This window comes from Myxine glutinosa, unplaced genomic scaffold (genome assembly GCF_964187855.1).
Source record: "Myxine glutinosa unplaced genomic scaffold, kmMyxGlut1.1 SCAFFOLD_3060, whole genome shotgun sequence".
In the NCBI taxonomy this organism is placed as follows: Eukaryota; Metazoa; Chordata; class Myxini; order Myxiniformes; family Myxinidae; genus Myxine; species Myxine glutinosa.
Genome location: NW_027619153.1, coordinates 1 through 51,329, shown reverse-complemented (window position 1 = coordinate 51,329; position 51,329 = coordinate 1). Strand labels below are relative to the sequence as shown.

The 51,329-nt window shown below is 43.0% G+C and overlaps 1 protein-coding gene across 1 annotated transcript; it reads left to right on the top strand.

Annotated features, from left to right (window-relative positions):
• The first annotated feature begins 11,939 nt into the window (after nt 1–11,939).
• LOC144889356 (SPRY domain-containing protein 3-like) lies at nt 11,940–44,990 on the top strand. Its single transcript, XM_078769554.1, has 3 exons — nt 11,940–13,363; nt 32,727–32,802; nt 42,518–44,990. Exons 1-3 carry the CDS (start codon nt 13,230–13,232, stop codon nt 42,644–42,646), a joined length of 339 nt encoding a protein of 112 aa, XP_078625680.1. The 5' UTR covers nt 11,940–13,229; the 3' UTR covers nt 42,647–44,990.
• Nucleotides 44,991–51,329: the final 6,339 nt, after the last annotated feature.

The following is a 51,329-nucleotide window of genomic DNA, read 5'->3' as shown; positions in this document are numbered from 1 at the left end:
CCAGGACTCATCTGCGGTGGGGGCTGTCTCCCGTGGGTTATATAAGCCCCCCCCCTTGAACCTTCCCGAACCTCCCAGATTGCTCTTCCTCCGCCCTCTCAAGCCAAACCCCTCGAGCTTGGTTGGTTGTTCGGGGCTGGCTCACTCCTCCCCTCTATGACGAGGTGGAGACATGCCTTTCTTCTCCGAGCTGGCCGCGTGCTCAATGGAGTTAAATGCAGTTGGTAATAAAGGCTTTGGGGGAATTTGAAAAAGGGGATCTATCTATTTGAATTCGGTGCAATGGAGTATTAATTAATGGAAGACAAACCCTGAACCTTAATACACAGAATAAGGAAATAACTACCAACAAGGAGGAAATCTATGATTGGCTAACGTGATTGTATATGACCTAACTAAGGGACGCCCTTTGACCTTTATACACAACTGGAGGAAGGAGGGTGATATTTTTACACAAAAAAAAAACAATTCTCATTTCCACAACTATATATATATATATATATATATATATATATATATATACATATACATATACAGTGATCCCTCGTTTATCGCGGGGGTTATGTTCCAGAACCCTCCGCGATAGACGAAAATCCGCGAAGTAGTGACCATATTTTTATTTTATTATTTATATATATTTTAAAGCTTTATGACCCTCCCCACACTCTTATTAACCTTTCCCACACTCTTATTAACCTTTCCCACACTCTTATAAACACTTCCTATACTCTTAAACACTTTTTACACTCTTAAACATACGTAATTTTAACAACATATAAAATTCTAATGGGTACTCACCATTGAAGATACTGTAGCGACCCATGGATCCCCAAGCAAGACCAGCATCAGAAACTCCTTGCTCCAGCCGGTGACGTCACTGGCGGGGATCCGCGGTGCAAGAGTGGCTGGTCACGTGACCACCAAAGCGTGCCGCGCGTGCGGGTATAATCAGCTACACTTGTTGATCACGTGACCACCGAAGCACGCCACGCTTGAGAGGTGTGGCTTTCGGTTTCGGTTTCTGGTTGTGCTTTATAATGCAGCCCGATAAACGGGCTTTTCAGTGTTCCCGAGTTGGTTTTGAGAATAAATATCTTCTCGGACGAGTTTTGTGTCTTGCCCGTCATTTCGTCCGTATCAAGCAAGAGCCCCGGCTCTTCAATACTACAACTTGCGTGATGAAGATGATGATGAATTAGCTGTGCAGTACTGATGACGATGAAGGTGATGACTATGATGAATGTACTGCACATCCAGAAAGAGCATTACAGTTACCCATTACGTGGGTAACTAGCGCAAGTGGAAGCTGCCGCATCTGCGTTTTCCATACGCACGACTTTGTCTCTCTACTGTACACTATGTACAGTATTTTATTTCTTGTAATATGTTTTAATTACTGTATTTTTCTTATTTTTTTACGTTTTTTAATTTTTTAGGCTAGAAAATGCTTATTTACCACAAAAAAATTTAAAATATAGTATATAAAAATACATTTATACCGCAAAATCCCGCCGATATAGCGAAAAATCGCCGATATAATTTTACATATACGAGCGAGGAAAAACCCGCGATTGTACCGAAGCCGCGAAAAGTGAACCGCGATATAGCGAGGGACGACTGTATATATATATTGTTGCTTAGTATAGTATATTAGCTTAGTATATTAGTATAGTTATGGCTTAGTATTTGTAAGCTTAGTTCTTTTCCTTTGTTAGTTCTGCGTTGAGTAGGAGCCAGGAGAATAGGCCCTACTTGCCACCGATTTTCCAGCCACCCTAGCCCCGATCCATTTTGCCTAAGCATTGGTTGATTATTGGGCGAGTCAACACGAGGCAGGCCTAGGAAGGTCGGGGCGGAGTTGAGGGTGGAGCGGCAGAAGCGATGACGGTAAAGCACAAGCCGCCAATCAGTGCTCGGAGGTGGTGGCGGGTGGCGGTGGCGGTGGCGGTGGCGGTGGCATGGCGTCAGAGGGCGTGGTGAGAAGGTTTGAGTGAGTTCCAGAAGGTTCGGGGGGGCGTAGCTATAAAACCGGCTGCGCGAAAGCCCTCGAAAGGACTCGCGTTATAAAGGATCGATGCAAAAAACTTGCTGAGAGAGAGAGAGAGAGAGAGAGAGAGAGATAAAGGACTCGCGTGGAACACTGATAATAAGAGGACTCGCAGAGGAACGCAGGATAAGCGCGACAGGACTTGCGGCAAAAGGATTGGCGAAAGAACTTGATGAACTTGACGCACTTGCACGAGAACGCGCGTGCTAACCAGCTCGGAGTGTATCGAAGAAGACGAGTTGGCCGTGTGTGCGAATGGTACCGATACGTGGGCGAAGCCAGACGCGCTTATAAAACGAATACAGCGCATTTGAGACGCGCGAGTGAGCAAGGCTGAGTAACCGCCAGCCACGCTGAAGTCCGCCCACTACCGTTCCGCCGCTTCATCTGCGTGTACGAGAGACTCGCTACGAGTCCCTGCCTTCGCTTTCCACCATCTTCGCGGGACGTGCCGGGGACCGTGGAGAGCCGGACGGGGCCCATATCTCGACACGTTGGGGAACACCTGCTCATCTGCAATCCCCTGTGTGAGTGTCAGACGGGGCCCGTTGTCCAAGGGATAAGTTAAGACTGCTTAAGGATTGCTCTGTGTCTCTTCGTCCTTGAGCCTGTATATACGTGTGGGAATAATTAAACCATTTGTTCTTCCTTTCTTCCTGATTCAATCGTTCTGTGGTTTCCTCATTGACTAAGCGTGGCACGAATAAGATCACTCCAATCGGGTTCCACTAATTAAGACTGCGCGGACCACGTGTACGCAATCCGGTCGGCATACTCACATCACACGTGGTTTGTGCGAGGCTTGTTTCCTCGCCCCCAGGGCAGCGCGGGGAATTAGGTACGAGCAAAAAGTAGTCCCGAAACCCTACACCGTGTGTGTCCAGGAGGGATGTCTCACGTCTCGGTTCCGCCAAGCCCAGAAAGACAAGGGGATTAATCCCCCCTTGATAAGGGAATTATGGGTGGCGTAGAGAACCGCAACAATATATTATATATATATATATATATATATATATATATATATATATATATATATATATATATATAAAATATATATATATATAAATATATACATATATATATATATATATATATATATATATATTATATATATATGTATATATGTATGTATATATATATATATATATAATTATATATATATATATATATATATATATATATATATATATATATGTATATATGTATGTATATATATATATATATATATATATATATAATTATATATATATATATTTATATATATATATATATATATATATATATATATATATATATATATATATATATATAACACACACACACACACACACACACACACACACACACACACACACACACACACACACACACGTGGAACAGTCAAGTCAAATTTGTTATTATTGCTATATTCTCAAGAAATTTGGATTTTAGATCAAAAGATGAATATAAGGCAAGAGTATAGAAGGTCAGCTTTTATTTCTTGGTATTTCTATCCATACATGTTTTACCATTGTAGATCAATAGCATTTTGTATGTTCAATCTCCCCATTTTAGGTAAGCCTACGTATTGGGACAATGACTGACAGGTGTTTCTTATTGAATTGGTCAGTCGCACACAAAAAAAAGAGCTGTGAATGTCTCGTTTTGGTTTTAGCCTTTACTTTTTCCTTTGGGTGTCTGCCTTGGAGTCAGTAGGCATAAACCAACATGAAGACAAGACAAGAGAATGGAATGTGAAAGAAAATCAAGCAATTTGGAAAATGAATGAACATAATCTAACTAGGTAAAGCCTGGTGTTGGCTTAGCGGTTAAGGTGCCGGCTTGGGATCCTAGGATCCTGGGTTCGAATCCCGGTCAATCGCTGAATTAACGCCAGGGGGGTTGACTCAGCCTGTCATCCTTCCGAGGTCGGCAAATTGTGTACCAGCTTGCTGGGATGAATGATCCCGGTGTGTACCCCGGTTTAGAATAGGTACACCGTATCCCTGCGCATCGTAAGAGGCGACTAAGGGTTGGCGCCAGGAAGGGCATCCGGCCATAAAAACATTGCCTCAAACAGGGAACCATGATTGTCATGGGGCCCGCAAGGCTAACCCCCGCTCTAGCGGGGAAAATGGCCTTAAAACGATCATTCATTCATTCATTCATTCATAATATAACTAGGTGGTATACATAGAATACTTTCCCTGCACAGTTAACTTGGTGTGAGCCAACTCTTCTGTTTTTGAAGGGTTTTTTTCTTTGATACTTTATGGCTGCCAGACCATGTGAGCCATGACATCATTAATTTATATTCTCTAACATAATTGCTGCTTAGATCACACTCGAGAAGTTTCAAACTGATCAGACTGAGTGTTGTCCCTGTCTAATTATTATGGCACCAATGACGTTATCGTTAACAACACTTATTCCCCATGCTGAGTTCTTCACAATGAGTCATGTTTCAATTTTTTTTTAATGCAGCGGTATCGGAGATTATAGAGGTGTAATATTTTTTCGGTTTTTCCAAGATGAGGAACGATGAGTACCACGTGACCTATGACATCATAATTATCACTACAATTCTACAGGCTGGGGCCCTCCTATGGTGAAAATTTCGTGTCAATCAGACTAAGAATTGTGCAGAGGAAAAAAAAATTCATACTGATCGGATCAAGCGTTGTACTTGTTGAATGATGACGTCAGAATTAAGGTACTGATGACATCATCATTACCACATCTTATTCTCCATGGGGAGTACTTGACAATGCACCATGTTTCAATTTTTTCCATGGAGCATTTTCGGAGATATAGAGATGTAACGTTTTCCCAAGATGGCATCTGTACCACGTGACCGCTGATGTCATAACTATGAATAAAAACATTCTATAGGCGGAGGCGCTCCTATGGTAAAATTTCATGTTAATCAGACCAAACGTTTGCTGAGAAAATTAAATTAAAAAATGCGGACATGTACGCCACACGTACACAACCGATCACCTAACCCTGCTTTTTGCTTTGCGAGCACAGGATAATTAGGGCCATAGCACAACAACTGGGCATAGCAAATACATCAGTTTGGAATATCTTGAAAAAGAAAGAATATACTGTTAGTGTACTCAGCATAGACAACTGCCAGTTCAGCCATGGAAAACAACTGCAGTTGATGACAGAAAAATCATCAGGGCTGTGAAGAAAAAACCTAACAACTGTCAGTGACATCATCAACAACCTCCAGAATACGGGGGTGAAAGTATCACAATCTACCGTTCGCAGAAGACTTCAACAGTATAATTACAAAGGCTCCACCACAAGATACAAACCTCTCATCAGCACCGAAAATAGAAAGGCCAGATTATAATTTGCCAAAAAGTACAGAGGTGGAAGGAAAGTAGAGTTCTGGAACAAAGTGTTATGGACCGCCTGGGCAGGCCTAGAATGTATGCACGCTGCAAGACAACGGCAGCCGCATTGAATGCCGAATGGCCATTATTTACCACAAATTGGTGCAATGTGGGATAGACTTTGCAGCACTCGGTGAGGCTCATCTACCTGGTATATCCCATCTCGAGGAATGAAGCTCTGCCTATAAGCTTTACTGGAAGCCAGACAGTGCAAGCCGTCAAGCAAATGTTGGTTTTGCGATAAAAAACAAACATATTATAAACCTTCTAGAATCTAGATGCTGTCCCAACTGGTATCATTGAACGTCTCATGACTGTGCAATTCAAACTTGACAATAAACACGATGCTACCGTCATCAGTGCACACACCCCTATAATGACAAACACAGATGAGGTTAAAGAGCTGTTCTCCGATGACTTTTCTGCAGTTATACAGTCATGAAAACCCATCATTTTAGATGCAAAGCTTCTTTTTTATTTAATGATGCAATGTTAGATTAAAAGCGGTTTAGCTAAAATGACGTCACAATAAGCTTTGATTTTTGGCTCCCTAACCTGACATCATGAACAAATCTTTAAAGGTCAATAACCTCTTTTTTCACTTGAAGCGAGATGAGAAAAAAATCACTTGTGCTTCGCTGCAACGCTCTGTTAGGAGCTTTGGTTTGAACCTCTGCTTAAAATGAATGAGATTAAACTTTTTGAAATTTCTAATTATTCTAACTCAGATTCCAACATCCTCATAATGCATATTATCAAGTTGTTTAAACTTTCATTGGCGGTGAATTATGTCATCATCGTCATCTGAAACATGTCATCATTGTGAGATTTTAAACTCGCATGACTATGTATATAACGTTTAACTTAGAATGGCAAGTTAATTTAAATAGTTGAAAAGGATTCATGTAAAACTTTTGGGTACACGACATTTGACGTCTTCCCATTATAGTCCATGGGCCAGGACCCATATTTTGGCCGATTGGTACCAAAAAGAGGTACAAAGCCGAATGGTACTTTTAAAGTATCTACATGTTTGTAGAGTCTGAAATGGAATGATGGACATTTCTATCGAGTAGTATGTCAGAATCCCCACAGTTATATGGGTAGGCCCAAAAATAAAATTGCACCTTCTGTGTCATTCGAAAATATATACTCATTGAACACACAGCCATGCAATTGCACTCCTGTGTCCGATACAATGAATTTTTCCAACTGACAATAGAACAAGGTTCATCTATTATTTTATTCATATTTATCTGAATAACGGAGGATAATTTTCAGGTGGCCATTTCGGACAATATATCCTCATAACAATGTACATTTTCTGTAACCAGATTTTTTGCAACAAGACTTTGATTTGTTCATTTGGATTTCAGTGCAAGTGTTATGTTAGACATCAACAATGAAAACCCTCAATAGGTTGGTGGCACATTATAACGAAGAAATACATGTACTCATAGTTCCATGTATGGCAAGTTGAGACAACATTAGTCTGTGATCAGTTGAGGGTCATCCTGACCCAAATTCTCCTCATCTGAGCTTTGCGGGAATAGTTCTTCATTGTTTTCAGTTTGCATGTTTGAGCAAGTCTGGAGCTTACAAGCTCCTGTGCACTTCAACCCATTCAGCAGAAAAGGGTAATCTGGTAGAGGTAGATGACAAACATGCTTGCCATTTGCATGACAAGAGTTCCAATACAACCTCTGGGGCTGAGGGTCCATCCGTCCATTTAATAGCAAGCTTATTCTCCTCATTCGTTATCCATCGATAGCCGTCTTTGGGATTGGGGACATCCAGTTTCCTCTCTAGGCATCGTTGCCATATTCCAGCCTGGCAGTTGGCTCTGTCAGTATGCAACTTCAAACAGTCCTCACATGGTGGGAGCTGTTCAGATTAAAAATCTCCTTTCTTGGCACAGAAATGTTGATAATGCAGTTCGTTCACGTTACATGTGGGTGACCTTAATGGGTATAATGTGCATGTGAAATCTTACAGTACATTGAAAAGCTCTGTCGACAGAACCCACTCTTTCCCCAGTTGAGAAAAGGCTTCCTGAAACTTTTTTGTTGGCAAGTACTAATTTCAGGCCATTGACCTGAAATGCACCGCCAAATCGGCAATGCACCTGCAAACCTGAAATTGACCTGAAATGCACCACGACCGCCAGATGCACCGACAGTATCGCAACCAGTGTAAGAATGCAATCCCATCAGAGATCTGCATGCTGAGTTCCCTAAAGTTGCAGTCAGTTTAGTGATATCAATAAGCCTCATCCTCGTCTTTGTGCCACACTTGATGTATATGTTAGAATCGATGGACTGATGGAACCCGAGCCAAGAATCGACAGGTCCGGATCATTTGCCTCTATAATCACATATATGCAGCCAGCAGCAGCTTGACATGTGTGCAGCAGTATGCGCGTGTCTGTTTATTCCTGTGTTGATGCTCGAACAGTCTCCTCTTGAACAACGTCTTTCGTTAGTCTGAAGCACTTATTTACACACGTCACGTACATCACTTTGGCTGCAAGTTTTGTCCTTTGTTCTGGGCGTTTCCACCCCTCCACTGGGAATTGGATCAATTTTGTTTTGCTAGCAGCACATGATAGTAAGCCTCTCCAGTTCTTGACTTTGTGACTCGGGATTATCTGAATTGATGGAATGCCCATGTCAGACGCCCTGTTTGCTCGCTCTGCTGTCTTGATTGGCGTCTCTCTGTGAACATCTAAAATATGTCGACTCACTTGCTCGTATTTCCGGATAGCAGGGTGGTAGATAGAACTTGGGTAATCAGTTTGGAAAAGGTTCTGTTTTGTTTTCACCATGTACCTTCTGGATGAGAGCCATGCCATCTATAATTGATGATGATGGTTGTTCTTTGCTATCAGCGGATGGCACCTTACCCTAGAGTTGTCTTCCAAGGGTAGCCTGTTTGTTTTCCGAAGAGTTCCATCACAGTTTGCTCAAGACCACGTAAGCGGACCTAGAGGATGCTGCAAAACTTCTCTCATCGAGATTTCTTCTACTGGCTATGAGGACCATTTTCCCGAAAAGCTTGTGATCTACTTCATAATAGCCTATTTTTCCTTAAACGTGGTCATTTGCTGTTTCTGGATATTACTGAAAGTCTTTAATTTTCGTTTTGGCAATTTTTCATGAAAATGTTCCGCCTATCTGAAGCCTGCCTTTCTGGAAGTCTTGGTATGCCTTCCCCCTTTCTGGTGTGTGTCAAGTAGATCGTTACTGATATCATATGGGATTTAAACAGATCACCAATGGACTGCACATCTGCTTCATCCTTCCTGACATGTGATGGCTCATGGTCAGCATTACTATTGTTCGGGGTCTGTAGCTCAATCATGTCATGCAGTTGTTTCAAGCAAGTGCTACGATATTTTGCAGTGAGATAGTACTTGCTTATATCCACAGGCCTTAAGCTGAAGCCTTTCGTACCACCAGCTGTTTGTGTGTCTTTATTAATGGTTTCCTCTCTGGTTTGGTCGTCAGATATTCTGCCAAAGGTGTTGTGTTCGCTGTTCTGGACAGAGAAGCCACCACTTTCAAAGTGCTAATATATGGTGGGATGATCTTCTGGTCATCTGGGCATAATACACTCGGAGATATCTGGTTGAAAATAACAATTGGAAACTGAAGAATAGTTCTGAAGAAGAACAGTTGGAAAAGTCAAAAAGGTTTATATAGGCCTACATAGGGACAATGGACTGTTATGTGTGCAAGTGAAAAATATTTCTGAGCCAACTCCAGAGCAACCAACATAGAATTGTCCTTAAGAGGAGCAAGGTAACTCCAGGTTAAGGTGAACAATGTTGGGAGTTTGGCCTTGACTCTTGCTGATGTTCCTGGCAAAGCAAAGTTTCACAGGAAATTATGTTAATGGATATAAGGGAAGTATTGACATGGGCATTGAGGAAGTTAGAAGTGGAGGAATGGTTGATCAGAGTAGTGATGGCAATGTACAAAAGAGTGCGCACAGCTGTAAGGACGAAGGACGGGAACAGTGGTGAGTTTGAGGTGAAGGTGGGAGTGCATCAGGGGTCGGTACCAAGTCCACTACTATTTGTAGCTGTGATGGAGGTGCTGGCTCAGAACGTAAAGGAGGGTTTACCGTGGGAGTTGTATGCAGATGATCTGGTGTTGATTGCGGAAAGTATGGATGGACTGAAGGAAAAGATGAACAAGTGGAAGGAATGTATGGAGACAAAAGGTCTGAAGGTGAATATAGGAAAGACGAAGGTGATGGCAAGTGGTAAAGCATGTGGTGAGGTGGAAAGAACTGGGAAGTGGCCATGTGCTGTGTGCAGGAAGGGTGTCGGAGTGAACTCCATTCAATGTACAATGTGCGCTGAGTGGGTTCATCAAAAATGTAGCGGTCTGAGAGGGTCATTAACCAGTGTGTTAGCTACATTCAAATGTAAGGTGTGCACAGAGGGAGCTGCAGATGGAGGAAATGTTGAGTTTGATCTTGGAGACGGCGTGAAGCTGGAAGGTGTGAAAACATTTTGTGACCTCAGAGACATGCTGAATGGAGAAGGTGGATCAGACTCGGCAATGGTTGCTAGAGTGAGATGTGCATGGAAGAAGTTTCGGGAACTGAGTGGCGTGCTGATGAGGAGGGGTGTGTCGTTGAAGCTGAAGGGAAAGGTGTGTGCTGCATGTGTGAGAAGTGTTATGATTTATGGGGGCGAGACATGGGTCATGAATGTAGAGCAGCAACGAAGGCTGGAAAGGGTGGAAATGCGAATGGTTCGGTGGATGTGCGGAGTATCGTTGAGAGAAAGGAAGACAAATGATGAATTGCGAAAGATGATGGGAATAGAGCCTGCGATTGATGCTGCGAAGAGGAACAGGTTGAGATGGTTTGGTCATGTGTTGAGGAAGGATGAAAGTGACTGGTTGAGAACATTGATGGAAATGAATGAAGAAGGAAGTAGAGGATGGGGAAGACCGAGAAAGACTTGGCCAAAGATGGTGGAAGAAGAAATGCGGGCAAGGCGTTTAACAAGGAGAGATGCAGAAAATAGGGCAAAATGGAGAAGATTGTCATGGGGACCGCAAGGCGAACCCCCGCTCTAGCAGGGAAAATGGCCTTAAAATGCATGTTGTTGTTTGTTGTTGATATAAGGGAAAGTCGGAACTAGTTTTCATTGAGATTCTTGGAATTAAAACATCATGGCCTTTATATTGATATATATTGTTTATGTGAGATAACCATTTTGTCATTTTCCATTTTCAAGTTGCTGGACATTGTTGACTATGGTAGAATGATAGCTACAGATTGACTAATGAGATATTTAGTCTGTTATAAGTATATCGTAACTGCAGATCTGCGACTGTTATGTCTTTCATGAGGAAAGTTCAGTTTTTGTATTCGTGATCTTACTGGGCTGTGGGGTATTGGTCACGATAGGCTACGATATCGATGTTGCAGTGAACGTGGTTGGCTGATGCAAGACGCCGTTCTTGGTTGAGGAAACGTCTTTCTGGAGTTAACCATTATCTGCCAATAATTTATGTGTGTACTTTGGCCTTGAGTCCTGACGGAGGTGTACCAGGGAGCCAGATCAATGTGATAAAGTTGCTTTTCACTGTCTGCCTGTAATGTGCAACAGATTATTAAAATATAAAATTCTGCCTTTTAATACTGGAAATTTTTTATATTATTTTATTTTTTCAAATATTTATGCTATTCCAGCCTCATTTGGCAGGTTTTAATTTGCCTTTTGAAATTCTTTTACATTTTTTTTACTATAACAAGTGAGAATCTGTTTGGTGCAACAAATCTGTCAGATAAAATGTGTATATACGAGAACAACACTCGGAATAGTGCATACCATCGCCAGGCTGAACAATTTATGTTTTGTATCCCACTGATAGGCCGGATCTCGATTCAGACCTGAACCAAAATCTAATCGGCTTGTTCTTGTCACCTACCAAACTCATCCACCAAGTTATGTCATAATCCGTCACCAACTATGGTGACGTCACCAACGATGCAAGTTCTGTTATCAAATGTTGCAAATTGTTTTTGAGATTGTTTGGTAACTCCAGGTTTTGCTAAGCTATGAGAATAACCTAGATCCTGCTTTATATTATTGGTATTCTGAGTTCAAAACCTAACTTGTTTTCGTCGACGGACGGAGGCATTATGTTTTCAGGTTGTCCGTCCGTCCGTCCGTCCGTCCATCCATCCATGATAGGTTTTCGTAACCGCGATAACTTGAGAACGGCTAAAGGGATCTTAGTCAAACTTGGTGCAGGTATGTATCATGAGGTAAAGATGAACTGATTATATTTTGGGTTTATGAGGTCAAAGGCCAAAGGTCAGAGATCATGTTAGGTAAAAATACTGTTACTGCTATAACTTGTGAACCAGTAATGTGATTCTGACCAAATTTGGTACACTTATGTGGAATGATGTAAACATGAACTGATTAGATTTTGGGGTCGAGTGGTCAAAGGTCAAAGTCCGTAATAGGTCTATAACTTGAGAACGGCTGAAGTGATCTAATTCAAACTTGGTACAGGTATGTAAAATATTGTAAAGATTAAGTGATTAGATTTTTGGGTCAAAGGTCAAATCTGTAATAGGTCTATAAATTGAGAACAGCTGAAGTGATCTAATTCAAACTTGGTACAGGTTTGTATAATGTTGTAAAGATTAAGTGGTTAGATTTTGGGGTCATAGGTCAAAGGTCAAAGTCTGTAATAGGTCTATAGCTCGAGAATGGCTGAAGTGATAAAATTAAAACTTGGTACATATATTTATAATGATGTAAAGGTTAACTGATTCGATTTTGGGTGTCCCAAGGTCCAAGGCCAAAGGTCAGAGGTCATGTCAGGTAAAAATGTGCTAACTTGGGCACAGCTGAATGTATTTGAATGAAACTTGATACAAGTATTATAATGATGTAATAATGTGGGCAGAGGCATATCAGTCGACGTCATGACGTCGAAGAGTGCCGTTCTAGTTTATGCAACATCTAGGTTCATGGAAGAGCGAGGTGCCAGAGGACCAAACGGCAATGTAGGGCCCACAGGTAGATGCAATACCTTATAGGCTTTAAGTAGTTCAGATCTTTCAAATAATGGTTTGGAATGACTGAGGATGCCAAGTCTAAAGTTGCCTTTTGGAGGCCAGCTTTGCTACATGGTCAGCCCAGGACAAGTTGTGGCTGATCATGAGACTTATTAGAAGTAAATGGTTGTGGAAATAAACCGGTTGGTTCATTTGCGGATTGTTCTGGAGCAACAGGGTGTGTGAGAGATTTGCCAGGATTTGAAAACGTGTTCCATTCCAGACGAGCATCTAATGATTCCAGATCGGCACAGGGTGACGCAGCTGTTGCCTGCCTATTGGTGAGATTGTGGTACTGTGCACCATTATGTGGAGCTCTCTGCATAAAGGAGGAAGGGTTTCCACGACATCAAATACCTTTTCACCTTTTCAAACAACAGTAGTTATTTTCTTTTCTTTACAATGACAGGAGGGCAGCTTGTTGGCAGACATGCAAAAATCTAAAGGAAAAGGCTCGCTGCTGCCATTTCTATGCCCTCATATTACCTAAACATACTTGGTGTTGCATATGTGCACTTCTTCCCTAGCTACTCTTTCCCTCCCTGGCCATTGTACCTTTTTTGTCTTGTGTTTTTTTTAATGGAACATCAACTGTTCGGAATGAACAGACAGAAAAATGTTATAGTTTATTTTTCAGACCAATATAGTTATTTGCATGTTGTGAGTTTTTTTTTTTTTTTTACACCATACTTTCAGGGCTCGGGATGGCTGAACGTGCCAGGGCAAATGGAAGTCCCATTCGTATTCCGAAGAGAATTCTTATGACCATGCGTGAGCTGTGGTTTCCATGCCTCACTGAGAGGAGCAGAAGAATCTTAGTCGATAAAAACGTGCTCAGGTTTGAATTTTGTTTCACCTGTCTGTTTTTTTTTTTTTTTTTTTTTTTTTTTTTTTGTATACAATATCGAGGCTCGTGAAAGAGCGAACATTAATCACATGAACACACAGAAAGACAAACCGACACATAAAACATATAACATAGGGAGCGGTAGACAAGATGGGGAGAGAGGGGGAGAGAGGGGGAAGGACACAAACACAACATTTGAGAGCAGGGACCGAGAGACATGGAGACATCGAGAGATCTGAGAGAGGGCGAGGGCTTTGGGGGGGGGGGGGCGTGGGAAGGGGGCAGTGGGAGAGGTATAAAACATATGGACACTGCCAGGACTTCCAGGAAAGAAGTTGGAATTTCAAACAAGGTGGATCTGGGGTGAATTAGCGGGGGTAGAAAAGATCAAGGTTTTGGATGGGGGAAGATAAGAGATGGTGGTGAACAGCTGTTTTAAAGACCTGGAGGGAGGAGTGGGATTGAAGGGAGTGAGGGAGTTTGTTCCAGAGGCGGGAGAAAAGAGGAATGAAAGAGTGAAGGTGAGCGGAGAGCCGAGATTTCGGCAGTTTAACCATCAGAGGGTTGCTGGCAGATCTTGTGCGACCTGTAGGAATATTTGGGGGACAGAGCACAGAGAGAGCTGGGGGTGCAAGGCCGGAGAGGAGTCGGTAGAAGACAGAAAGACCACCTACCTGCCTGCGGTGAGTGAGTGAAAGGCCCTCAGAGATAGCTTCATCGCGGGAGATTCCAATAATTCTGAAAGCTTTGGTTTCAACAGCGTGAAGCCGAGCTAGGTGTGAGGCAGGAGCACCGGCCCATAGGGGAGAACAGTATTCCATTGAGCTGCGGATGAAAGCCTTGTATGTGGTGAGGAGCTCAGGTGTGCCGAGGAAGGACTTCGCACGACGGAGGATGCCCAGTCGGCGACTGGCTTTGGAGGCCAGCTTGGAAATGTGGTTTTCCCAAGAAAGATCATGGCAGATAGTGAGACCCAAAATCTTGAGCGACAGAACTTCTTGGAGAGGATTGTTGAGAAAGTAGATGGGAGGGTTGTCCAGTAGATCTTTTCGGAGAGACATAGTAAGAGTGTGAGATTTGTCAGGATTGAAAGACATGTTCCACTTGTTTGACCAGTCTGTGATTTTGTCCAGGTCTTCAGAGAGTGAGGAGGCAGCAGACTGCCGATCTGAGGGAAGAGGAATGGAGCGGCAGAGAGTGGAGTCATCAGCAAAGAGATAGAGAGGATTTTCGAGAGAGTCAGAGAGATCATTGATGAAGACCAGAAAAAGCACGGGGCCCAGAACACTGCCTTGGGGAACTCCAGCCTGAACAGGAAGAGGAGATGAGAGAAACCCATTCAGGGTCACACGTTGACGACGACTAGAGAGGAAGTCCGCCAGCCATGCGTGGAGATTTCCATGGATACCAAAGGAGGAGAGTTTGGTGAGCAGAGCGGGGTGCCAGACCGTGTCGAAGGCACGTGATATGTCGAGGGAGACAGCTCTAATTTCCTGTTTGGCATTGAGGACCTCCATCCATTGTTGAGACAGCAGAAGCAGCATGTCCAGAGTAGAGTGACCTGGTCTGAAACCAAATTGATGATCAGAGATCAAGCCATTGGAGAAGAGGAAAGATTTCATATCAGAAGCAATGATGGATTCCATGACTTTGCTGATAATTGGGAGAAGGCTGATTGGTCTGTAGTTGCTAGGATCTGTTTTTGCACCTTTTTTGTGCAAAGCGGTGATGTTGGCTGATTTCCAAGCAGATGGCAGTTGACCTTGAGCAAAAGAGAGGGTGAAGAGAACAGAGAGAGGGTGAGATAGAGCAGCAGAGCAGGATTTTAGGACCCGTGGGCTGATGCCGTCGGGTCCAGTTGCAGAATCAGAGTCGAGGGTTGACAGAAACTTTTCCACCTTGTCAGGAGGAAAGGACATGGAGTCCAGGAGCAGCAGGGTACGACTGGGTATGGTGGGTACAGAGAGGGATGGGTTTGGGACACAAGATTTAGAGGCAAACACAGAGTTGAGGCATTCAGCTTTTTCACGTGCGGAGTCAGCTGTGTAGCCGTTTGAGGTAAGGGAGGGGATGGAGGGGGAACAAACACCAGAAACGGATTTGACCAGACGCCACCAGGATTTGGAAGAGGGAGACAGATAAGAGAGTTCGGTCTTGAGAACGGAGAGATATTGTTTCCTGGCTCTCCTGAGGGTGGACACACACTTGTTTCGGGCTTTGTGAAAGGAAATGAGATTTCCTTCCGTTGGATTTGCTTTCCAGGAGACGAAGGCAAGTTGTTTCTGGGCAACAGCCTCACCACAAGATTCCGTGTACCATGGACGGGAGGAAGGGTATGACAACTGAAGACGAGATGGGATAAATCTGTGCATGAGAGAGAGCAATTTACTTTGGAAGAATTCCCAGGATGAGTTGATGTCAGAGGTGGTAGAGATGGGAGACCAGTCCAGATGATTGATGGCTGCTTGAAGACCGTGCCAGTTGGCCTGAGTGAAATGCCAGACTCGTCGACGCTGAGCAGGCTCCCTGAGGATGGTCAGAGAGATGTCCACTTTAACAAGGACATGATCAGATGATCCGATCGGAGCAGAAGAAGAGCAGCAGACATTTTCAGGGAAGTTAGTCATAACCAAGTCCAGAAGAGAAGATGTTCCGTTGACTGAGATCCGAGTCGGGAAATTGACAGATTGTGTCAGTCCCAGTGAGTCGCAGAAGTCCTTTGCTGAGGAGCCATGGCTGGTGAGAGAGGTACCCACACCCAGCCAACTGGCATGATGACAGTTGAAATCACCACATATGAGGAAGAGAGAGTTGGGATGAGTAGATAGAAGTTGGTCCATATCATCAGACAGCGAGATGTAGATGGAGTCATCACTGTTTGGTGGACGGTACAACACACATATGAACAAGAGGTGGGAGCGAAGGGGAAGCCGGAGCCAGAGGTATTCCTGGGGGTGAGGAGGAGAGAGTGCAGTGCAGGGCGAGTGAGGAAGAGAGTTTTTGATAAAGATAGCAACCCCGCCTCCAGGACGAGGCTCAGGTCTATCATACCGGAGGAGGGAGTAGCCCGGGAGAGATACTATGGAATCAGAGACATCATAAAGGAGGAAAGTTTCTGTTAAGCAGATTACGTCTGGTTTGACAGAAGCAACCTGTATGGAGAGATCAGTTAAGTTTGAACGAAGGCCCCGGATGTTTGAGGTCCATACCGTTAATGAAGAGGAAGGGGGAGCATCAGATACAGAACAGGGGGGAGGAGGGGTAGGGTAAGATGTGGAAGAGGTGGAAGAGGTAGGGAGAGCTGTTGAAGGTGTGTCAGAGATTTCAGAATAGCTCGGAGAAAGGGAAGGATGGGGCGGACAAAAGGTTTGATGGTGATTGGGTGAGCCACAATGAGGTGTTATTTGAGGAGGGGGAAGAGTGAGGCAGAAGGTTGGGGGAGATGGAGGTGAGAGTTTGAAGGGGGAAGAAGCGGGGAGGACGCTTTGAGGAGGGGGAGTGAGCGGGGGGAAATTGAGAAGCAATGAGGGTGGGGAGATTTGAAGGGGAGGGGTGAGGGGGGAGTTTGGGAGGGAAGGGACAAGGGGAGGGATTTGAAAGGGATGGGATATGGGGGAGATTTGGAGGGGAGGGGTGAGGCAGGAGTCTAGGAGGGGAGGGGCGAGGGGGCGTCTTGGCGGGGAGGGGTGAGGGAGTAGTTTAGGAGGGAGGGGGCAAGGGGGGAGATTTGAAAGGGATGGGTGATGGGGAAGATTTGGAGGGGAGGGGTGATGGGGAAGATTTGGAGGGGAGGGGTTATGGGGAAGATTTGGAGGGGAGGGGTGAGATTGGATTTTTGAAAGTGTACGATTTATGGGAAACGAACATTTATTGCAAAATGAGTTTCTTGTGACCTTCGAGTTAAAAATACGTTTAAGGACGCTGGATGGAGGATGGAGTGCAGGAGAGTTTAGGGAATGTAGAACAAAGGCACTATAGGAGATGGATATTTTTTTTGGGATGAATTGATTTGGTGAGCAAGTCGAAAGCAGCCTTTTAAAGAAGAAGAAGAAAAAGGTGTTATAAAATATGACGGAATACATAACTTGAGGGGAAAGTGTAAACATTGAAGGTTAATGAGTGAAAACTATCTGGGGAAATGGGGGAGAAACACGTGGTCGAAGAACGAACGAACGAATAAGAATGAATAAACGAATGAGAACAGAGAAGGAAATGTTTTTTTTTTGTTTGTTTTTTTTTTTTTTGAGTTGAGATTTACACAAGGAAGTAGGCTATGGGTGAAAAGACTGGGAATACAGAGAACGAAAGTTATTGGATCACAAACGACGGACCACTGAGAGAAAAACAAAGCCTCAAGGTTGTACAGTGCACACTGTACAAGGCCTTGCTCGCGACACGGCAAACAGACGATCAATTTATGAAAGATAAACACCGAGAAACAACCAAAGTTGCACACAATAACTTCACACACCGAAAGATAAATACAGTTTCGACAAAATACAATTGTGAACAGACTTAACTTCGAAAAACGTGGAGACCGTGTGGAGCTTCGAAAATCCCTGCCGCCGTCTCCAAGATCTCGCGAGATCTCCTAGCAAGGAGATCTTAATGTTGTGACATTAAGAGGTTACACAAACCAATTTCTTGATTATTCATTTGCTCAGTATTCTTTTCCTCACAGGGGATACTTTTCTACACATTTGCCCCGAATAAACAAATGCCAGGGAGATGGATAATGATATGGAGCAGACTTTCTTACAAAAGCAAAGTTATTGGACTAAAATTTATAAATGGAGGATACTGTAAATGGGGTTCCTCCGCTTGCTATCATTTTTTAATTGCTTTATTATTCTTAAATGATGGAATGAATAATCTCTAAAAAAATTTATCTGCATCAGATCAGTCATTTGAAAGTAAATGGTCAAGTATTATGGGAGTGTCTAATCTTCCATGGTACTAACGTGTCATTATTTGTGTCTACCTAATTACACTGGACAACAACAAAAAAATCTTCCATCTACGAATGAGGTAAATGTCGGTGTCCTTTATTAATTTGAGCATGCCAATTCCAAATCTGAAGTCACAATTGACTCGGCACATCAGGATTTTTTAGTTACAGAAAAACGACATTTTTCAGGCATTGTTTATGGAAAAAGTAAGCACATTGCTCAATTGCACAATATCAATAATGTATAATGTACAATAACTGTTAACCATAAACTGAAGCACATTGAACGACATATAAACACATTGTATAAAATATAAAGTATACATTAATTGTTGTACACCGCACCTTTCCTATGCCATCTCCAGGCGCTGCATAACGTCATTGCCGGGCACCGAAGGGGGCTCGGCAATGACACACGCTGAAAGGGAGTACTCAGTTTTCACTCTGGTTGTTTTCTTGTTTTCTTGTTTGTTTGTGTTTGTCTGGGCGATATCTCAGCCATCCTTCGATCTAGGAAGCTGAAATTTCGGCACAATAGTGAGCAAGTACTTTGTCAAAAACGGTATTTTTTGTTTTTTGATTAATCAATTAATTGATGAGTTATTTAATTATTAGCGATTAATTAAGTACTTATACATTTCCTTTCTCTTCTGGCCATTATCTCAGGCACCTTCTCAGGTTAGGAAGATAATATTTGGACATGCGAATGACCAAGTGATTTGGCTGCAAAGGCTATTTTTGATTTATTGATTTATCAATTAATCAATTAATCGATTAATTATTTATTTATTCGATTAATGACTAAAAAAGGTTTTTTTTTTTTTAAGTTACAGATTCTGATGAAATGGTGGTGGTTTACTTGTTCTATTAGCGAATTGATTAATTATTTCATTTTTTTATGATTATTATTTATTTATTTTCATTATTATTTATTTATTTATTTTATTTCTCATCTGGCCATTATCTCAGGCACCTTTTCAGCTAGGAAGCTGATATTTGGACATGACGATGACCAAGTGATTTGGCTGTAAAAGTATTTTTGATTTATTGATTAATTAATTAATCGATTAATTATTTAATTATTCGATGAATGATTTCATTAATTAATTTTTTTAAGTTACAGATTCGGATGAAATGGTGGTGGTTTGTATATTTTATTAGCCAATTGATTAACTATTTAATTTTTTATGATTATTATTTATTTATTTTCTTTCTCGTCTGGGCAATATCTCAGGTGCCTTTTGAGCTCGGAAGCTAATATTTGGCATAGACAGTGGCCAAGTGATGTGGCTATAAAGGATATTTTTGATTTATTGATTAATCATTTAATCGATTAATTATTTATTGATTAATCAATAATTATTTAATTTTTTAATTGATGACTTTTCAAATTAAATTTCTAAAAGATACATCTTCAGATGAAGCACCAGTGGTTTAGTTATGCCATTGGCCAATTGATTAAGAAAATATTTTATGATAATCTTTTATTGATTTTTATTATGCAATTAATCAATCAATTATTGTACATCTCTCCCTCCCAATGCAGTCTCTATGAGACGCGCTGTAGGATATTTAATTATTTGGCATGGGGGCAGTGTACTTTGAATGTATCTGTACTTGTTTAGAAATGCTTTGAGCCCTTGTTTTTACGCTCGTGACTCGCAGTGGTTTGTGTCTGAAGAAACCAGCAGTCGTCCCCCATCATGTTGGGGTTGAAATGCCCCTGATATCACGTCTACATTGTGCTGACATATTTGTAATTGGAATAGTTAATTTGTAATTGGAATGCCATGCCATGGAAGGACCTATTAAACTGCTCTATACACGTTAACATGGCATGCATTTATAAACGTGGGACTTCTTCTGGATTATTTCTAGTTAAGGAGCTTAATCAACTCAGGAGATCATGATGATTATTTTTGTGTATCATATTCCACATTAAAACGCTCCAGTAGAACTAAAAAAACATGACGCATATACAGATTTGTCCATTTATAGTAGACCAGCAGAAGTACCTGGCGTTGCCGGGCAGGGGAGGGGAGGGAGGGTGAGGTGAGGAGCAGGGGGAAGGGGAGGAGAGGGGTGGGGGGGGGGGGATATAGTCGATTACAAAGATTAGTAGTCAATAGACAAAGTAACGGGATTTGAACTCGTCATCCTAACATTAAAAGTGAAGTGCTTTAACATGAAATCCTGAATGACAAATCTGGTTGGCCCTTGCTGTTGGTGAGCAGTTCTTGCAGCTTCTCCTGCAACTGATCTCCACGTTTCCTCTCCCCATGAAGCTGTCTCTTTTGACCCTTTAGCTTAAACACAAAATGAAGTGTTTGGCTTTTAGAAGTTAACTATGTGTGGCAGCTTACACATTATGTTGCAATGGAACAACAAGGGTAGTTCAAAGTTGAAGTGAACTTTTTTATTCTACAAAATCAAAGTAGAGAGGTGATGAAACTTATCTTATTTCTCAAAGTATTCGACCTGCTTAAAGTCCATAAGGAAAAGTTCCCAGTCATAGTCCATTCCACCTTCTTGCCTGAGCAAGGTATTCGTGAGAGGACGCCAGGGCACAACCTCGCTGTATAGCAGATGTTTTATTGTCATTAGCCGGCAAGACATTATTCGACTAGGGATGTGCACCAGATTTTGGCCACCTGAATTACGTGGTCTGCACAACACATCTGGCTTAAGCCAGTAGTGGCCTCCCCCAGAAAAAGTCAACTAGACCCCTCTGAATGTTGGTGATCGGAGCTTGAGGAGGCTGGAGTGCTATGATCTTTTGCCATACGATTGGAAGCACCAGGTTGTTTATTATCGTTATTTGTGCCTTAAGTGACAAGATATGGAGCATCCCTTTCCACTTTGATAGTTTCTGCTTAATGCTATCTCGGAAACCATCCCAGTTTTTCTTCATATAGCTTGTAGTTCCCAAATGGATGCCTAAGTATTTAAACCCATCCGTTTTCCGTAACATTCCTCCTGGAAGAGTTGAGGGGGAACCGTATGTGAAGCCCGTGACGCAGATAGGGTATCTGGGTACAGAGAAAGAGCTATGCTCTTGTTCCAATTTACTCTTGCTGATGAAGCAAGTTCAAATTTGGCAAAACACAGGGATAGCTCAAATATATCTTCCTGGTTTTTAACCACAACATGCAGGTCGTCTGCATATGCTGACGTAACAATTTTGGAATTATTTCACAAGGACAAACCAGATAAGGTGGTACGAAGGGGAGCCAGGAAAGGTTCGATGGACAGTGTGTACAACATGCCAGACAGTGGACAGCCCTGACGGATGCCACGCTGAAAGGGGAAAGGATGACACAGACTGTTATTTACTTTTAGCAGGCATGATACATTGTTGTATAAAAGTTTTATGCAAGAAATGAATTTTTCTCCAAATCCTGCTTTAGTAAGAACTGCAAACAAAAATTAGTGATCCACACTGTCAAAGGCTTTCTCCTGATCAAGGAGTAATAACCCAAAACCATGCGACGCAGTTTGACCGATAGTAATCAGGTCTCTAACCAAGAAAATACTGTCATACATGGATTGTTCAGGTATGCAATACGTTTGGTCATTCCCAACTAAGAAAGAGATGACCTTTTTAAGACGCATTGTAAGTATTTTTGACACAATCTTATAGTCAGTATTTAACAATGACACAGGCCGCCAGTTTGTAATCTGCTGCAAATCCCCTTTCTTGGGAAGAATACATAAGACAGCTCTTCTGCAGCTCAGGGGCAATTCCCCCTGATTTAGGCTCTTGTGAAAAGTCTCAATTAGAGCAGGACCCAGAACATTACAAAAAACTTTGTAAAATTCAGCAGGATGTCCATCAATTCCGGGGGCCTTGCCGTCTTCGAGTTGCTTCACTGCTGTCGTGAGCTCCTCAAGAGAAATGTCACATTCCAGTTGAAGTTGCTCCCCTTCAGAAAAAGATGGGAGAAGTTCGATCATCTCATTTGCCGTCGTTTTATCCACAGTTCTTGGAGTAAACAAGTTTCAGTAAAACTCTTGCAGTGAATGCTTAATGTCACTATGGTAAGTCAGAACACCGTCGGAAGAGCGTAGACTCTGAATCTGCCGAGAAGTGTTGGCGGCCTTCTGCATTTTGAAGAAACCTTTGTTTGGAGTCTCGAGGTGTATCCTGCTCATCCACAGGTGAATCATTGCTCCAGCCGCACAGTTTGACCAATTCGGCCAGCAGGGTCTTTTTTTCTATCAGCTGCTGATATTGGTCACTTCCCCAAGATGTTCCAGCTTCTTGTTCATATTTAAGTACATCTGCTTTTAGAGCACTTATCAAACCAGACATATTACTGGTGTCATATGAGCAATATTGTTGGCAGAAAATCCGAATTTGTGATTTGGTACAGTCCAACCACTGTCGCATATTGGCATAGGAACACTTTTTCTTTTCTAATCCTTCCCATACCAATCTGAAGACATTTTTAAAATGTTCATCTTGTAAAAATTTCACATTGAAAGTCCAGTGTCCACTCTTACAGTAATGGTAGGGTAACGTACATTCCATTACAATCATATGGTGATCAGAAAAGCCAGATGGAATTATACATGTTCTCTTAACCAGATTCACCATTCCTTGGTTCACGTACAATCTGTCCAGTCGACCCATGGTTAACTGTTTTTTTTGCACAGCACACCCATGTATATTGACGGGTGTTTGGATTTTGTAATCGCCAAACATCTCTAAGTTTGTAATTTTTCACAAGTTGTGCTCAGGACTTTGCACTGGGTGGATGTGGCTCAGGGGTGTTCCTGTCCAGTCGAGGGTTGAGTGTGCAATTATAGTCTTCCCCCATACAAATTAAACAAGTCAAATCAACAGTGCTTAAATGATCCGCTAACTCTGGAAGAAAAAGAGCCCTTTCAGCGCCCTTGCCGAGTGTATTGGCACCATTGTCAATTTTGATATGATCGTACCGAACTTGCTCAATTGAGCACACAAATCCTCACCTTTAACAAAGGGAGGGACATTAGACACATTAACCTTCACCACAGGTGTATCTAATTGGGAAACCACAAGAAACAGGTCGGGCTCTAGAAGAAGACCTTGCTCCACAACGGAGGTCACCATGTGCACCTCCGATACAAACGCAACAACCTTGTTCATTCGAGAGGCTGCACGGATATTATGTGAGCCGACGCTCTTTCCGATTGCTAGAAGCACTTGCTCCATCTTTACCTCACTCGGAGGGTCACACACCAGCCCATGCTTGCGAGTGAGCGCCTCGTACATTATATTCCTCAAACAATCGTTTGCCATAGCGAACGTAAATTAAACAGATAAAAAAGTGAGTAATCAACAAAACGATACCAACCACAAGCAACACCGGAAAGTGGAGGTAAAACCAAAACTAATGGACTAAGTCCAAGAACCGTTTAGAGCAGCGAAACACCGCTGCCTGGACTAGGAAAACACGGAAAAATGGAGGGCAGGCCTCAAACCCGGACGTTCGAAAAGAGGCAACTGAACACCACCTACTGTGTGTGCTCTCCCCCCCTCTCTCGTCTCAACAATGAAAGGACACACAGGGGAAACTTTACAAGCATAAACAAGGACACAAGGGAGCGAAACGGGGGATGGGAAAAACAACCAACACGACAGAGGACTCACAGCTCAACATGCACAGCCGCCATGATGCCACACCTACACCCAACTCACCAATGACCAGCGGGGGTGTGAGAGATAGAGAGAGAGACAGAGAGAGAGAGAGAGAGAGACAGAGACAGACAGAGAGAGACAGAGAGACAGACAGAGAGACGAGACAGAGACAGAAGAAAAAAAAAAAAGAAGAGAAGATAGAAAGGGGGGTGGGTAGGGGTAGGTAGTTAAGCAAAGATAATTATATTGTCAAGTCCTTGGCCGATGAAAACCAGCCTTGGACGGATAGCCGACCAGTTAACTCGTAGCAGTTGCAGCAGCAGAGGCAGCAGTTCGAAAACAAAACAACATGCATTTTACAGGCCATTTTCCCTGCTAGAGCAGGGGTTAGCCTTGCGGTCCCCATGACAATCTTCTCCATTTTGCCCTATTTTCTGCATCTCTCCTTGTTAACCCCCTTGCCCGCATTTCTTCTTCCACCATCTTTAGCCAAGTCTTTCTCGGTCTTCCCCATCTTCTACTTCCTTCCCATCACTCTTCTCAACCAGTCACTTTCATCCTTCCTCAACACATGACCAAACCATCTCAACCTGTTCCTCTTCACAGCATCAATCACAGGCTCTATTCCCATCATCTTTCGCAATTCATCATTTGTCTTCCTCTCTCTCAACAATACTCCGCACATCCGTCGAACCATTCGCATTTCCACCCTTTCCAACCTTCGTTGCTGCTCTACGTTCATTACCCATGTCTCGCTCCCATAAATCATAACACTTCTCACACATGCAGCATACACCTTTCCCTTCAGCTTCAACGACACTCCCCTCATCATCAGCACGCCACTCAATTCCCGAAACTTCTTCCATGCACATCTCACTCGAGCAACCGTTGCCGAGTCTGATCCACCTTCTCCATTCAGCATGTCTCCGAGGTAGCAAAATGTTTTCACACCTTCCAGCTTCACGCCGTCTCCAAGATCCAACTCAACATTTCCTCCATCTGCAGCTCCCTCTGTGCACACCTTACATTTGAATGTAGCTGCCACACTGGTTAATGACCCTCTCAGACCACTACATTTTTGATGAACCCACTCAGCGCATATTGTACACTGAATGGAGTTCACTCCGACACCCTTCCTACACACAGCACAGGGCCACTTCCCAGTTCTTTCCACCTCACCACATGCTTTACCACTTGCCATCACCTTCGTCTTTCCGATATTCACCTTCAGACCTTTTGTCTCCATACATTCCTTCCACGTGTTCATCTTTTCCTTCAGTCCATCCATACTTTCCGCAATCAACACCAGATCATCTGCATACAACAACTCTCATGGTAAACCCTCCTTTACGTTCTGAGCCAGCACCTCCATCACAGCTACAAATAGTAGTGGACTTAGTACCGACCCCTGATGCACTCCCACCTTCACCTCAAACTTACCACTGTTCCCGTCCTTCGTCCTTACAGCTGTGCGCGCTCTTTTATACATTGCCATCACTACTCTGATCAACCATTCCTCCACTCCTAACTTCCTCAATGCCCATGTCAATACTTTGCGTGGAACCCGATCGAATGCTTTCTCCAGATCAACAAACCCAAGAAACAACTTCTTCCTCTTCTCCATGTACTTCTCCTGCAACTGCCTCACAATGAAAAGTGCGTCTGTCGTTCCTCTTCCTGGCATGAATCCAAACTGCATTTCGTCGATCTTCACTTTCTTCCTTATCCTCCTCTCCAACACCCTTTCCAATACCTTCATTCCATGCTCCAATAACTTTATCGCTCGGTACGAGCCACACTCCAGAGGGTCACCTTTCCCCTTGTATAGAGGGACGAGGGTACTCGGTTCCCAATCCACTGGAATGCGGCCTTCTTTCACCACCAGATTACAGATCTCTGTCATTCTCTTCACACCACAACTTCCTGCTGCCTTCAACATATCTCCCACAACTCCCGTCGGCCCTCCCGCTTTTCTACCCTTCATTGCTTTTATCGCTTCCTCAACTTCCTTCTCAGTTATCTTGTCTGCCGGTCCTAAAACTGGGTTACTCTCTATGTTGCCATCCCATTCATTCTCTGTATTCAATAGCATTTCCATATATCTTTTCCATCTTCCTTTAATTCCATCTGGGTCGACAACGATTTGTCCCACTTCATCCTTCAAGCAACTCACCCCCATCACATCACACCTCTCTTTCGCTATCTGCTTTGCAATCCTGAATACTGCTTTCTGACCCTCTTCCGAATCCAAGCGTTCTCCGAACATTTTCCTACATGCCTCCTGCGCCTTTGCTACCTCTTTCTTTGCAGCCTTCCTGGCTGCCTTATAACTTTCATGCTCTGCTGTTTCTGCTCCCGTACCCTTCGCCTTCTGCCACTCCTTGAACTTCTTCCTCTTCTCGTCAATCCTCTTTCCAACTTCATCATCCCACCACCATGTTTCCGAGTGCCTCGGTGGTCCTTTTGTCCATCCACATACCTCACCAACAGCTCCCAACAGACTAGCTTTCATTGACATCCAACCACTTTCAAGCTCAACCACATCATCCTCGACCCTACTCAGCCTCTCTTTTAATGCCTCCCTTACTGTCACCTCTTTCAACCTCCACACCTTCATTCTCGGTTGGTACTTCACCCGCCGAGCTCTCCTCGCACCTTTCACCCTTACGTCGCAGACAACCAAGTGGTGCTGTGAAACAGCCTCCTCCCCCGGGATCACCTTTGTGTCCCGGAGGTGCCCCCTATCTCGCCTACGCACCATCAGGTAGTCAACGGTTGTCGTCGACCCACCTGACGTGTATGTAACAAGCTTATTATCCTCTTTCTGGAACTGAGTATTACAAATCAACAAATCAGCTCCATCAGCAAACTCCAAAATCCTTTCACCTTCTCCATTTCTCACACCATATCCGTAACCCCCATGAACTCCGTCAAAACCATCCATACTCCTTCCCACATGTCCATTTAGGTCTCCTCCTACCACAACAACTTCCTCATCTTTCACGTTTTCCATCAGCTTCTCTATCGCACACCGGAACTTGTCCTTGTCTTCATCGCTTCGACCAACCTGCGGAGCATATCCTGAGATGACGTTCACCAAGAGCTTTCCAATCATCATTTTCACCATCATCAACCTATCACTCACTCTAGTCACACTCACCACACTGTCTACAAACTCCTCAGAAAACAGGACACCAACACCATTCACACTCTCCAGGCACCCTTGCCACACAAACTTGTATTTCTGTCCCTGCCTACCCTTCACCATTCTCACACCACTTCCCTTCCATCTCGTCTCTTGCACACAACATATGTCCACTCTTCTTCTGACCAATACTTCCACCACTTCTCCTGATCTCCCTGTCATTGTCCCTACATTCCATGTCCCAAACCTCAGAAATCGATCTCCCCTTCGGGCTGTACCATGCCCACATGTAGTTGTAATTGTCATGGTTCACTTTTTGAGGCAATGTTTTTATGGCCGGATGCCCTTCCTGACGCCAACCCTCTTAGTCGCCTCTTACGACACGCAGGGATACGGCGTACCTATTCTTATCCAGGGTACACACTGGGCTACAGTTCGAAAGAAATAAGAAAATCAGGGTGCTTACCACATGGGGTTTAATCCGAAATCCAACTCCATGCAAACAAGACACGACAAATGACATGCAATTATAATAAATTTAATGAAGCAAATCAATGAGGTAAAACTACAAATCCTACTGTGAGGGACCCTCCGCACACACAAAAACAGACAGGGGGAAAGATAATGAAAATAAAACAATGGGCCTTTTTATTATCGGTCGACACTCAGCTTGATCCCCGAGGTCGTTGAAAGACGTCGGCAGTACGAGATGGCCCAACACCACTCGCGCAGGAAGCGCCCTGCCACTGGTGCCGAAACATCGCGTCAAACGCCCAGGCGTGGTCAAGCAGTCAAACGGCCTTTGTTCCCACCGCCAAGCGAGACGCGGCTTCCAACTCCTTCAACAAGCACCACAGCCAACAACACATCCCCCTCCTACTTCGCAAAGTTTCACATGAGCTCTGAAAGCTCTCCTCAAAAACCTCCGGTCGAGCCACCCGAGACAAAAGTGTCCGCCCGATCCCAAAGCCAGCACAAGAGAGAGAGAGAAAGAGACAGACAGAGACAGACAGACTCTGGGGCAGGCTCTGGTTCTTCCTCTGCTGTTCTCAAAGTATCTGCAGCTCTGATGTCACACTTTGTCCAATCATGCAGTTCAGGGGGGGGGGGGGGGCTCACGGTCTTCTTGACCGCCCACCGATTCTCCGCCTCTACTGGGCGGGGTGAAGCTTTTTGCCGATTACGATCATCGGAGGCGGGGCTTATTTACTGATCGTAATGTCCGGGTCTCTGTCGGTTGTTGTGGTTGGTTAATGGAGTTTTGGATAGTGGCCTGGGAGTTGTTAAAACAAATTCCTAGGGGAAAATCGCAGGAGGCAATTATATACTGGGAATTATCCTTAAGCCCGATCTAACTAACACAAAAACCACCCTCCGTGTCTCTTAAGCTCAAAGTTTACCCTGCTTATGAATGAATGAATGAATGATCGTTTAAGGCCATTTTCCCCGCTAGAGCGGGGGCTAGCCTTGCGGGCCCCATGACAATCATGGTTCCCTGTTTGAGGCAATGTTTTTATGGCCGGATGCCCTTCCTGACGCCAACCCTTAGTCACCTCTTACTGCTTATGTACATCGAAATGGGCTTCCTACTCGCACGTGGTCCATGCTAATTTTTATATCCTCTATAGTTTAATATCTACATATCTACAAATACAAATGCTATACATCTATCTATAATTCCAGTAATCTCTGTGTGTTTGTTTGTTTGTACGTTTGTTTGTTTGTACGTTTGTTTGTTTGTACGTTTGTTTGTTTGTACGTTTGTTTGTCTGTGACCGCTGTTTCTCGACAACCACGGGTCCGATATACTTTAAACTTGCCAGGTATATTGCTGGGGACCCGAGGATGTGCCTTTTCAAGGTTTCATATTAATCGGACAATTACTTACCGAGCTATGTCCAAAAAACGATTCAACCAATCAGAGAGCAGCGAGCTATCGCGTGTGCCGAACGTGGCGAACACACTCTGCCTCGGATGGCACATTTGAGAGCGTATTCATTTATTTCCCGTCGGCAAACTATGTTGGCGCTATGTTGGCGTTAAACGATGTTTTAAAACTAATTAAAACCCCGGGGGGATTGTCACTGTACTCGCAAGCCGTTCGCCGTTCGCTTTGGCGTTGCGAATGGACCAAAACATTTCATGAACCAAACCATTTCATGTAAAGCGTTCGCCGTTCGCTTTGGCGTTGCGAATGAACCAAAACATTTCATGGACCAAACCATTTCATGTAAATAGAGGGGGGGATATAATTTTAGATATAGATATAGTACGGGCATGCCCTAGTCTACACAATTCTTCCAATTAATATCTACAAATTTAATGTAATAAATAATATAATTTATATCTACAATCATATCTCCTCTGTGGTATTTCATACCTACCCCCACAAACGTAACAATAAGTTTATTTAAGTAAACAGGTACATAGTATTGGGAAGAACACTCAAGATACATGACATTGAATTTCCAATGAGAAGACTAATTTCCTTAGTCGAAGACATACTTTTAACTCAATAGCAAATTTGTGTTGTCCGGTGTTATCTCTGGACACCTATGAATGTTTGTGTGAAATTTTCAGGAGTGAATGAATGAATGAATTGAATTGAATTGAAATGAATGAATGAAATGAATGAAAACTAAAATTTTCAACAGTGATGCCACTTTAAGGCTTGTGATTAAAAATCAAACTTATTAATTGATCTTTTCCATTATTATCTAATTATTATTCATTGGCATTAGTTATGAGTTGAGTAATAATTAAATATCTACCATCAGGTTTATTTACTTATATATTTACTCATTATATTATTTATTGAATCATTATTTATTTATTTACTTTATTTATTATTTATTTATTTATTCCGTTTATTTACTCATTATTTGCTTATACACACTACATTCTCCCTGACTAACATGCCACCTTGAATTATTTATTTATATACACTTTACATTCTCCCTGACTAACATGCCACCTCCACCTTGGTGTTGGCTTAGCGGGTAGGGTGCCGGCTTGGGATCCTAGTATCCTGGGTTCGAATCCCGGTCGATCGCTGAATTAATGCCAGGGGGGTTGACTCAGCCTGTCATCCTTCCGAGGTCGGCAAATTGAGTACCAGCTTGCTGGGATGAATGATCCCGGTGTGTACCCCGGTTTAGAATAGGTACACCGTATCCCTGTGCATCGTAAGAGGCGACTAAGGGTTGGCGTCAGGAAGGGCATCCGGCCATAAAAACATTGCCTCAAACAGGGAACCATGATTGTCATGGGGCCCGCAAGGCTAACCCCCGCTATAGCGGGGAAAATGGCCTTAAAACGATCATTCATTCATTCATTCATCAGGATGAGATATCCAACTGAACAATCCTCATTTTATTTTTTTATCTTGACAATGACAATAAATATTTTCACTGAAAAATCCATGTTTTATTTTCCTTGAAATGTATGTTTTGTTATTACCGTATGTTGAGTTGTGGCCAAAAATATTGGCACCCTCATACTTTTTTCAAATAATGCACCATTTCTTCCAGAAAATTGTTGAAATTCAAAAAATATTTTCATATCCACATATGTATTTCTTTGGTTCAAATATATTTAAAAAAGGTGAAAAAAATTACTAAATCTTAGCTTATTCCACACAGAAATCCTAAAATGGCCCGGACAATATTATTGGCACCTTTTAGAAGTTGTTAGAAATAATTAGATTTCAAGTAGGTGATTCTCCTTTACTTTGGAATTGAACTCACCTGTGGTGAGTTGCAGGTGCCTGCAATATAAAAATCACTCATTCATCCGGTTTGAATTGAGAAAAGGAGTCATTCTGCTGTTTTGTGTCACTGTGTGTACCGCAATGAGCATGGAGAAAAGAAAGAAAACCAGAAAAATGTCTGATGAGGTCAGACACAAGATTATAGCCAAGCGTGGACAATCTCAAGGCTACAAGTCCATCTCCAGAGACCATGTTCCTGTGTCCACCATACGCAATGTTATCAGGAAGTTTAAGGCCCATGTCACTGTAGCCAAACTCCCTGGACGTGGCTGCAAGAGAAAGCTTAATCAAAGATTGCAGCGAAGGATTGTTTGAATGGTGGAGAAAGCACCCCGATCAACTGCCAAACAGATTCAAGCCGATCTTCAGACACAAGGTACGACAGTTTCAACTCGCACCATCCGTCACCAACTCAATGAAAGGGGATTCTATGGTAGGAGACTCAGGAGGACCCCACTGGAGAGAGAGAGAGAGAGAGAGAGAGAGAGAGAGAGAGAGAGAGAGACAGACAGACAGACAGACAGACAGACAGACAGGCACAGACAGGCAGACGGACAGAGAGACAGACAGACAGACAGACATAAAAAAAAAAAAAAATGCCTGACTGGAGTTTGCCAAAACACACCTGAACAAGCCAAAATCTTTCTGAAAGAATGTCCTGTGGACAGATGAGATCAAATTAGAGCTTTTTGGTAAAGCACATCATCTCTATGTTTACAGAAAACAAAATGAAGCCTTCAAAGAAAAGAACACCTTCCCTACAGTCAAACATGGAGGAAGTTCAGTGATTTTGGGGTTGCTGTGCTGCCTCTGGCACTGGGTGCCTTGAATGTGTGCATGGCATCATGAAATCAGGAGATTACCAAGGCATTTTGGAGCACAATGTTAAACAACCCAGTGTCAGAAAGCTGGGTCTCCGTCAGAGGTCATGGGACTTGCAGCAGGACAATGACTCCCAACACACTTCAAAAAGCACCCAGGAATGGTTCAAGACAAAACGCTGGACTGTTCTGAAGTGGCCAGCAATGAGTCCAGATCTAAATGTCATTGAACACCTGTGGGGAGATCTGAAAACAGCAGTTGGGAGAAGGCACCCTTCAAATCTGGGAGAACTGGAGCAGTTTGCACAAGAAGAGTGGGCCAAACTGCCAGTCGAGAGGTGTAGGAAGCTCATTCATGGCTATATGAAGCGCTTGACTGCAGTTATTTTGTCCAAAGGCTGTGTGTGCTACCAAATATTAAGTCTCGGGTGTCAATAATTTTGTCAATGCCATTTCTTTTTATTTTCTGATTTAAAAGGATATATTAAGTTCTGAAGCAAAAACAAAGGTTCAGTAATATTAACAGTGAAGTAAAGAATTGTGGAGACCAAATACTTTTGTCAATTTCAACTTATTTTTCGAGAAAATTTTGAGTTATTTGAAAAAAGTGCAAGGGTGCCAATATTTTTGGCCACGACTGTATAAACTTACTTCTGTTGTCTTATACTCCTCAAGTTGTTCAAGAGTGTTGCCCATCGTTGCCTCGTGCTTTCTCCCACACCTACCCTGCTTTCTTCTCCTTTTCTTAGCACCCCTATCCCTTCCCCCCTTCCACCCCACCTCTTTCCTTTATGCCACTCATACTCGTGTGATATTTTTGTCTGCCTGTTCCCCATGGATCCTCTGTCATTCTGCAAATATGCTTCCCGTTGTCATTTCCTTCATGTGCATACATTTTTGCATTTAAATACCATAAATACCAACATGATTCCAGTGAAGTCCATAAATCTCAATCATGGATTCCACAAAGTGAAACTTTCAATGGTTTATTGTTTTACTTTGAATGGGATTGCCATAAGGGATTGCCAAAAATCTGCTTTTAATTCAGCTATCAAGGAAACTCGGAGGAAGTTGGATGCTATGTTGCTGCTCGGCCAGTGAACAAGGAAAACGATTACTTTGAGGTGGGTTTTCTTTTATTGAATGCAGAAATTCAGTGTGGTTTGGGTCATGTGCCTTTTGTGTACAGAATAATATTTTCGTCTGTTTCGACGTCCCGCCCTTGTATTTGGAAATGGCTTTTTCGTTGTGCAAATTTTAACCATTGATCGTGTTTCTTTTGCTGTATGATTTTTATTTTTACAATCATATTATACTTGGCATGATAGATAGAGGTATAATGTCTTTTGCTGATTTTATTGAAGGAAAAAATGTAAATGCCAATAATTTTTGGACTCGTAACTGAAGGCACCACAAACTAGTACAACTGCCCAGAAGGCGAGACTCAGGTCTGATATTTCAACCACTTTGTGTTCTTTATCCGAGACTATGTAACATTGGGTGCCAGATGTTAATTGCCGCCTCAAGTGGGGGTTGGGGGGGGGGGGAGGGATGGAGGCAACACCTGACTGCAATAAGCAGATGGTGAGAAGAGAAGCTTAACAAAAAAGAACTAGAGTTCATAGAGCATCTTACCAAAATGTCGTCTTGAGAAAAAGGACTTTGGAAGGGTCTTTTAAACTCTTGCTTTGCATTTCCGAGCACAATCAATATTTCTTATGAGCAGCGCTTTTGTCTGAATCTCAATATTCCCCAATGCTGAGAGCACGGATGTCAAATTTGATTGGTCGAGATGGCGTAATATTTTGTCCAAGTATTGCTAAACTGGAGGTTTTTGGAAGTGCTGACTAGGCGATTTTTGTTCTACGTTGTTCGTGTAAATCATTCAATTTAAATAAAATAAAGGTTTCAAAGACAAGAAAAAAACTTTTTCCAGAAGTTTACCAACGTTGATGCAGCATTTTTTACGACACCTTATTTAACACGTTAAATTACCTCTTCATGCCTGTTGGTTGTGCCTGACGCCCCAAAAACAGTAAGTTTCCTTTTTGGAATGATTTTCAATTTTGTTTGACTACCAGACTGACACAGAATGATGCAATTACCTTACTCCTCTGCGCACATGCACGCTGGGGATGACACTCCATACAATTTGCCACATTCAGATCCAGAGTACTGCTTAACTGCAGACTCATGTTCCACAATGTTCAAAATATAAAATCCAATTGAAATGAAGTTGTTCCTCGATCATAGACTGAAGTCTGTTTGACAGAGTGAAACAATTACTTAACCTTGGTTTTTGCACCACGCACCATAGGTGAAAATAAAATATATCAAACTTTCAGGGTCAAACCGAAGAATGCAGTTGCTCCATTCTGCAGCAGATGCAAAACTTCACAAATATATGATTGTCCTTAATGGCCTAGCATGATGGCTTCATTTCAGGTTTGCAAAATCTGGTTGTAGTTGGGAAGATCTACTTTGAAAACTCGAGGCATCACCAAATAGCTGTCCAGCCGGCTCAGTCCATGGTGCCTCCAATTTTGAATATGGATGTTCCTAACTAAATCCAGTTTTTTTGGGAATCAATTTAAGCTTTATAAGTCCTCTTAAGATGGATATATATATATATATATATATATATATATATATATATATATATATATATATATATATATATATATATATGTATATTCTATTTGAGAATGGGTTTAATCCAGACTACTTTGTTAATCTCCTTATCTTATAACGACCCTATATTTTACCTATTGTATGACCAAAATGAAGTTTACATTTTCCGTGGATTAAAAAAAAATGTTGGCCTGTTACGTCATTATTAGCTCCACCACCGAAGGTGGATGGAGGTTGTTTTTACCCCTGTTTGTCTGTCTGTGAACAGGATATCTCAAAAAGTTATGGATGGAATCGGACAAAATTTGGTGGACAGGTTTCTTGCATAAAAAGGACGAATTGATTCGATTTTGGTGAAGATGTGGGTCTGGATCCGGATACAATAATTTATTTAAAGTTATTCTTCACTATTGAGAGATGGGGCCAAAACGATATATAGCACAATATTTCAAAAAGCTGTGCATGGATTATGACAAAACTAGGTGGATGAGTTGGGTAGGTGACAAGAACAAGCTGATTATATTTTGGTTCAGGTCCGAATACACTCTACTGGATGCCATTCTAATGTTGTGACCTATGTTTCATGACCCTTACTTTTTACCAGATTTTTTTTCACGTTGAAGGCTCCAGTCACTGACTACAGTATATAGATAGTCTTCATCGAGACCAGGCTTTGAATAGAAGAGCTACATTGATAAATGTGAGGAAAGAGCCTCGATTCTGTATACGAAAAAAAAAAGAGAAATAAAAGAGAGAGAATGTAAAGGTGAGGAATGAAAATGAGTAAGAAAAGGGTATGATGTTTGTTTGCGAGAAAGAGAGATTAAAGCTAGCTCGGTAGATATAGTTTGAGTGAGACAGAAAGTAAGACCAGCAATCCTGACGTGGAGAGTGTAAGATGGTTCCGGGCACCACTTTAACGCTCCTAAGTCCGGACGGTAATGCTACCCTGAGCAGTTGCTCTCTTCAACCTACTACCTAAAAAAACAGGTCCAACCGGATGGGTGCTTTTTAGGAGACACCATCTCCATACTGGATGGCCGTTGGCTCACTAAGGGAGCTCATCCACCCTTTAACACGTATTGTTTTTTGTCTTGCGGGGTGTCACAGTCACCCTCCCCAATGGAAAGCCAGTGAGGGTAGTCGGTTTAGTCGCCTACTATCCGACCATGCGACAGGTAGCACTGGGTTACATGTTACCAGTGGCAGTCAAGAGACTGACCTGACTAAAAATTGAGACTTCACTCGACTGGATTGTCCTTTGTTTTCTGCATTGATGTTCTTGGCCTTTTATAATACATTTATAAGCTTCTCCATGATTTTAAGGCTCTGATAGATGTATTGACATGGCAAAGGATGCCTGCACAATTGCCAAAATATTAGTGCCATAATCTACATCAATAAATTGCATTACCATAATCTTATAACAATTCAGTTATCTTGCTCTCGGATCTTCCGTTGTCCCTGTTCTCTGCTGTTGTACTTGTGTGCTTTCCTCTCTCTCCCCATCTTGTCTACCGCTCCTTTTATTGTATGTTTTGTGTGTCCGTTTGTCCTTTTTGTGATTGATGCTAGCTCTTTCACGAGCCTCGATCTTGTATACAAAAAAAAAAAAAAAATTCCCTATGGCAATGTCATATCTTCCTTTGCCTGGTCTTCATGAGAACTGTAAATCAGCCAATCTTCAATCAGCCCATCTTATTATGGTAATGGCATTACATTTCTGCAGTCATGAAAGAGGGCCTTATCGTTTGCGGGGGTTACGTTCTTGAAAATCCCCGTGATCTGCAAATCTGCCATGCACAAACTTATGGGGTAATGGGGAAAATAGGGGTAGAGACTTCAACTTTAAAATTTAACTTTTAAACATCAACTTTAAAACCCTGTTTGGCAAGCTGTTCCCTTATTTAACATGATTGTGCATTGTTTTTGTATTATTTATTTTCATGAATAAAATTTGGCAAGAACATTCAATAAAGTTTATTTTCCTGCATTAAGTACATAAAATATAGTTTATTAGCCCCTGTTGGACTTAATACGAAACGGCGGCTTATGGATTTGGTCCGTGCGTCCGTACATATGCAACCATATCTCGGAGATGTATGATCTGATTTTGTTCATATTTGGCACAGACAATACCAGATGGTATACATATGCACATCATTTTGTTTCGCAATGCAATCAAAGATTGCCGACTGGCGGTCATTTTAGTTGTAAACAAGACAGTGGCGTAGCCGGGCTTGTTTGATATTTTAGTTGAAGAGGATAGTGACCTGGGAGGGGCTACCAGTTAACAAATAATGTAAGTGTTAAATTATTTTGAAGTACTCTACGTCTCTAAGCTGTCGGTCACCATGGAAGTGAAGAGATTGCATTGAGGCACTGGTTTATTCTATCTGTTTCCAGTCAACAATGAGAAACCATGCACCGCTTCGATCCAGTAACTTTGCAGTCATGACAAAGCGATTGCAGTGTTATGATTATATTTAGTATATATATTTTGATTATTAACAATATTATTACCCTGCACTCGCGAAGCGAAAAGCAGGTTAGGCATTCGGTTGCGTACTTGCGTATACGTGGCATACATACGTGTCTGCATTTTAAAAATGCATTTTCTTGGCAACCGTTGGTCCGACTGACACCAAATTTTACCATAGGAGCGCCTGCGCCTGTAGACTTTTTTTTACTCATAATTATGATGTCATAGGTCACGTGGTACAGACGCCATATTGGAAAAACTTTACACCTCTATATCTTCCAAACCGCTCAAGGGAAAAAGTTGAAACAAGGCTCATTGTCGAGTACTCCCCATGGGGAATAAGATATGTTGATGATTATGTCACTGTTGCCTTCATTATGATGTCATAATTTGACAAGTACAACACTTGATCTGATCAGTATGAATTTTTTTTTCCTCTGCAACTGTAATTCTGATGTCCATGAAATTTTTACCATAGGAGCGCCTCCTCCTGTAGAATATTTTAATGATAATTATGTTGTCATAGGTCACATGGTACAGGCACCATCTTGGAAAAATCGAAAAACGTTGCACCTCCATATCTCTGAAACCGCTCCAAGGAAAAAATTGAAACGTGGCTCATTGTAAAGAACTCCCGCCGCATGGGGAATTGCTGTTGTTAACGATGATGCCATTGGTGTCGTAATTATGACATCATAATTTGACAGGGACAATGCCTAGTCTGATCAGTTTGAAATTTATTGAGCGCGATTTACAGAACGATTATATTTGAGAATATAAATATGTGATGGAATCGCTCACATGGTCTGGCAGCCATATTGGATGAAAAAAAATCCCGCTCCAAAACAGAAGAGTTGGTTCGCATCAAGTTGCCTGTGCAGAGTAAGTATTCTTTGAATATCATCTTGTTATTATTACGAAAACGATAATACTGTATTAAGAGACACTGGTTTATTCAATATGTTTCGATTCAACAATGAACCAACCATGCACCGCTTCAATCCAGTAACTTTGCAGTCACGACAAAGGGATTGCAGTGTTGTGATTATATTTAGTATATTTTTATTATTAACAATATTATTATTATCACGAAAACTATAATACTGTATTAAGGAACCTGGACTAATTTGTCCGAAGCGGCCTGAAGGTGAGGCATGAAGCCTATACGCACTGTGTCATTGGAAGACCCAAAACGCCTATCCTTTCAATATTTAATGTTCATTTTAACAAGTGGTTTGTTTGTGTTTCACACTGAATGAAAAACGTAAAGCATGCAGATTGTGATACATGACAGGTTCAATGATATGTCCATTGTCCGGCCTGAATGGCATAGGAATCAAAATGGCGAGCTGTGGAGTCAGCCGTCATACAGCCGTAATGACATCATATCACCCCTGACATGTGACCAGATCCTCAACTCTGATTGGTGTACGTTTGAGGTGACATGCATACATACGGACAGACAAACTGTTCTAGACGGCTTTGCCCTATGGGCTACGCTGTAAACCACGATGTTGAACATGTCCTCAACCATTTCTCGGAAATGAATATATCAATCTTGTTCAAATTTGGCACACAGATAATGAATTATAGCTCACATATGCATGTTCTTTTTTTTCGAGATCAGATCCAATATGGCTGACTGGCAGCCGTTTTGTTACTTAAACATGTCCCCATCCATTTCTCGGACATGCATGCACCGGTTTTGTTCAAACTTGGCACAAAGACAATATATGAGTATACATATGCAGAAGATTTTGTTTTGTCATTCGACCAAAGATGGCTGACTGACGGCCTTTAACTCAGTACAGTAAAATTACTAAAACCACAGCTGGGGCTATGATATTGTTGCGGTTCTGAGAAATGTACATATTGATTAATAAAGGTTAAAGGTTTTGCCCCCATAGTTAGTCCACATGCAGCACGTAGGCCACCTTAGAACATTAGTTATGTCATAGTATATGTGAGATAAGGACATTTCCAATAGTGGTACCGGTGTTGTGTAAAGAAATAAATAAGAGTAGGTCCCGTTCCTTTTGCAGCCCACCCTCCAATCGACCTCATTGCGCACCATCCAGTCTGCGCCCTATTGCCTCTCGCATTGGGATGCTCAAACCAGGCAAATGCCACGAGGTAGGCCTGAAAAGGGGGAGGAGCGCGAGGTCGGGGTGTGGCCACGTCAAGCAGATGTCAAGGGCGGAGCCGGTAAGAGCCAAAACGACCAACCAGGGCTCGGGTGGAATGGCGTGAGGGGCGTGGTCAGTGTGCGTCTGGAAAATTCGGGTTTTTCCGCTCGGATCGGGTTTAGTACCTGTTAACGGCCCGAATCACGGCTCGCTATCGCTCGGCGTTTCCACCTAAAACCGTGGTTTGGGCGCGGTTATTTCCTTGCTTCCTGGGAGGCGCTGGTAATTAGGTAATAGGAATAATTTGGCCTACCACCCTATTCAGCGCTGACCGGAAGGAACGCCATAGCCCCGGATCGCGGCGGCCAGATAAAAGACAAGGGGATTAATCCCCCCTTGGTAAGGGGAAGGCCGACGTTTGAGATCCGCAACAATATTTTATGTCTTTTTCTTCTTGTTTTTGTTGGGAATCTACCAATTCTTATCGAATGTGTAATGGTGAATTGATTTTAAGCTCCTTTTAATTTATCAAAAGCAAGTAGGTGATTTTTTTTTTTGCATTTCACACAAGTGTTGAAAATGAACTTTAGTAAGAAATTAACTTGGTTATATTTGATAATCCCCCGCTAACACCCGTCCCCATTCTTAATTTATTTTCAACTTAAAATAAAATTGTATACATGATCGAGGCTCATGGAAGAGCTGGAGCAGAATGGGAGGGAACAAAATGGAAAGGGGGGAAACCCCAACAGCAGAGTAGTGAGAGTGAGATGAAGGGGACTTTGCCTTTGGATTCAGCTTGAACACTTTCAGGCATTGATGATGGAACATAAGGATTTGCTTCAGAATGGTGCTGGTCCTGTGCTCGAGAATAGCCATATAACCATTTTTGTTGGATCTTGTTCATATTGGTCTCTTCTGAAGTGCAACAAGCTGAGTTTATGGTTAGACCTCCACCTCAAAAAGCCTGTTACAATAATGTGTCTGCAAGTGCTGCTTTGTCAAAAACTAAAGAGAAATGTGCTTAGCTCTTTCTGAAGCAGTGGTCACAACCAAAACTGGCACCTAACTATGGTTCAATACAAAAAACAAGTTTTTATCGACGGTGCTTCATCAAATGTTGTTGCACCCAACCTGTCAATAAGCAATGGTGGAAGTGTTAAGATAATGTCACCTCTTCTAAGATTGTACATGTAGGGAATGCTGAGACAGTTATTTCATTAGTATGTGTTTCGATAGATCCCTTCCTTTTGTACAGGGGTTTGGGGGAGGGAGGTTGGGTGGAATTTGTTGAGATTAGCATGTTTCATCCCTGGTGGGGGGAGATGCATCAGTCCATCTTTTCATCCCACAATCCATATTTTAATCCCACAATCCATTTTTTTATTCCACAATCCATCCTTTTAATCCATCCATTCATCCATTTCAATCCCTCACTCTTTTGTTTCCAGCCCTTATTGCTCATGGCACAATTGAACATCGAGTTTATAGTTTTCCATTATTTTCCTGCACATCACACATTTTGGCACACAATACAACATTTCTCACACATGCACAATACAGAACCTACGCAACGCACTCTGGCAACAACACCATCTTCCGAGAAACCCAACTGTGACAAACAACATCGTCTTCCGAGAAACCCAACTCCGGCAACAACATTGTCTTCTGAGAACACCTCCACAAGTTCAATGCCATGATGAGCACGGACCAATGAGGATGGCCCGCATGAGGTCAGAGAGCGTGTGGCTCCCTTTCCCCCTCAAAGTCACGCCTGGCGCGACAGGCATACAAGTCAAGACGTAGCATGTTTCGCTGCTGTTTGTGTGCATTGTACATCTCATTTGGAGGAACGCTTCTGCCTGTTTGTACTGAAAGACTGCGCTGAGCTGGGACGAGTTGCATTGAGCTGGGATGAGTTGCGCTGGCCTAATACTAGCTGCCCTGATCTGAGACAGGCAGTGCGAGATGAGCACAAGGGCGAGGTCTTCAGCACACAGCAGCTCCATACCGACTAACACGATCTTTCTTTGTTATCTGTCCGTTCCTCTCATCATCTACTATGGACGCACAAAGAGCTTCAATGATCAAAAGAGCTGTCAAGATTGCCCTCTGTCCCCAAGTGGGTGAGACACTGATTCGCACCTCACACCTTTCCTCTAGGCTGCATTATCGCCACGATACACCTCTCCTGGCATCGCATTGACACTCCATGGTCCGCATTCCCCATACTTTCCTACCCCTCCATATTAGGATCGACACAGGCCCGCCAAGGTGAGACAGGAGCCATACCCACACTCCACCCTTCCTCTTATCTTTTCCTTCTTTCTCTCTACTTTTCCAGATTGAATGATAGTGCCTGTCCTATATGTCTGTGTAATAAATACGATTCTCTTAAGGGGAAATATATGTGCTAGGGGTAAGTCTGCTCTTTTTTGTCTTTGCCTGCTTGTCCTATGTGCTCATTTGTTGACTGACTGTAAATACATGTTTGGTTATTGTGATTGTAAATATGTGCTGCTCTTTGATTGCTTAATTGTAAATATATGCTTGCTGTTTTGTTTGGTAAGCATCTTTCAAACCTTCTCGATTGTGTCTTTTCCATCATTGGTTTGGCATAGTGTGTACTTAATAAATAGACATGAAGTTCTGCCCCGCTAATTCACTCCGAGACAGCCAACTCCCACCTATGGTTGCACTCAGCCATATGTAATAAATAGACAGGGTGTAGAGTTGAGAGCACGGTTTTCCAGTTAAAGTAACCAAACCACCAGTAAGGTAAAGCGATTGATAAGAGCTAGGACCCTGTTAGGTTTTGTGGCTTCAACCGGCGTCTGCTGTTGCTAAAAAACTTTGTGGGTCGTGTAGTTATCTGTGGCTGACAGCTGCCGGTTCGGTGGTCGTGCGACGGGTCCGAGCGAACCCCTGATGCACCCCGCCACGCTCGGTCTGAACCTGTAACGGTAGCTAAGCAGCGAGAATGGTTGATAAAGGTGCTGTTAGCTGACTTCCAAGCAGATGGAAGATGACCTCGGGAAAATTATAGAGTGAATAGAGTAGAATGTTTGTGGTACAACATGTTGTCTTTTGATTAAATCCGTCAGCAAATCGAAGGGTACTTTTGCTAGTTAAAAAATAATGCAACTAAAACATTTAGGCAGAACTTCTGGTTTTAAATGAATTTCATCAGAATGATGCAGAATTATTTATTTATTTTTTTGGCCACATTATATCACCATGTGTAGTGTGTGCCAATTTCCATTTGATTATAAAACTTCTAGTTTATTTGATGGTGCATGTGGCTTTACAAAGCGCAGGCCACATTCAAAAGGTTATATGAACAACAAACTCTTGAAAGCCCAAGATATGCTAAGGCTGAACAATATACTTAAGATACAGTATGCTTGTATACTTGTTTACTTGTATATACAATGAGAAATATATAAATATATATATACATCCACACCTCGTACATTTTAAATGTTATCGGACTATTGTGAGTATCTCGTTCATAAAACTTTTTAGTGCCTCCCCCTCACTCCTTCCAGCCTCCTTCCTTTCCTCCTAAAGTTAATGAATTGGTTTTTTTTTGTCTGGCAGGTTTCCATTGTGGAAGGTGGTGAAAGAGGGGAGATCTCTGTGGGTCTCGTGCCTTATAACCATCATCTGGATCATCAGCCTGGTTCTCTGCCAGGATCCGTAGCTTTCCATTCCTGGGACGGACAGTGAGCAGCATCATTATTTTCAGTGGGAATGGCGTGGTTGGAATGGAGTTTCAATACTTTGTTTTACCATCTATTTTAATGAAAGTTCTAATCATTTGCTGATGACTCTTTAAAACGGTCTTCGGTGAATCTTGATAAGATGGACAAAATAGTTATTCTTTAACATGATTTCCCTTTTTATTTTTAAAATTATTTATTTATAAAAGGCTCATAGTGGAGCTCGTACTTAAATGCCATGCAGGAAAATATGTGGACCCATCACTATATTTCATACATGAATTATATGGACATTAGTAGATCATGGACAAACCTTTTTTCTTGTATGCAGAGTTGAGGCTCATGGAAGAGCTAGAACACAGAATGGATCAGGACGTAATATAACAAAAGAAACAGCAGAACGTGGGGGGAACAGGAAGGGGTGGGGTGCTGCCAAAAGCAGGGCCGAGGGGAAAAAAAATAGATGGAGGCGGATTAACAAGGGTTAGGGGTAAGAATGAGCAGTAAGGGAAGATTCAGGGGGTGGACAAGATTGATACAGGGGCAAACTCTCAGGAAGGTGTTTTTTGTTGTTTGTATATTTTTGGCACCATGTGGGGAAAAGGATTAGGATTAAGCTGTGTGATGAGAAATAAAAAGTTGGGAGAAAAGGAACGAAAACGAAACACGTGGGGTGAAACACAAACAGAAGGCTGGAGCAGACTACCCGAGCCTTCGGCATCATGGTAAAACTTGAAGGTTAAATTGACAATAGGGTAGCGGGGCAACAATTGGGCACAAGTTACAAAGGGATAACCAATCAGGGAGGAAATGAGAGGAAACTGAAACCAGCAAGTAAGAGGGTTCGGTTAGGAAGGGTTAATGGGGATGATCAATATCATGGGTCAGGGTGAGGGATGACAGGTAACGGTGCACCACCTGCTTTGGAAAGAACAGCCTCTGGGAGGCTTTTTCATGGATGGGTGAAGCAAGTAACAAAAGAGTTGATGTGAGCGATCAGCCCAAATTTTGGAGGTCTAACTATAAGGCGGTTACCAAAGAGATGAACTGAAATTCAAGAGATGATTCTTCAGTAAAACTTTAGTTGTCATCACATGCACAATGTCAAAGTTTGAGATTCCAAGCACCATGGAAGTTCCAATATCTGTCATATTGGAACAGCTAAGTCAACTTTTGTAAAAGTGAGTAAACTTTATTCGTGCAATAAAAACCTCATAACGACCATGAACACTTAATTTCGTTTCCAATAAGTCTGAGTACAATGACGATTTCCAAAAAAATAAATTGGGGTTACATTACCAACAATGTTCAATATTATCCAGTTTTGACAGTTTCAATGAAAAAGGAAGAAAAGTGTAAAAAAAAAAAGTGAATAAATATACCCCCAAAAACGTGCTGGTATAGAATGCAGTTAAATTTTGCTTTCATTCCCTCGCCACAGCTCCATGCTGGTGGATGTTAAAGATCCCGTGGTGTTATTTCTTAAGAGTAGTTGATTTATTGCGAGCACCCACCGTAGGCAAATCCCCAACTTGTGCCCAAGTCAGCTCCAATTGAACTGCACGTCTGGCTGTGAAAGGACATGTGCCAAACTTTAGCTAACCCACTGGAAGGGAGGTGGAGAGTAGTGGGGGGTGGGGCGGTTAGTCGTGGCTGTTAAAGTATTAATAGCTTAAAATTTCTAAGAATGTTCCAGCTTTGTTTGTAAAGCTGTTGTTAATTAACTAATTGATTAATTATTTTAATGACATGGTTCAAACTAGAGCAGTGGTGAAAGTGCGTAGTCTTAAAATAGAATGGAATTATAGCTCGATGGAATTATAGCCCTTTTAGTCTAAAAAGGGGGACTTTGAGCTGATTGTTTTTCACGAGCTTGTGATTGTTTGATCCCACTGTCTATATTTTGCAAGAAGTCAGCTAATTAAGTGGTTTTTATAAGTGGGAAGCCACTAAATAATTAAACTGGATTCCCTGTATAATTTGATTTTGGCACACGATCAATGTTTGTAGGCTGGCAGGATAGTTTAGAGGTATTCACGCTCACCTCTGAGCTGTCTTGCCTGGGTTTTAGTCTTGGCCCAGCGAAACGGTCATACTGTTTTTTTGCAGGCAAGGTGAGGTCGACGTGCGCCGTCACTCAGATGGACGTTAAATGTGGCGTCCAGTCTGCCAACATTAGCTGGTGATCGTTAAAGATCCCAAGGTGTCCTTTACAGAGGAGTATGCGAGCTATTGCTACATGGTACTCTGACAAAATTCCAAATTCCTGCCCTGACGTTACTTTGAAGGCAAACCACCCAGGCATAAACCACGCCAAGGAACAGATTCAGCAGCACCAACGCATTGTAAAGACTATCGTACATATCATCAGCAAGGATAAAAAAACCACATCTTCCATATTTGTATTAAGAAAAAAAACAACTGAAAAGTAGAGAATAAAAATATATTTTCTTTTTGTTTTTGAGAAAGTGTTTTTGAGAGATACACTACATGGCCAAAAGTATGCGGATAGTCCAGACACCCCTCCTAATTAGAGGATTCGGCTGTTTCAGCTACAACCATTGCTGACAGGTATATACTCGTATAATCAAGCACACAGCCATGCAATCTCCATAGACAAACATTGGCAGTAGAATGGGCCGTACTGAAGAGCTCAGTGACTTTCAACGTGGCACCGTCATAGGATGCCACCTTTCCAACAACAAGTGCTGTTATTGTGAAGTGGAAACGTCTAGGAGCAACAACAGCTCAGCCGAGAAGTGGTAGGCCATACAGGCTCACAGAACATGACTGGCAGTGCTGAAGTGCGTAGCATGTAAAAATCGTCTTTTGTTGGTTGCAACACTCACTACCAAGTTCCAAACTGCATCTGGAAGCAATATCAGCACAACAACTGTTCGTCGGGAGCTTCATGAAATGGGTTTCCATGGCCGAGCAGCCCCACAAAAGCCTGAGATCACCATGCGCAATGCCAAGTGTCGGCTGGAGTGGTGTAAAGCTCGCAGCTATTGGACTCTGGAGCAGTGGAAACACGTTCTCTGGAGTGATGAATCATGATTCACCATGTGGCAGTCCGACGGATGAATCTGGGTTTGGCGGATGCCAGGAGAACGCTACTTGCCCAAATGCATAGTGCCAACTGTAAAGTTTGGTGGAGGAGGAATAATGGTCTAGGGCTGTTTTTCAGGGTTCCGGCTCGGCCCCTTAGTTCCAGTGAAGGGAAATCTTAACACTACAACATACAATGACATTCTAGACGATTGTGTGCTTCCAACTTTGTGGCAACAGTTTGGTGAAGGCCCTTTGGTGTTCAGCATGACAATGTCCCCGTGCACAAATCGAAGTCCATCCTGACATGGTTTGTCGAGATCGTTGTGGAGGAACTTGACTGGCCTGCACATAGCCCTGACCTCAACCCCATCAAACACCTTTGGGATGAATTGGAACGCCGACTGTGAGCATCAGTGCCTTACCTCACTAATGCTCTTGTGGCTGAATGGAAGCAATTCCCCACAGCAATGTTCCAACATCTAGTGGAAAGCCTTCCCAGAAGAGTGGAGGCTGTTATAGCAGCAAAGGGGGTACCAATTCCATATTAATGCCCACGATTTTGGAATGACATGTTCGACTAGCACAGACGGATGTGATTTTCTGGTGTCCACATACTTTTGGCCATGTAGTGTAGCAGTCAAGTGGGGTTGCCACATTTGGAATGTGCAGCCAGATTGAGTAATGAAGTTACCTGCAACTTTTTCAAACTATCAACTTTTGTTATTACCCTCGCCAGAGGAGAGGGTATTGCATTTCAATCCGTTTGTTTGTTACTTGCCGGAAAAGATTCCGGCAAGTATGTTGGTTGGTTGGTTGGTTTGTTTGTTTGTCTGTCTGTCTGTCTGTCTGTCTGTTTGTGCGCAGTACTATGTCTACATCGTTGCACATAGCATCGCCATACTTTACACACATATTTGCCTTGCCCTGGAATAGACTGTGCTCAATTTTTAACTCTCTAGGCCCAAGGTCAAGCTCAAGGTCACCCAAAACGTTAAATCAGGGGGGTCGAGTTTTCATTTAAAATATATTTCAAACCACTATAACTCAAAGTACAAAATATATGCATACACTTACTGTTACTGACATATAGGAAGTCACATACGACATTTCATTTGGCACCATGACCTTTGACCATGAGTGACCTTGAAAGGTTAAACAAACTCAAGGTCAATAAAAAAGTACATTCCGGCAAGTCCTCGGTCTCTGACCGATTTCTAGTCTGTCTGTCTGTTTGTGCGCAGTACTATGTCTACATCGTTGCACAAAGCATCGCCATACTTTACACACACATTTTCCTTGCCCTGGAATAGACTGTGCCCAATTTTTTTTTAACTCTCTCGGCCTAAGGTCAAGCTCAAGGTCACCCAAAACGTGAAAATCGTGACCGCAGCGTAAAGCCGGGGCGAGGCGGAGTGATACAGCAGAAGGATTCGACGGTTTAAATGAAGTCGCGATGAGGCGGATTTTCATTGGGACCTTCATCCTGATTTCGTTACCTCCGCCACCCAAGGTGGGTGGAGGTTATGTTTTCACCCCTGTCTGTTTGTCCGTTTGTTACTTGCTGGAATATATCCCGGCAAGTATGTTGGTTGGTTGGCTACTTGCCGGAATAGATTCCGGCAAGTATGTTGGTTGGTTGGTTGGTTTGTTACTTGCCGGAATAGATTCACTGGAATAGATCTTGGGTGGTGAGGGGGCTTGAAGCCAGATTTTAATCTTGCAGCCGCCATGTTGGTGCTCGCCGTCACTGCGATGCGAAGCAAAAGATGCTTCAGAGTTGTCACATTCACAATCGCTGTGTCGTATGTACTCCCGATACGTGTTTCCTTCATTGTAAAAGCTACCAAGTCAACAGTTAAAAGGATTTTGAGCCGATAGGTGTTACGGCCTTGGCTAGATCGATGGAGACAGTGATCTGTTCGCTTATACACCTCCCAAATAGCTATGTGGAATTCTCTCATGTAGAGATTAAACCCACGTCGTTTGAACTTTGGCAGAGGTCATTATTTACTTTTAATGATGTTTATATACGAATCAAAAAGAAGATAATTGGTTTTGGGTCGTCCTTTCCGCATATCTCGTGGGATTGTGCGTTGGAGAGACAACCGTGATGGCGGGGAGTTGTTGGCAAATCCCAAAAAAGTACATTCCGGCAAGTCCTCGGTCTCTGACCGATTTTTCATCTGTTTGTCTGTCTGTCTGTTTGTGCACAGTACTACGTCTACATCGTTGCACCGAACATCGCCATACTTTACACACATACTTGCCTTGCCCTGGAATAGACTGTGCCCAATTTTTAACTCTCTAGGCCCAAGGTCAAGCTCAAGGTCACCCAAAACGATGGTCACCCAATCATTTGCGCCTCCCAATTGAAGCCCCACCCTTAGGGCGGGTACCGTTTCTAGTAATATATAATGGCGATACAACAATTTTTACAGCTTTGCTTTGAAGAACGGGAATGAAGGGGGAGGAGCGTGTTAATATGCCTGGTTGAAGGCTTTGGGTGGTGAGGGTCTTGAATCCAGATTTTAATCTTGCAGCCGCCATGTTGGTGCTTGCCGTCACTGCAATGCGAAGCGAAAGACGCCTCAGAGCTGTCTCATTTACAATCGCTATGTCGTATGTACTCCCGATACATGTTTCCTTCATTGTAAAAACCACGAAGTCAACAGATGAAAGGATTTTGAGCCGTGTTACGGCCTTGGCAAGATCAATGGAGACAGCGATCTGTTAGCTTATACACCGCCCAAATAGCTACGTCGAATTCTCTCATGTAGAGATTAAACCCACGTCGTTTGAACTTTGGCTGAGGTCATTATTTACTTTTAATGATGCAAAATGGCCGATTAAATAAAAGTACACCCGGCAAGTCCTCGGTCTCTGACCGATTTTTCATTTCTTTGTTTGTCTGTTTGTTTGTCCGCACAGAATAAATCAGATTTTTCTCTGCAACCGGTGGTCCAATTGACAGGAAATTTTCACCATAGGTGTATCTCCACCTGTATAATTTTTTAGTGATAATTATGACGTCATAGGTCACGTAGTTCGGCCGCCATCTTGGAAAAACCGAAAAAAATTGCACCTCTATATCTCCGAAAGCGCTGCATAGAAAAAATGGAGACATTGCTCATAAAGAACTCTCCGTGGGGAATAAAATATGTTAATGATGATGTCATAGGTGCCTCCATTATGACGTCATCATTCGACAAGTACAAAACTTCATCCGATCAAGATGAAATTTATTGAGCATAATCTAGGGATAAATTTGTGGAGAAAAAAAAAAATGATGACGTCATCGGTCACGTGGTTCGGCCCCCATATTTGTTTTAACACAAAAACCTTAAAAAACACTGAAAACACATACTGGCGAGGGTTTGCAATCTCTGATTGCTATTTCTTGTTTTACGTTGCATTTTGTAATGGTTGAATAGAAAACCAAATTAAGTCCCATGCTCAATTGGCAATATCTGGAAAATTACCCCATAAATGTAATGTACATATATATTTTTCAGAAGTAGCAGCGAAGAGTCTTTTTTGATTGACTGACTATTCAGGTCCTGATAAAAGTTTGTGTGATGTTGTTGTTATATATATATATATACTATATATATATATATATATATAACAACCCCCCTCTTTTCCCCTCCCCCTCCCCTCCCCTCCCCGCCCGGCAATGCCGGGTCCCTCCCCCCCCCTCCCCCCTCCCCCCTCCATCATCCCCCTCCCTTCCCCCTCCACCCTACCCCCCTCCCACACTACCCTCTCCCCTTCTCCCTCCCCCTCCCTTTTCCCCTCCCCTCCCCCGCCCGGCAATGCCGGGTCCCTCCCCCCCTCCCTCCTCCCTCCTCCCCCCTCCCCCTCCCCCCTACCCCTCCCCTTCTCCCCTCCCTCCCTTTTCCCCCTCCCCTCCCCCACCCTTCTCCCCTCCCCCCCCACCCTTCTCCCTCCCCCCTCTTCCCCCCCCGTTCCCCTCCCCTCCCCTCCCCCGCCCGGCAATGCCGGGTACTTCTGCCGGGTCCCACCACCTCCCCCTCCCCCTCCCCCTCCCCCTCCATCCCCCTCCCCCCTCCCCATCCCACCTCCCCATCCCCCCCCTCCCACCCCCATTCCCCCTCCCCTCCCCCATCCCTCCTGCCCTCCCCCCCTCCCCCCTCCCACCCCTCCCACCCCCTCCCCATCCCCCCCTCTTCTCCTTCTCTCCCTCCCCCTCCCCCTCCCCCTCTTCTCCCCTCCCCTCCCCCGCCCGGCAATGCCGGGTACTTCTGCTAGGCCATTTCTGCTTTCTGGGGAGGGGCGGGGAGGGGGATGGGGGAAGGGGAGGGGAGGGGGATGGGGAAGGGGTGGGGCGGGAAGGAAGGGGTAGGGGGAAAGGGAGGGGCATGGGGGAAAGGGAGGGGGAGGGGAGGGGAGGGGGAAGGGAGGGGTAGGGGAGGGGAAAAGGGGAGGGGGGGAAGGGGAGAGGGTAGGGTGGAGGTGGGAGGGGGGGAAGGGGAGAGGGTAGGGTGGAGGGGGAAGGGAGGGGGAGGGGTGGGGAGCGGGAGGGAGGGGGAGGAGGGAAGGGGAGGGGAGGATATAGATGGTTACTGGCAATTGATCACATTCACAAATGATGTAATCCACACAATTTATGTACTTTACATAACGTTAATAGGAATACATGGCCGTGTAGATGGGAAATAGTTTGTTTGAAATAAATCACAAATATCAGATGAAAGTGAAAAAAAAACCTATGTGGTGTGAATGGCAATGTTCCTCGCTGAAATGTGAAAAAACTGAATTTCGTGCGAATGCATAACTGTGAGATTATGGCGGCAAAGTTGGAACATCACGTGATCGCTCTGAGCGAATCAGCGCGCTGCTCTGCGACCAGCTCAGATTCCGTGTATAATGTTCCTCGCTGAAATGCGCTGAGGTAAATATGAATAAAAAATTCGATATATTTTCACTTTTACGTTTTGGCTAACTCGCTCGCGAACCTGATGAAGATCCTGAGCAAGGATCGCTACGTTATGCTAACGCTACGTTAGCTACGCTACGTTACGCTACGTTCGCTACATTATGGCTAAAAATATGGATCTAAAGATGAAAGAAAAAAAAACCTATGTGGTGTGAATGGCAATGTTCCTCGCTGAAATGTGAAAAAACTGAATTACGTGCGAACACATAACTCTAAGATTATGGTGGCAAAGTTGGAACATCATGTGATCGCTCTGAGCGAATCAGCGCGCTGCTCTGCCATTCCGGTCATAATATTCCTCGCTGAAATGCGCTGAGGGTAAAAATATGGTTAAAAAATATTATGAAATAAATTTTTAGGTCGACCATGTTCGTACCAGGCTCAATGGCCATGTTTGTGCCAAATATCAAGTTCATGAGCCTCTCCGTTTAGGAGTCTATCGGTAACATTACACACACACACACACACACACAAACTGTGTTATATATATATATATATATATATATATATATATATATATATATATATATATATATATATATATATATATATATACATACATACATACATACATACATACATACATACATACATACATACATACATACATACATACATACATACAGAATGAAATATACAAAATGAAAATACTCCGCAGTATCTTTTAGTGCAATTAGCCGTC

What these genes read in the sequence shown, in the direction of transcription:
- LOC144889356 (XM_078769554.1), top strand. Translation starts at nt 13,230, where the DNA reads ATGGCTGAACGTGCCAGGGCAAATGGAAGTCCCATTCGTATTCCGAAG. An exon ending in GTCGATAAAAACGTGCTCAG is followed by an intron (nt 13,364 to 32,726) that starts GTTTGAATTTTG and finishes CTTTTAATTCAG; the next exon opens with CTATCAAGGAAACTCGGAGG. An exon ending in AGGAAAACGATTACTTTGAG is followed by an intron (nt 32,803 to 42,517) that starts GTGGGTTTTCTT and finishes TTTGTCTGGCAG; the next exon opens with GTTTCCATTGTGGAAGGTGG.